Below are 72,042 nucleotides of genomic sequence, written 5' to 3'. Positions count from 1 at the left end.
ATGTTGAATATCGAATAGAATATAAAGAATTAAAGAGTAATATGAGTCTTTTTTGTTTCCTTTTTATTTTTAGTTTGATGTTTTTTTTATTCTACGTTAAAAATACATTTATGTGGATAAATAGAGCATAAATTATTCATTCCATGAGGTTAGTGGTTCAAACCTTTTTTTTAATGTGTTTGAATGACTCTATGATATTTTTTTTTTCTTTTTTTTTTTTTTGAGGGAAGAATGACTTCTTGATTAGCTAGCCAAATTAAATTATAGTAACTTCTAATAATTAATAAAATTAGTCAAGTGACAATTATATAATGAAATTTGTTTTATAAGGTCGGCATCCATTTAAGATTATTTAAATCACCTAATAATAATAAACATGTCGGTTAATAATTGTAATACCCCGGAAATTCCCTTATTTTAAAATACTCTTTTTACTCTAAATAAAACTCTTTTAAGAAAATATCCAAAATATTACCGCCACTGTGATAACGGCTAAAGCTATTTTTCGAAATCACACAGCGGAAGTCTAAAATAAAAACCAACTTTCAAAATAAAATTAAACTTGAGTTCACAACCTCAAAACAAAATAGAAATAATTAAATCACAAGTTGGAACAAATCCAATCATAACCCTTTTAAAAATCCAACTTAAAATAAACACATCAAGGTCAGTCCATAATTAATAACTTAAATCATAAAACTAGGAAAGCATAACAAATAACTCTCGATACTCATTCCCATCATGCTCTTCATGCTTCAAGTACCTGTCACTTCCCCTTTATTTCAACCCTCTACTCACCATATAAATGGATCATAGGGCCAACCAAAGGAAAGCTAAACACAAACACAAAAGTACAAATCAGCAAAAGCTGAGTACATACGCACCACACTAACATGAAATAAAACATGTTTGCCATTCAATCACAAGTCAACTTACCTTTGACTCATAACTAGCAATATTAATTATTAAATAATAGCTTTGGATTACTCATCGAACAGGTTCCTTCCTTAAAAATAGCCCATTAAAAATGGAGCTTCCAATCAGGGAGCTACCCCAATTGGCACCTAATATGTCACACCTTGGTGACGGAATTCCAGCGCATAAAAAATAATAAAAGAAAGTACAACGTCCTGTACCCCTGTAGAAGCTATGGTTAAATATAAAACCCCATGACTTCCCCCATATGTTCATACTCAAGGTATATACGTTTCTAGAGTTTTGGTGCGTATCCTCTTACACTTTACGTGATTTTTCAATTTAACATGTGAAGACTCCGACCAATCAATCAAGAATAAACATAACAACATTCAATATATACTTCCACTTCATTCTTGAATTAATTAGTGAGCACATACTATTTATTTTTATTAAGGTTCCTTGCCTAGTTTTGTGCACAAAATTGCACGATTACTACCTTGGTGCATAGAATGCACTAACAAACTTCTTTAACTCGATCTCAAACTTACTTGAGTGAGTAAATAAATAAACTAACTTCCTTGACTCAACACCAATAATAGATGGGTGAGAATATAATTCATGAATCATTTTCAGTAATTCTTATCATGGTTCTTTTAAACATACATTAGCCTTGCTTATTAATTGCACGCTTCCTTGATACTCAAAAATAAAAACTTACTTCCATGATTCACATATATTCAACTTGTATCAAGCTTTAAATATCATATTCACATGCTTGCATAATAATTCATGTTCAACCAACATCAATTCCAAGCATATAGTCAATTAAACATGCTACTAATTCATCACTTCAATCATAATGCACAATCCTATCATGATACTATGCATACACAACTATTTTTGTGCACATACGTACCTTGAATAACGCCTTAACTCGGCCACACTCACTAGAAATCACTTAGCTCGAAACTTCCTACAATTAAAAATACATAACTATAATTAATTCACTATTCTCACAAATTTCCAGCAACTATAATACTATTTAAACCATACTAATCAACCCCTTTTAATGACAATAAAGCCATAAAACCTTTGCTTTAAGTGGGTACTTTAAATCCTTTCAAAAAGACTTAGCTTTCATGACTTAAATAAAATTCCAGCATACTTATTTAGCATAAAACATCACTTTATTTTAGACTAGGAAATCATATATATATATATATATCATTAAAACCTTTTTCCTTATTATAGGTAATCAAACCCTAACTCAATAACTAAAAAAAGTAGTCTGTGTAATTAAATTCCAGCATTAAATTGAAGGAGTTAAACTCATCAAAAACATGATTAGACCATGAATTAACCAATAACAACAACCTAGCCTCAATCCCTAACCAATTATACAAAATCTCCAATTTCTAGGGTTTATAATTTGGGGTTTTTAATTAAATAAAAATCTGAAATTTATATTAATAGATTAGCAACATCAAAATCCTAAAATTAATACCAAAACATAATAAAAATCATGTCTTTAAAACAATAAATCAATAGAATTAATTTTAGGAATAAAAAGAAGTTTTTTTTTTTAATACACAAACCGCAAAAGAGGATAGAGAAGGAGAAGAGAGGGACGGCGCTGGCCGGCTAGGCTGCCGACGCTGCTGTTGCTGCCGGTGGTGGTGGCCGCGCGTGACGAGGAAGAAGGAGGGAGAAAGTGCGTGGGAAAATAGGGGAAAAGAAGAAGAAAAAGAAAAGAAAAATAAAGAGAAAAAGGAGAGAGAAAATAAAGAGAAAACCTTTGAACTTTTTATGAAATATGACAATATGAAACTTGTGTGGAAAAATCTTGAGGTTTTAAGGTATTTATACTCCCTTTTTAAAAATAAAACTCATATTTACAACTTTCCACTTGGGCCATTACTAATTCCTACTCACCCCTCAAATTTTCACTTGGGCCAACTTATTGGGCCCCTAAATTCCCAATAAGTTGGTCCACTCATTTAAATAGGATTGACCCAATTAAAAATATTTTTGTTGCCTCAATTCATGATCCATTTAATTTATGCACACTTATAATTTATTTAAATAATTAATTTTTTTTAAAATGAAATAAATCATTTTAATATATAAAATAATTAATTTATATATATAAAAATATAATAAAAATACGGAGTATTACACAAATTGGGTTCGGGTAAATTTTTCGGGTTGGGTCAGCTTTTGACAGCTCTAGTTATATTGTACTCCATCTGTCTCTTATTTTTTGCCCATTTGACTTTTCACGGTCACCAAGACGCATGTTTAAATATATATATCTCAATTTCTACACGCATAAAAATTATAAAAATTTGATATTAATTAAATATACAATGAGACGATTCCAACAAGATCCCACATGAATATGTTATTACTAATAGATTAAGGAGAATTCATGGTCAAAGTTTTATAAGTATGACTCATATATTTGCAATGGGGCAAAAAATAAGAAACAGAGATTGTACTTAATAACATCTCATTACAGTTTAGTCAATTCTAGAAATTTTATCACATTCAACAAGAGTAAAGTATAATAGTGGTGTCCAAACTTTGCCTAAAGTAAAAAGTAGGGGACTGTAGTTACACAAGTTTGATTTAAGGGCCCGAAACCGGTTGGGCAAGTTATCACCAGTGTACTTACCTGTAGTTACCCGTTGCCAACCTTTAATCCCAAAAAAAAAAAAATAATTAAAAGCTATCTGAATTTGCAGCAGACTTCGTATGACATGAAGCTTCTAGTCCTAACTTCTCTTGCACGCTTTGCTCTAATTTCTATAAAAGAGTTGTACCTTCCTCTCCTTTATTACACTCAACACCATTTTTAGAAAGCTCTAAAAAATAATAAAAATTTACTTTCGTTCTCCTCTTTTACTCATGTACTGCAGTACTGGGCTACTGGTCCCAGATTCGAGGAACAAATAGGGAACAAAGTCACACAACTCGGAAGCATTGAAGGTATATTCCCTTCACCTGTTTTGTTTGTGGTCCTTTAACAATGTTGTTTTTTGTTCATAAAGAATGTTTGGAAAAGTTCGTTTTTGTCTAATTTGCTGTTGTTATTAAACAAGTAATTCTTTTCCTGTTTTGTTTAAAAAATACTGCTTTCTATGGTAAAAATGTTGTGTGTATGTGTGAAATTTGTTTATTATTATTGTTGTTGATGTTGAAAATGGTGTTTTATATGATTAATTAGTTGACTTTGTTCAATGAAATGTTTTTTTTTAATAGTGTCTTACAGTCCCTGTACTCGTGGCCTAGGTATGAATGCGCTAGAAGATGCTAACCCACTCTTTAGCCAGCAAGACTTGCTAGTGACCAATGTGTTCCCAAAGGTGGACTGGGAAGTGGGAAGAGAGGGATGCCATTGAAAAGACATACAAAAAATGGAGGATTTGGTTGAGGCTTAGCACCCGGTGTTCACCTACCCCTTCAATGGCCCCAGGGATGTCATCCAAGAGTGGGTGCTGAGGGATGTCCTGTACAATGATGGGAGGGACCTACGTGCATGGCTGGAGAAGGACATGACCGTGTACTTTGACGGCTTCCCATTGATGTTCAAGGAGGAGGAAGCCTAGGGGCCATGGGTGTTTTCAGTGCAGCTGTTGGTTCTTGGGTTGGGTAGCTGCTAGGTTTAAGCTCTTTTTTTTTAAGCTTATTATGTAAAAATTTAGGTATATCTTATTCTATCTTTGTCATGGCATGAAGTAGGGTGGAGTGACAAGCATTGGTATTTCTTTTTGTGCTTGTCACTGCCATGACAAAGTTGAAGTAGTTTAAGTTGATTTCTATGAATCTTTTGGACATATTCTAATGATGATGGATGTAATTATTAAGTATTTTAATGATGATGAATGGATTAATGGACTGAGTTCCATTTTGGTATGCACTGATGTTGGTTTACATTGTTTATAAATGAATCCTTGCAAGTTGCAACCTTGTTTATAAATGAATCCTTGCAACCTTGTTTGAACTTCTAATACAAATGATGATTGAATGCTTACATAACTTCATGATTGAATGTCAATGCTAATGACATTTGAAATTAAATTATTAGTTTAATTTGGATTTGCATATGGAATGAACAAATACTTTGTTTTTGAACTAGATAACCTAAACAAATGAATCTTAAACCATGCATGATTATTCATCATGGAGGGAAATGGGTACAAGCAATTGGACACCTAATTTACAGTGGAAGTAGAGTTGGATTGTTTGAGGACATACCTGAGAATGTTGATGCTACATACCTACAAGAAGCAATTGATTCTTTAATTTAGGGCACACTGACATTATCAAATTGCACTTCTTGGACCTTAGGAAAGACTTACAAAGTGGTATAAGGTATTTGGGTTTTGATAGCAGCAGTAGTTTTCTTTCTAGGGTTTATGGGGATCCATAAATAATATGAAGGGGTAAATTATTATTGTTGGTTATCAATGCTTGATTAATTTCCTATTGATTGATTTAATGCTATGCAATTAGATTAGGCCTGGTTTAATTGTATGAGTTTAGCAATATTGATTCGAGATTCGAGAGATGAGAATTGATGTTTAGGCTTAGTTTCAATAGACGGACTAATTTATAAATGGTTAAGTCGGGATTCGAGAGATGAGATTTAATACCGGTAAATTAACTCTGTGATTGTAATACGTAGCGAAAGCCCTTTATGATCTGATGAATTGATGCATTGATGATTGATTGTTATGTTTCACCCTTGAATATTGTTTATTGGTGAACCTATGCCCTAGGCTTTTATTTCATTGATTTTCCTCTTACTTTTATTCCTTCCCACTTATACTCTTAGTAGTTTAGTTCCCTTTTATAATAACAAATTGGTTACTTGATAGTTTAGATTATATTGATTAATTAGGAATAAATTAACTCATTTCCCTGAGGTTCGACCCTTCTTCCCTATCTGCATAGTTAGTGGATTTAGGTATTATTTTTGATTGGGTGACTACGACTTTAGCCTGTCAAAATTTGGCGCCATTGCCGGGGAGACAGTTTTAATTTTTATTTTTGATTGTTCTTTGTAGTCTAGATTATTTTCTCTTGTCTCGGAGAACGTTAGTTCTTTGAGGCAATTCTCACATTTGTCTTTTTAGTTCTTTGTTTATGCCCAGGGGTTCCAGATCAGGTTATATTCCATTCGATCTTGAGATCGAGCGCTCTTTCCATAGACAAAAGAATCTTTATAGACAAATCCTGGCAGGTTCTGGGATTAACGATATTCCTAACGATCTGCCAACTGATTCTAGTGATTCAGAAGTTCCTTCAGATTCAGAATCAGAGATGACAGCACCTAAGAAGCTCAGCGATTATTCACAACCGTCCCTGACGGATTTTCCACACCTTTCGCCTACTCCAAATCTCGAGGGAGTCTAGTTCGAGATCAAGCCCCAATTCATAACTATGATAGAAAGGAAGCAGTTCAGTGGAGCCAAGGGTGAAGACCCAAATCTTCACATTGCAGATTTCTGTCAGTACTGCAATACTATTAGGCAGAATGGGGTTACGCAGGACCAGATCAGGGAGATTCTTTTTCCCTTTTAATTATGTGGAAAAGCTAAACTGTGGTTTAATGGTTTGAATAGAACTGCACTAGGTATTACTAACTGGGAAACTCTTGCTTTGAATTTTTATAACAAATATTACCCTACAGAGAAAACAGCTCTATTGAGAAGTGCAATTCAGAATTTTGCCCAAGAGCCAGATGAAGCGCTATATGAAGCTTGGGAGAAATTCAAAGATCTGCAGAGGGAGTATCCCCATCATAATCTGGCACAGTGGCAGTTGATCCAAGCTTTTTACAACGGATTAGGAAATACATCCAGGACGATTCTAGACTTCGCGGCTAATGGTAGATTTATGAATCTTAATGTTGATGATGCAGACCAAGTTATTGAAGATATGGAAATACATAATTCCCAATATGGGAATTCTGGAGGCTTTGCAAACAAAGGCAAACACCATGTTGATTCAGTATCCTTTTTGCAAGCCCAACTTACATCTATTTTCCAGAAACTAGATAGTCTTAGTACTGCTATTCCTACTTCTGTTGCTAATGTTTCTGCTGTTTCTAATAATTCTAATGAAGCTTTTTGTGAAAATTGTGGTATTGTAGGACATTGGGAGCAAGATTGCAGGAGTTCTATAGAGCAGGTTAATGCCTTCCAAACCTATAGGCAAAGTAACCCATACTCCAACACCTATAATCCTGGCCTCCGAAACCATCCATACCTATCCTATCGGAGTACCAATGTTCAAAATCCTTCACCTCCACAACAACCACAAAAAGCACACCCTTCACAGAAGAAATATTACCATCCCCACTCTAATCAAAAAGCCCCAACACAAATCCCTACTCCATCTTCTGACCCTGCATTGTCAGAAATTAGAGCGATATTAACTAATATGCAAAAGCATATGGAGAGTAGAGATACACAGATTGACTCAATTATAGCCCATAATAAAGTCATGGATACCCAAATTGCCCTTCTACTCTACAAACTCGCCAGCAAGGAGTTCTACCATTGCAAGGAATACCACCTACGGATCATGCAAATGCAATTACCCTGAGAAGCGGTTCACACTACGACGGGCCCCCAATGCCCAAAGAGGATGAATCTGATTTAATTAAAATTGCTAATCCTGATTCCGTTATACCTGATGTTCCTGCATGACTCCAGGGTAAAACTAATATTTCTGATACTACATTGCAGGGTACAACTTCAGGGAAGGATATTACTCAGGAGAAGAGTAGAGAAGCACAACAACCAGTTATCAAATTACCATTCCCAAATCGTCAATTGAAAACTAAATTGGATAAGCAGTTTGGTAAGTTTTTGGAGGTTGTGAAAAATTTGCATGTAACAGTTCCCTTTACAGAGCTTATTACACAGGTTCCCGCATATGCTAAATTTATGAAAGATATTCTGACTAGGAAAAGGGCCTTTAATGACGTAGAAACTGTAGCTTTTACAGAGCAATGTAGTGCTTTATTGCAAAATAAATCCCCTCCTAAGTTAAAGGATCCTGGTAGTTTTTCTATCCCTTGTCATATTGGTAATGTCTTCATTCATAAAGCATTGTGTGATTTGGGTGCTTCTGTTAGTGTTATGCCATCGTCTATATGTTCTAAACTTATATGGGTGATTTAAAAGTTACTAATATTACTCTGCAAATGGTAGATTGTTCTGTTAAATACCCCTTAGGTATTTTAGAGGATGTCCGTGTTAGAGTTGGTAAATTTTTTATCCCTGTTGATTTTGTTGTTTTAGACATGGCTGAGGATACACAAATTCCCATTATATTAGGTAGGCCTTTCCTCCATACTACAGGAGCCATAATTGATGTTAAAAATGGTAAACTAACCCTTTCTGTTGGAGATGATAATATCACTTTTAATTTAGGGAAGGTTTTGAAAGGACCTATGCTAGAGGAAAATTGTTGTTTAATTGATGTGATTGATATAATGGATGATATCTGTGAAGAAAGCTTACCACAAGTTCTTGCAAGGGATCCCTTGGAAGAAATACTTTGTGGAGATTCGTCTGCAGGTGATGCGAGTATTTGGAGCAAAAAGGTGGATGCCATTGAGAAAGCTCTTGCCATAGATGAACTCGGTCCTAAAGAGAGTAAGAAGGTAGTAAAATTGGTTCAGGAATCAAAACCCGTAGAGGTGAAGAAACCTGAACTAAAACCTCTTACTTCTCATTTAAAATATGTTTTTCTTGATGAGCAGGAATTGTACCCTGTGATCATTAGTACTGCACTTGATGACCCTCAAATTTCCCAACTTCTAGAGGTTCTTAGAACCTACAAAAGGGCAATAGGGTACAGTATTGATGATCTCAAGGGTATTAGCACTGATTTTTGTATGCACAGGATACATCTAGAGGACAACTATAAGCCCTGTATTCAACCCAAGAGAAGGTTGAATCCTAATATGCAGGAAGTAGTCAAGAAAGAGGTTATGAAATTACTTGATGCAGGTATTATCTATCCTATTTCTGACTCAAAGTGGGTAAGTCCTGTTCAGGTAGTTCCTAAGAAGTGTGGGATGACTGTAATTAAAAATGAGTTGATTCCCACTAGAACTGTTACAGGGTGGCGTATGTGCATTGACTATCGTAGATTAAATATCGCCACTAAAAAGGACCACTTCCCTCTCCCCTTTATTGATCAAATTCTTGAAAGGTTAGCTAATCATAAATTCTTTTGCTATTTGGATGGGTATTTGGGATTTTTCCAAATTCCGATTCACCCTGAACATCAAGAAAAGACCACATTTACATGCCCTTATGGTACTTTTGCATATCGTAGGACGCCCTTTGGTTTATGTAATGCCCCCGCTACCTTTCAACGTTGCATGATGAGCATTTTTTCTGATTTCATAGAGTCTATTATGGAAGTCTTTATGGATGATTTTAGTGTGTATGGTTCTTCATTTGATGCATGCTTAGCAAATCTCGCTAAAATTTTGAAAAGATGTGAAGAATGCAATTTGGCATTAAATTGGGAGAAATGTCACTTTATGGTGACAGAGGGAGTAGTTCTTGGTCATATTGTATCTGATAAGGGTATACAGGTAGATAAAGCTAAGGTTTCTGTGATTGAGCAATTACCTCCTCCAGTTAATGTTAAGGAAGTTAGAAGTTTCTTAGGTCATGCGGGGTTTTATCGTCGCTTTATCAAAGATTTTTCTAAAATTGCTATGTGATCCCTAGAGGCGAGAAATTGAACATCCCGCATAGGATAGCCCAACACTTCCAACGGCGGCCAATGCGGCCGAGGGCGGTAGGTCTAGGGCATCTATTTATTTTGGTAGGTTGGTTACCCACATTGCGGTCAAACACCTAGGTTTCACCCCTACCGACCATAGGAAAGTAGAAGGCTTTACCCTTATGGACCTTGCTTACCTAGGAGGCCTTAATTGGATCCAACCCATGGGTGGCGAGATGTGGTGGATAATCCATCGAGAGTCGGGTAGGAGGGACCAAGCCTTTAAGCTACCTAACCCCACCTTGACTAAGTTTGAGAAGGTAAGCCTTCCTATACATTCGAGTTAGATGGTCAAGGGAGGCTCAAGCGGCTCACCATACACCACCCCACTCACAACCTCAATTCCAACCACCACCCAAACCCTACACACATGACATCCCTAACTCTTCCTTTGACTATAACATTGATCCTAATGCCCCATATGACTTCTCAGCTTTTAGAAGCCAACTTGATAGGATTGAGAGGGGACAAGGAAGAGTAGAGGGTTTAGTGCAAAACCTTGACACTAGAGTAGGTTCTCTAGATAGACGGGTTGGGTATGTGGAGAGAAACCTAGGGAGGGGTTTATACCCCATGTATGATGACTATGCCCGTCGATGGGCTATTCCCCCCGAGTCTCTTGTTCCCAATTAGTTTCAATACCCCCAAGGAGGGTATTCGACCCTCGGTGCTTATGGTAGTTATGTGGAATATTCTTCGATCCATGGTTATGGGGCAAATGCTCCTTTTGGTGGGTTTGGGGAGAATGTGGACCCTAACTATTTTGCAGGTGGTTCGAGTTATGGTGGCATTGGTTGGAGCCATGGGGGTGTCGGCTCTAGCCATGGAGGTGGCTATTCTAGGATGGATGGGGATGATGATGAGGAGTAGCTACTCCTAGCTACGCTCCCAAGTCAATGAGGGCATTGCTTGATTTGGCTTGGGGGAGATGATCTTATACATATGGTAATTCTCTCTCTCCTTTCTCTATTTATTGCTTTCTAGTATAGCTGTATTTGCTTTCTAGTGTAGTTTTTATTGCTTTCCTATATGAAAAATACAAAAAAAAAATTAAAAAATTAAAAAAAATACAAAAATACGTTCCAATGAATTATGAATCATGCTTCCCTGTGCCCCATACTTGAAAAAATATTGTTTTGATTCTTGGTATATGATGATGAGCATTGTGGATTTGTTGATCATGATTTGAAGTTTGATTGCTCGGATGCCTAAACATGCGTCAATTTTGCCCAACTACTTGTGAATATAGTGCTTGACTAGTCGATTTGGTTAGGAATTGTGTGATAGTTCCTGGTATGTCAATGAATTTGAGTATTGGTTTGCAACTATGAGTAATGTTTGTATAACTCATTATTATGCACATTGAGGAGGACGAAGGCGTTCATTCTTTTAGGTAGCCTTCAGATGGTTTAGATACATTTGTTCCCTTCTTGCTACCCATGTTGTTGCCTTGACCTTTTTGTTGTTTATTAGCCACATTACAAGCCATATTTGCCCCATTGGTTACTAGTCCCAAGCTTGGCTTGGGGGAGCTATTAGTGAGTGAGGTGAGGGAGTTTGTAGTGTGCTTATTCTTTGCACAAATTGGGTGGGTTTTGAGAAGTTATTTGTTCTTGATCGTATTTTATTTTTGATGAGTTTGGAAGTTGAATTGTCTTGAAAAAAAAAGTACGATGATATGAAAGGAAAAAGAAAAAAGAAGTTCGAAAAAAGAAAAAAAATGTTTAATGTTCAAGTGTTCTAAGTGAAGGTTGATCAAAAGAAAAGAAAGAAAAAAATTGAGTTTCAATGAAAAATTCATGTTTGATAGTTTAGAGTTTGTGATTCACTCGAGTTCTACATTATTATATTTTCATGAGTGAAATTGTAAGAGTTGGGATTGTTTGATATTTTTGGAGTTGTATTTGGTGGATTTTTGTTGCAGTTGGTTATGTTGGAGATGTTGATCATTATTTATTTTGATCATGGGTTTTATTAGGATTTGGCTCCCTTTAAGTATAGCTTTTCTTTCACATATTCCCAAATATATCCTACCCTTTTTCTCTAGCCTTACATTATAAGCTTTAAAGACCTTCCGACCTTGTGCATAGAGTTGTGTGAATGTGAAAGTGTTGCTTATCAATGCAAGTTATGATTTGACATATTTCGAGTCGACTAGTAGGTTGAGTGTATGTCTTTTTAAACACACGAGAGTGTGAGTTGGGAGGGCATTGTTCACATTTAAGGGGTTGGGATGGAGAGCGATCGAGTACATCTTTTACTCGCCACATAAATGAGAGTTGAGTGTGTGAGCACTAGTCTTGAATTCTATATGCTCATGTGGTTTGCTATACTTGACAATTGTTGGGGAGGATGAGTGATTAGATGAATGAGATTGATTGACGTTGAAGCATGTTTATTGGATTTGCCTTGAATGGTTGGTTCTTGATTTTGATTATTTGGGGTGAGGCATGTTTTATGTATTCATTGATGAGCTCTTTGCTTAGGGACAAGCAAAGGTTCGGCTTGGGGGAGTTTGATATGTCTACTTTATATGGTGTTTTACCCCCGTCCCTTGGTCGTAATTAGTAGTGTTTTTGGCTCGTTAGAGCCACTTTTATTACTAATTGGTGTTTTCTAGTGTTTTCATAGTTTCGGTTGAGTTTTGTAGGGAATTGCATCTTTGGAGCTTTTTCCCGGAATTATTGCGGTACAACTACGAGCATTTGAAGGCATGACCAATTGCTTTTGGACACCGAGTATTCAAGACACGAAGTGGAGATTCGAATTGGGCCAAGAATGGAGCCCAATCCAAGTCCAGCATATAGCCGGGCCCGATCGGGCAAGCTTTAGCCCGATCGGGCGGATGCCCAGAACAAGAGGGCGAAGAGAAAAGGCGGGCCCGATCGGGCGCGTATTTCTGGGGAGGCTTCTTCGACGATTACTTAGTTTCTAATTAGGAATAATTAGAGATTTTTGGTATAAGTACGATTGAGTAGTTTTAATTTGTTTGACCTCTTCTCTTAGATTTTCTCTCTCTACTTAGCTTTAGATTAGTTTTTCTCTCTACAGCATTGTTCTCCATTTTTGTTCTTAATTCAACTCCTTAATTTCGATTACTTTGGTAACGATTTCTTCTACTTTAATCTCATTTATTTTACTTTATTTCTTTCATCATGCTTCCTTTAATTTCTTTGTTTAGTTTATGTTCGATTATGTCTGAGTAGTTTTCTTTCTAGGGTTTATGGGGATCCATAAATAATATGAAGGGTGTAGGGAATATTTCAAGCATTACCCCAAACTTGAACCCCATTGTGATCATACACTTAAGCATGATGGCGTCCAAAGGGAAGGAAGCTAAAGCAAAAGAGTCGCCAACAAGTTTGAGGAACTTGTAAACCGTTCACAAGGTGAAGATTACACCCCTTAACGATCCAGGAGATCGTTAACTCCAAAAGGTCTTGAACCAAATAGGGTTCGGGGATGAAGGTACAAATCCCACCTAAAAGAGATTAAATCTGCCCTAAATAAACCTCTACTTCATTCTTCTCGTATTCATGTGCGCTTTCTGACTAACATACAATCAACAGATTAACCCTAAACCTGTTTATCTATGTTGGTTGAATATTAATGCACGAATAAAACTATTATTGGCGATCACTTGAATTATAATCATATTAGCCCTAAACAAGATTATTAATTATCTTATTAAGCGTGATTACAAGTACAAATTCCCTTTAAACATGCATAAAAAGCGTGATCAAGCAATAACAATAATAAAATATATTAAGCAACATAATAACAATAATCATAATTATAAAAACAATAATAATCATAATAATAATCATATTAACGCTAAAGCATAATAATAGCAAGATCTTAGGCATGATACTAACAAGATTAATAACAAACCCTAGCATGTCACTAAACAATAAAAATCAAAGCTTTAGCCCTAGCATGATACTAACTGAAGGAGTTATGTCTTCGTCGTGTGCAATTACTAGATATATAATTGGATCAAATTATGGAGATAATTAAGTCCGGACATTTGGGTCGTCGTTTTGCCATAGCTAGAGGTACTTACGATCTTTGGACTAGTAAAATAGGCCAAAGCCCGATTGGACGGATCCTATAAGGTCACACAAAGGGGCTAGATCGAGCATTAGAGGACGAGGCCCATCATGGGCCTCATCACTCTAGGTGGCCGACCATATGGGGCTTTAAGAGGCTATTGGGCTTCGTGCCCTAGTCTAATTATAATGAGATTATAAATAGACTAGGTGCCTAGGTTTGCAAGTAAGGAATTTACTGATCATTTAGATCAAACCCTAATTAGCAAACACGAAACCAACCCCCTCTCATACTCCCTCTCTCACGGCTCTCTCCTCCTCCTAGGCGCGGTGGTGTCTCGTGGTGGTGGTGGTTCGTGCGGTGGTCGGTTGTCCGAAAAGGTGGTGATCGCGGTTTTCCTCAATCACTCGACCAATCTAGTATTGGTGGACGGCTCGTTCGAATCTCGTGGACTAAGTAGAGGAGCAACACTTGGGGCTCTATTCTCTCCCTGATTTGCCTGTCGAATAGCTTCGTGGAATTCACGCTTCAAAGGTATGATTATGTGTCTTGTGTGTTATGCATGCGATCCTTGGATTAGGTACTTTATTGAATATGATTCATATATGTTATTTCCGCTGCGTAGTACCTATAAACTCCTACACTAACATGATATCAGAAAAGAGTAAAAGGCACCCTAAACATGATACTAGAAAGCAATAATAACATCCTAACATGATGCTAGGAATTAATAAATAATAAACATGCTTTCTAAAAAAATAGAGCAATAAGATTACATACTTTGATGCCTCGTACCTCTTTCTAATAACAAAATGCACATGTTAGTAACTTCAAGGAAAAGTATAAAATCAAATAATTAAATTAAATAATTGAAATAGAGATTAGGGACCAAACCCTCAGAAATTATAACCTTTCATGTCTAGGGCGAAGGTAACTTCGAACTTGGCTAGGTGTGTTTCTAGATCTCGTGTATGCGGAATTGTGTTTGTGAAAAGCTAGAGAGATGAGAGCTTAGAGAGAATTGAGAATTAATTGTGGATTGTAGATGAGAATTCCTGATCGTTGATTGTAGATCCATAAAAACGGAGGTCCAAGACCCTATTTATAAGAAAACATTCCGGAAATAGGTAGAATTTGATAAGGAATAAAACTCCACGCTATCGCCGCAAAACCAAACTTGTCGCTTGGCGACAAGGTCTGTCGCGTGGCGACAGGGCTTGTCGCGTAGCGACAGGCCTATCGTTTGGCGACAGCCTGGTTTCCTACGCGCTTTCAAACACGGAGTCCACTAATCAATCAAAATTGACTCGTAAAGTCCGTATGAAAACTGAAATCGTATTTTTCATAAAATAATATTTTATTCCAAGTAAAACTTATCAAAATATAGTTATTAATTCTAATTTTATTAGGACTTAAGAGAACCTTCTAGAGAATTCTAGAAGACTATAATTAATTCTAATAACTTTAGGAATAATAATTAACATTGGGCCCTCCCCTAGATCATCGGACCGCATGTAAAGATCAAACCGGGCCCAGTTTAGTATTTTGGCCATAACTTCCTCATTATTCATCGAAATTAGACTTATAATATATCGTTGGAAAGCTCCTTGCAAGCCCCATCAAACTACACTATTATTGGACCCTTGTCGTGGACCAAAATAAACTGGATTGGCTGTTTTCATAAAATAGAGTTATTTTTCGAAAACAGAAAGAAAGAATTTTTAATAAAAACTAATCGCAACACCTGACCTTTCACACTTTCACTTTATTCGATTATCATTCGACGCAAAAGGTATTCATCACTGGGTTTGGTTTTGGGGAGACACATTTGGGTATCTACAGAAGCCCCCACTTTGACTGAGTTTGGAGAAACGCATGTATGAAAACAAAAGTCAAAGTATCGATAGGGACGGAGAATGATTCAGAACGTTCTGCGATCCTAAATCATTCTTGTAATGCCAATACCTGCAAACTAACGTTAGTTAAACAGATAAAAGAGTTAAGAAATGTGTATCTTGCACCGTCGAGCACACATCTCTGGAGTAACCGATTTGTGTTGTTGCATTGCTGTTGTGACAACTTTCCACAAACTAGGGAACCTCATCTTGTCGTTTTGATGTTGTGGTCGTGCTTCGTCGCCGTTGATGTTCACTCGTCTCTGAACGAAGGAGCTTCTTTTTTAGGAATGTTCACTCGTCTTTGAACAATGGAGCTTTTAGAGGGATGTTCACTCGTCTCTGAACAATGGAGCTTTTAGAGGGATGTTCACTCGTCTCTGAACAATGGAGCTTTGATAGGATTCCCACGCATCTTTGAGCAAAAGAGCTTGAATAGGATGCCCACGCGTCTCTGAGCAAAAGAGCTTGAAATGATATGCCCACGCGTCTCTGAATAAAGAGCTTTGAATGATATGCCCACGCGTCTCTGAGCAAAGAGCTTTGAATGATATGCCCACGCGTCTCTGAGCAAAAGAGCTTTGAATGATATGCCCACGCGTCTCTGAGAAAAAGAGCTTTGAATGATATGCCCACGCGTCTCTGAGCAAAAGAGCTTTGAATGATATGCCCACGCGTCTCTGAGCAAAAGAGCTTTGAATGATATGCCCACGCGTCTCTGAGCAAAAGAGCTTTGAATGATATGCCCACGCGTCTCTGAGCAAAAGAGCTTTGAATGATATGCCCACGCGTCTCTGAGCAAAAGAGCTTTGATGATACTTGAATGTTTGTTGCGATAATATTCCGAAGAAAACTCCCGAAGACCAACGCTTGTCGATCTTTAAAGCTCGCTTGAACTTTGCTTCCGCTATGCCTACGTCGGCGCTTTTGCTGCTTGTGAACGATTATGTCGGTGTCTCTGTTGTTTATGAACCAATATGTCGGTGTCTTGCGATGAACCAATGTTTAGGCGCTTTAAGCTAAGTGATACGATCTTTCGTCAGGTCGATCACTTATTGCGATTGTAATCAAGCCGACTACTTAATCATGTCAAATTGCTTATAGGGGCTAACTGGCGTACCAAGGAACCCGAAATTGCTGAAAGAGGTTGAAATAATTGCTCTGAGTGGTTAAGCGTTCTATCGCCGCTGCAATGCCTCTGGCGCGGCGATTTGGCTCTGTCGCCAGACGCTGGGATCTAGCGCCAGGCGCTAAAATCTGTTGCCTGACACTAGATGTTGTCGTCTGGCGCTGGAGTAGGGTCTTCCCTATTCTGCTCTTGCTGCCGCTGGGATGCACCTGTATTTATCTTTGACTATAGGACTTTGCTAATTTCTTTAATTATTTTAGGGTTGACCTAAGGTTTGATGTCGCTTGACTCATTGACTTGACACGACTCGAGGTATAAACTTGACTCGCTGTGATTGACTCGAGGTTGACTCGACTCGAAGTGAAATGACACGTGTGACTCATGACCCGTGTGTGCATTGTATTGTGATTGTGTGACTCAAAAAATGCAAAAAAAGCAAAAAATTTCCGTCATTTTTTGTGAAGGGTACCGACTTTCTCCCGAAAAAGAAAGACACAAAAAAGAAAGAAGTTTTTGATGGTGCATGTTGAATGAGCTTAGTCAAATGTATGTGCCCACGTTGTATCTCATAGTACAAGGATTGTAACATCTTAGACTATCCTACTTGACTTGATAATGAAAGAGGTAACTTAGGCGCGGAGGCTAAGTGATTCATACTTTGTGATGAAATGATGATTATGATTGATGAGTGATGTTGATATGAAAAGGCATGCTTCAGCGTTGTGTTAAGATTTCATGACAAAGGGTTCCTAAAGGTAGGATTATTTGGTCATGTATCTGTGATGTGTGTGATGGTGACACTAAAGTTAGGCCGCAAGGGCTAAGTGTGTGGAAAAATATATTGAAAAGAGTCAAATGGTGGTGACTCTTAGGCTAGGTAGGCTAATAATGTAAGGATCAAGCCCCCAAGTCTAGCTCTAAATGGAAAAAAATGAGCATTGGAAATTCCTTGATATGATCAATTATGAATGTAAATATGAATGCATTTTTATTACGGCTGCACCCCAATGTGAGGTTGCCTACGTATCCGTTAGGAATCAGGCCAAACGTAGCTCTAGCCGAACCTCGCACAAGTATGTGTATACCTCAAAGAGTTCTTTTAAGTGTTGTAACGTGGTTAGGCTAAAGGTTGAAGAAGAAAGGGATAAAGGCTCAAGACCCTACATAAGCCCCCAAGGTGTGCAACCTTGCTTTTGAATCTTTGTATTATTATGCTTGAGGTTTCTCACTTTTGAGCTCTTTTTTTTTTTTTTTTTTGCTCTCTTTTTTTTGCTTTTGCATTTTTTTTTTAATTGGAACCCTTTTTAATAAGTGTGGGCAATCCCGATCATGCGGTCTATCACTCACTTGGCATTCATGTTTCTCAGACACGGTACCTAGCACTTGATAAGAGACGCAATCTGAGACGTGTTCATATCAAAGACGTGTTCATATCAAAGACATTGGAACACTTGCCCTTTCGCCACTTGTATTGTTTTTGCTATTTTAATTTTTTGATTCACTCAAGCTTTTGAATTTGCATAAGTTACACACCATCCCATCCCAAGGTTAGGTAGATGTGGGTTGAAGAAAGAAAGGTCAATCATTAGATGAGGCTCAAAGTGGTTTATCAAGAAAGGATTTCATATTTGAAGGGTAAAAGATTATATGATATGGCTACAAGAGGTGCCTCAAATCATTGATATACCTCGTGCTCAGTTTGACATGGATTTTTTTTTTTTAAATGCAATGCAATGCGATGATCATATGTAAGGAAATAAATGCTCATTTTATTAAAAAGGGAAGAAATAATGATCCTACAAAATAAATCTAAGGAGAATAAAACGGTGCCTATGCTAGACTTATTGGGGAAAGGAATTAAAAAAATAGAAAAAGAGGTCACGAAATCTTGTCGTTGAAGCTCGCCTCTTGTCTTGTGCCTTATCATCACTCGGTCTTCTTGCCGACTGGAGGTATAGGAAGCTTGTTATTATCAATCAAATATTGGATTGCTTCCTTTAGCTTCCAACAGCTCTCGGTAGTATGACCCCTACCTTGATGGTACTTGCAGCGTACATTTGGGTTCCAACTAGGCAATCTCTTCTCAAGTGGGGGATCTTGAATGGGTCCAATAGGAGTAATGAGTTTCTTTGCATGGAGTCGATTGAAAGCATCATCGTAGCTAATTCCAATAGGGGTGAAATCCTTTCTTAGTTGCTTTCTAAATCCTCGATTATCCATGGCTAAGATTTCATTAAGGTCGAAAGTACCAACACTGTTGCTAGAGTAGGTGTTTTCGGAAGAAGAAGGATAATCGTTCTTCTTTCCTTTACAGCCACTGTTGTTATCATTACTAATCCGGGCCTTCTTGTCGCGCGGAGGAACATGAAGGAGACTTGAATCAATGAGGTCTTGAACACGATCTTTGAGACCGAGACATACTTCGGTGGTGTGACCACGACCTCTATGGTATCGGCAATAAGATTTTGAGTCCCAATTGGGATACCGTTTTTTAGGCGGAGGGTCTTGACTGGGACCAATGGGGCGAATGAGACCTTGATCGTGGAGACAGTAAAAAGCTTCATTGTAAGTTATTCCTATTGGTGTGTATTCTTCAATGGTCCGTTTTGCTCGTGGCTTAGGAGCATTGAGTTCTTCATTAGATCCTTGGTGAGAATTTTGTTCAACAACCATCATCCGATTTGCTAATCCTTCTACCACATTCAAGAGCATGGCAATGACATCTTGTAGTTTTCGAACGTCTTCTTTTAGACTTGACGAGTCTTCCCTGATATTATCTAAGAAAATACTTTCATCCTCCTCAATCACGACCACTTCATCAAGAGAGGTTATATAAGCTGTCTCGATCATGGGCTTACCTACAAGTGTGATAAGGAGTGAAGGATCGAAGGATGTTTGATCTTCTGCGATGGCTAGAATCTCGGAAGTTTTATTGTCATCGATCAGATCTTGAATAGCTTCTTTGAGTTTCCAACACTCCTCAGTGTCGTGACCCTTTCCTTGGTGATATTTACAGTGCTTATTAGGATCCCACTTGGGTGGCCTGGCCTCTGGAACTGGATCTTTGATAGGCCCTATGGGCATGACTAGTCCTTTGTGGTGTAATTTTTCGAAAGTTGTTTCATAACTCATACCAAGTGGAGTGAACACTCTTTTCGACCTTTGGATTCGTGGTTGGGAGGTGATCGTAGCATGTACTTCATTAATGGGAGAGGAAGAAGAAGGATGGTGCTTAGCGACAAGGTCTGTCGCTTGGCAACAAGGCTTGTCTCGTAGCGACAGGCCTGTCGTTTGGCGACAGCCTGGTTTCCTACGCGCTTTCAAACACGGAGTCCACTTATCAATCAAAATTGACTCGTAAAGTCCGTATGAAAACTGAAATCGTATTTTTCATAAAGTAATATTTTATTCCAAGTAAAACTTATCAAAATATAATTATTAATTCTAATTTTATTAGGATTAAGAGAACCTTCTAGAGAATTCTAGAAGACTATAATTAATTCTAATAACTTTAGGAATAATAATTAACATTGGGCCCTCCCCTAGATCATCGGGCCGCATGTAAAGATCAAACCGGGCCCAGTTTAGTATTTTGGCCATAACTTCCTCATATTCATCGGAATTAGGCTTATAATATATCGTTGGAAAGCTCCTTGCAAGCCCCATCCAACTACACTATTATTGGACCCTTGTCGTGGACCAAACTAAACTGAATTGGCTGTTTTCATAAAATAGAGTTGTTTTTCGAAAACAGAAAGAAAGAATTTTTAATAAAAACTAACCGCAACACCTGACCTTTCACACTTTCACTTTATTCGATTATCATTCAACGCAAAAGGTATTCATCACTGGGTTTGGTTTTGGGGAGACACATTTGGGTGTCTACAAGGGGTAAATTATTATTGTTGGTTATCAATGCTTGATTAATTTCCTATTGATTGATTTAATGCTATGCAATTAGATTAGGCCTGGTTTAATTGTATGAGTTTAGCAATATTGATTCGAGATTCGAGAGATGAGAATTGATGTTTAGGCTTAGTTTCAATAGGCGGACTAATTTATAAATGGTTAAGTCGAGATTCGAGAGATGAGATTTAATACCGGTAAATTAACTCTGTGATTGTAATACGTAGCGAAAGGCCTTTATGATCTGATGAATTGATGCATTGATGATTGATTGTTATGTTTCACCCTTGAATATTGTTTATTGGTGAACCTATGCCTTAGGCTTTTATTTCATTGATTTTCCTCTTACTTTTATTCCTTCCTACTTATACTCTTAGTAGTTTAGTTCCCTTTTATAACAACAAATTGGTTACTTGATAATTTAGATTATATTGATTAATTAGGAATAAATTAACTCGTTTCCCTGAGGTTCGACCCTTCTTCCCTATCTGCATAGTTAGTGGATTTAGGTATTATTTTTGATTGGGTGACTACGATTTTAGCCTGTCATAACACTAACTTAGGGAATGGTTCATTTGTTGACCTGTTGAGTATTGTTGGAGGACTAGGCAGTTTCCCATCCATTCCTAGAGTTAGTGATCCTGACATTGATTATGACACTGAAGGATAAGATGAGGATGATGTTGAGTTTGTTATGCAAGGAATATGTTGCATGAAGAAGAAATGGAGATTCTTAAGAGATTAGATCAGTCAAAAGACAACAATAACAACATTTACATCACTGATTCAGAAGAGGGTAATGACAAGGAGTTCCAGTTAGAGTCTTTAGAAGATGAAGATGAAGATGAAGAAGATGATATTGGCTATCTTGTAGCACCTGATCCAGGTATTAGGGGCAGGTATAGAGAGCTTGATTTAGAGAGGAGCTGAGTTCTTTTTTCTTTTTTTTTTATTTTTTATTTTTTTTATTTTTTATTTTTTATTTTTTTTATTTTTTTATTTTTTTTTATTTTTTTGTGGGGAAAATATTTGCAAATGCTGCTGCATTTAGAGAAGTTATAATAGGTCACTCAATTAAGTTTGGCAGAGAGCTTAAGTATTCAAAGAATGCAACAGATAGGATTGGTTGTCACTGTACCAACAAAGACAAATGCCCCTGGAAGATATGGGGGTCATGGGATAAGAGGGGCAGATCATTCATGGTTAAAACTCGTACCAATGAGCACACGTGTGGGAGAACTTCAAAAAATAAAAAAAGTTAGTACATTATGGATTGCTAAAACCTTCCCAAGTAAGTTTAAGGTGAATCCTTACATGAAAGTACATGACATTATTGAGACTATCTGGTTAGAGAAAGGCCTGAAAGTTAGTAGGTATAAGGCTTTCAAGGCTAGGAAGATAGGTCAAAGCTTAACTATTGGAGAGTATGAAGAGCATTATGCCTTACTACCAAGGTATTGTTGGAAATGGTAATGCAATCGGAAAATTGCAAAGCCTGACGATCCACACTCGTGGGGGATTAAACATTCCAAGGAATATTCGTGGCCGGTCGGGTGGGTCTGGGCCCACCTAATTTGTAACACCCCCAAATCTCCCTCTACAGAAATACTAGTATAATACATATAATTATACCGTAGAGATAGACTTAGGCGTATTACCGCCGCGTGATTACTCAAGGCTACTCAAACTTACTAAACAAAACCAATACTTTGTAGCAGAAAACTTCAATACTCTTCTCTTATTAATAATAGACTATAAATAGTAACCATTGTCATGAGTACTCAAAAATAAACATAAAAACCAACATTTCCTAATCTAGGTGAAACCATTCCCGGGACTCCATATGCTCAATCATTGACTCCACCTGAAATTAGTTAACACTGCTTACCATTAAGGTAAACAGGGCGAACCAAAACAAAATAAGAAATACGGAGTAGCAAAATATGCTAAGTACAATAAGTGCAAGATAATTAAACTCAATTTATTAGCAAACATGCTTTTGAAATCAATTTCATCATTTCCAATAATTTAACCAATAATTCCAACTCAAAATTCCAAAACCAATTTCAATAATCAATATCAATAGTCAATTCAATAAACCAATTCCTCTTTAAAATCCAATTCCTTTAAAACCAATTCCTCACCCAAGTGTGCACACCCCCCAAGCTAGTCTCCTTATGTTACAAGGCTATTTTTGAGGAAAAACCCGGTCATACAAAGTCCAAAGCCTTATCAATAAACCAAATCCGCATAGTGGGATTACCAACATGCTTGTAAAGCATTAATAATAATAATTCAATAAATCCTCTTTAAATCCAATAATTCCAACTTTTAATAATAATAATTCAAACTCCTTTTTATTTAATTCCACATGCTTTTAAAATCAAACCTTTTAAACATGAATAATAATTTTAATTATTTAAAACATGATATAAAATCAATACTCCAATTTATTTATCAAAAACATGCTTTTATTTCATAAATCATAATTCAATTCAATTTAATTTAATTTAATTCAATCATCATAAAATCATTCAAACATGCTTATTCAAACCAATCAATTTCAAGGTATCTAGCCACCTAACGTACCTTGATCCTTGCTTAGCAAAAACACACAAAAGGAACCTCAAGAATCTTGATCGAACACACCCTACAAATAAATACAACCTTAATCAATACAAGGTTAACAAATAATCACAATAATTAAATTAAAAACCCCCCAACTATATGTACATGAACCTTTTAAATTAATTTTCATAAACAACATTAAAAATCTGATTTTATATATTTAAAACTACTCATAATAATTTTTATAAATCCCCCATAATAATAATTGAATAAGAGAAGAGAAGAAGAAAAGATAAGAAACAGAGGAAAAGAGAAGAATAGGATTTGCGTTGGAAAGAATAGGCAGAACTTGTAGAGGCTGTAACTCCTTTGATATAACTTCGAATTGGGTGATTCTTGAGCCTAACCTCAAGGATGTTTTAAGAGGAACAATCTTCTGTGAAACGTCAATACCCCAAAAACTGACCAGAAGTGTCCGAAAATTGATTTCAAAGATAAACGAGTGATTTGTGTAAAAAGAGGAGAAGAAAAGAAGAGAATTGGTATGAAGAATGTGAAAGGTATGGAGGGGTATTTATAGGCTAGCTCATGCAAGAATTATGGAAAGAGAATGTGGGAAGAATTATGGCAAGTAGGGTTTATGGAATTACTTGGAGAAGTGAATGAAAGAAATATGGAAAGTTTTGATATTAAGGTGATTGTGTATAATTAAATATGGAAGGTATGTTTGTCATGAAAAATAATATGGCAAGGAAGATTACTTGGGGAATAATCAAGAGGAATAAAGGTAAGAAAATATGATGATTAAATATTAAGAAAATGGAAAAACATATTAAGGAAAATAATAGATTTTTGGGAGATAATTAAAAAACAATTTACCAAAATAATTTCCCCCAAAATAATACAAGAGGGTCGAAAATCTTGAGCTTTTCATAGCTCAGATTTTCGCTTCCCTTAGTAGTATTTAGGAAGATTTTTGCTCGGTTTAAGAAATAAAAATAATTGTATAAATAATATAATTAATTAATTAAATACCAATTATTCACCAATAAATAACCAAGAAAAATCAGATTTTCTATACATAGAAAATCCGAATTTCCTAGCTAAATAATTGGGATTTTTGGACTGATTAATTAATTAATAAAATATACCTTTTGCTTTAATTAAAATATCCGAAATATATAAATAATTCGGTTTTTAAAATAAGATAAATGGATAATAAATCTTATCCAAAATAATAATTAGATTTCAAAATACTTTTGGCACCAAAATTCAAATATCATTTTGGCTCCAAATAATAAATTTACTAAAATACCCTTTTTATAAAATAATTCCTAATTAATTATTAGAAAATACGTATGAAAATATGGGGTATTACATAATTTGCCTGAGTGGGTTTGTTTATTTGTCTCCTATTCTTAGGATACATATAAATACGAGCATTGTCTTCTTCTTTCTGATATTTTTTAATACAGCATTATTGAACCCTAAACACATAAATACAAGCCTACCCATTTGAGATGAACAGTTCTTAAGGCAATTCCAACCTTTGAATTCGGGTACACGAATTGCTGTACCGGTGGTGGCGTATTTCGCTTCTAAGTCACTGAGTTCTAAACCACGGCACAACAGAATGAGGACAGGTTTTTGATTCGAGTATGGTGATCGAATTTGTTCCAGGGAAGTTCTTGATTTGTCTATTATTATTATTCATGGAATCAATAAGTATTTTTCGAACAATTTAGAAGCAAAATAGTATTAATTTATATACTGTTGATTTTGAATTTATGGAGTTCGTTCTGTTCTAGGTTGAGAATTTCATACGTAATATATTGTGGGCGAACTATTATTTTGGACGGTGAAGAACTTATTCATTCAGTCGAATTATCGGTGTCAAGGAATTAGATGTTACTCCATGATAGTTGCGAATCTCGATAATTAACCTAGCACCTCTAATTTGTTCGGTTGTTTACTAAACAATTTAAGAGTACGGAAATCTATGCAATTGCTAATCATTAACCTTTGGCAATTGGCATTGTTATCTTGATTTGATTTATGTTGCTGGAAGCACGAGTACATAAGGCCATAGTAGGGGAATTTTACTTTATTCTCTTATTGAAAGTTGCGGCCTTGATGATGGAGTTGGGCTTCAAGATTTTATGCCATGGTTATACAATCAAGATTTAATGTAATCTAATAATCTCACCTTTAGTCGGTCTTTCATAAACAATCTCACCTTTTGAAATTCCAGAAACAATCCCACCATTGATCGGATCTTCCACTAACAATCCCTTTGACCTACAACTTGTTAAACAGGTTAAAAAAAATTTCCCTGTTTTTCTTAAACTTAATCTCTTCTACGACCACCAGTCACCACCATGGCCACCCCAACCCTCACCCTTTACCACCACCTCCACCCATTAGGCCACTACGAAACTCCAACCACGCCGGAAAACCATCACAACCCCTAAAACCCAAACCCCTCCCCAAAAACTCCACCACAGCCCCAAAAATCCCCACCAACCTTGAAAACTCAACCACCTCAGCCCGAAAAACACCACCCACAACCTCGAAAATACTACAACACCACTGACAGCCCCGAAAACACCACCCACAGCCCCAAAAAACTCCTCCCAACCCTAAAAACTCAACCCTTAGCATGAAAAACTCCACAAAACCCACCTATACAAAACCCACCACCCCCATGAAACCCACGCCTACAGCCCCGCAAAACCCAAGCACCACCACGATAAAATCCCACCCCTTCGAAAATCTCAAAACTCAAGCCCCAGCCCGAAAAACCCACCTAGCTTAGCCCTCAAAACTCAACTGCCAGCCCCAACGGAATCCCACACCCCTCTCTCCACAGCTCCCCTCTCTCTGCCGCTCCCACTCCCCAGTTGCCGATTTCTGGTTGCGAGGATGCCTAGTTGGGTGTTCGAATTACATCATCGTTGAACTCCGAGATTGTGCGAAATTGATGGTCGTGGAAGGGGTGTGCAACTGGTGGTGTTTTCGGGCTTGAGGGTGGTGGTTGTAGGGGGTTGCCGGGGAATGCAAGGGCGGGGATGGGGAGAGGAGTGCAGTGGCAGGGCTGGGCTAGTGGCTGGGCTGTTTTTTTTTTTTTTTAATTAGATTTGTTTTTTTTAATTATTAAAATTAGAATAAACCTATTAAAATCTGACACATGTCTTTTAACCTAAGAAAATTGGTTACCAAAACAATCCAACCGGTCAGGGATTGTTAATGGAAGATAGGGGCAAAAGGTGGCATTGTTTCTGAAATTTTAAAAGGTGGGATTGTTTGTGGAAGATCGACTAAAGGTGGGATTATTAGATTACAATTTTCCTATTATTAATACTATTATTAATGTTATAATCTAATATCATATCACTAATATATAAAGTCGATCTCGTAACCAGGCCACGAGACAATAACACGACAACAACACTTGACATTCCAGTTTTTTGTCAAGTGTCGCGCCAAGTAGGAGATAAATATGTATTATTGTGACACATGACGCTAAGTAAACGATTTTTGGATAGTTTTTTTAAGATAAACTTGTTGTATAGAGTTTTATTATCGATAAAATTTTAATATTTCATATATACAAAATTAATCATAACTTTTAATAAATATCCTATAACTCAATTCTATTTCCATCATTAAATTCATTTTAAAAAGTTCTTTAAAGATTCATTTATAATATATTTAATTACAAACTTTTATACGTAGCTGGTCAAACCGTATCACTAACTATTACAAGAGTTACTTCGTTAATGCGATAAGAGTTACTTAGTATTTATAGGGTTACTTGATCAGTGTTATAAATAAGGGTTACTTGGTCAGTGTTAGAAATTACTCAATTAATATTACAGGGGTTCCTCGGTCAATTTTATAAGGGTTACTTTGACCGGCTAGACGGTGTGGTTAAAAATAAAAATTTTAATTTGGTAAAAAACTTTTGGTTCAGTATAAATAATTTAAGTTCATTAAAAATAATTTCAAGTTGATAATAACGTAGATATTTATGTACAAAAAAAACTACAAAAAAATGTTATTATATAAATATAAGCCATACGATATCATATGTCTAAATATCCTACATTATCAGAACGAATTATTTGACCGTATTTAACATTAAAGTAAAAAATGTTATTTTAAAATTTTATCAACGTTCTGGGCATCGTCCGGGCACAAAACTAGTATATAAATAAAGTAGGCATTTTTGGAGAGCATTCAAAGCGCCACATAAGAAATATAATTATTTTGACCAATAAAAAAATTTGTATTTTATTTTTGAATTAAAAAATTATATCGCCACCTAGATAAATGTAACGAATTAGATTTGATAAATCTAAAATTTTAATACCACGTAGATTAAAAACCACGATAGAATTATTTTATAAATTAATGGTTAAAAAAATTAAAAATATATAGAAAAATAGAAATTTATTAAATCATTACTACGAATATGACAAATCCAAACAAAATATATGAAAAGATAAATCTCAAAAAAATTATTTATTAATTAATTAATGAAAATCGTATCTGAAATAATATTATATTTAAATGATAAACGACTACAATAAAATTTGATACCTACAATTATAAGATAAATTTTGATAGTAATTATAATAAGAAATAATTTTTTTTTTAATATTAGAATTAAATTAAAATTTATGATGCTTATGAACTGACCATTATAAAACCAACAAAATTTTGTATCGATACAAAACCAACTAAAGCGAAATTTGTGTTAGTAATTTTGTGTCAATGGTTGGGTATTTTAAAAATTATGCTAAAATCTTAGCTTAATTTTTAAAATTCGTGTTTTAAAATATATTTGTAATTATTGCTAACATTGTGTTTAATTGGGATATATATTTATATTTTGTTTACTAAATTTTGTTTTGTTTTTACATGCAGATCTAATTTAATTAGAGTTAAATTTGAACATAATGATTAGATAATCAAAGTACGAGTTATACTCTATGAATTGAAATAACAGATTGATGAAACGATTATATATAATCTCAATTTCCCTTAAAAATAATGTGTACGTTGTCTTTATTTTTCCAAAATTTTTAGCCTTTGACAATAATTATTTTAAAATATTAACATGACTAAAATTAATCATATAAAATTCATATTTTAAAAACTCTATCAATCCTAGAAAAATCTTATATTATAAGATAATAACATATGAAAAGGGCTATAATGAAATATATATATATTAAAAATAAAATAAATATTAAAGTTAAAAAATAAATATTACGTTCAATTAAACCATGTTTTCAAAAAAAATGTTCAAGATTAAAAAAATAATAATAATGAAATATGAAAATTACAAACCTGATAAAAAAACAACGTACAATAATTAAAAATAAAAAATAATTCAATTTAGGATTAGATAAAAATATAATATAAAAATCTATAAAATATAAGAAACATCCTTTCTTATTATCTCGCACAAAAAATATCTGCTCATTTATTATTTATTCTACTAAAATATTAATTATTATATTACAAAGTTTATCATATTCATTGATAAAAATTCATCACCACTCTAATTTCATAATTTTTATTAAAATTAAATGTATAAGAAAAGTCTTATTATATTTTATTTTAAAATTTTAATGCCACGTATATTAAACACCACAACTAAAATTATTTTATAAATTAATGGTAAAAAAATAAAGAAAGAAATATAGGAAAAGATAAATATATTAAATCATTATTATCAGTGTAACAAATAAAAAAAAAATTGAAAAAGATAAATCTCAAAAAAAGTATTTATTAATTATTTAATTTGTAATGGGATATTAAATATTTTTATTTATAGTCTAATTAAGAATATACATGATATTTTTTCATTTATGTATTGAAAATTCGTGCATCGCACGGGCTTTCATCTAGTCATTATTATTATTATTATTATTATTATTATTATTATTAAGTGCATATCATTTTAGGTGAGTGAAAACATAAATAAAAGAAAACATCCTCAAGTGCCAAGAACGTATTGGCAACCCCCTCAATATGCCCTATAACAAAAACAAGTCAAATCTCTTTTTTCTATATAGAAAAAAACTATGATAAAATCTGTATTTTAGATTTTTAAGAATCCCCATTTTAATACTTTCTTATAAAAAAAGTTCATTTATAAAGTGGGATATTGTAAATATTAAAATTATCAAATATTCCAAGTCTATTACCTTGTACTATTTGATAATTTTAATACTTATAGGTTTCTTTAAAAAATTTGTAGGTATAATAATAATAATAATAATAATAATAATAATAATAATAATAATAATAATAATACTAAAAAATAATAAATTATAATAATACAAAAAATATTTATAAAAAAAATAAGAAATAATAATAATAATAATAATTTTAAACACATCAATTATTTTCATCAATATAATATTAATTATTATCATTACAAAATATTAAATATTATTATTGTTATTATTAATTATTATTTAAAAGCAGAGCAGAGCATATTTTTTTTAGCAAAGCAGAGCAGATTTGATCTGAGCATAGCTGGTCTAAAGAACGGGGCCTAAGTTGATTTTTCTCAGTTAGTGAGTGGTTTTGAGGAGGAAGATTTCCATGAGTGATTCTTCTATCTGTGGCTATTTGTTAGATTTATGTATTGCAAGTACCTTGTTTTTGCTACTTGTGTGCTTTGTTTAATCATGTATGATTATGAACTTTGCTTATTTTCCTTGGTTGTGTAGGGATGTTAATTATTTATTCTATCTTTTGATAGTATCATGTTGAATTGTTTCCCTACCCTTGGAAAAATATTTATTGAGCATGGAATATGTGATAAGCTTGCTAGGTTCTCTTTTAGGTTTGAAAAAGGGATTTAGAATTATTGTTATTAATTCTTGTGGTCAGTTTAGCTTATCGTTTAAACTTGAAATGTGTATAACTGCTAGAGGACTAGCATTGACTTTTCTTGTTGAAGGTCTAGAAGTGACCGGGTTTTCTCCATGCTTGGGAGCAAAAGTGAAAGGTATGGTTTGACAAAGACTAATAAGGTTGTAGTAGTCTAAATGTTATGGACTCCACATCCGGTAAGAATGGAAATTAAGTTTTTATGTCTTGAATGATGATTTTATATCATGTGGTTTTTTTTAAACGGGGATAGCTTTATAATTAAGGTTGTCATGCTAGTAAAGTGTTATCCACCAAGTTGTTAGTGTCTTTCCCCGAAACTTTGACAAGAGTCAGGTTTCATTATCACAAGGTGCGTGATGAGTGGATGATGCATATGTTGAACTATGAGCTATGTGTGTAAGTCTATGTGACTTTGATATGACGAACCATGTATGTGAAGTTTCTCAAGTACATATCATGTATTAACCTATTAACCTTGGTTGATCATGTGGTTACTTTTGTCTCTTAAGCTTTGGTCTAGCCAGGTAGTTGAAGAGTGGATCAACTAATGAAAGCATAATGATTAAAGCTTGAACTAGTCGAGTTTCGTCTTGTGTTTACTTTCTTATTTGAAAGGTTTAAATGGATTGATTTCTTGGTATTCGAGTAATGGTGGATAGGATTACCGAACCATCTGAATAGACCACGATAAATGTTACTCGAACTAGTTTTGAAAAATTCATATCAAAAGAAAAAAAAAAAAAAAAAAAAAAAGAACATTATTCTCTCTCTACCGAAAGTTAAAAAAAAAAATCAGCCGACTTTCTCCTGTGGGCAACTGGGCGGGTGTTTTCTCTGGTTCGAGTGCTACTTCCTGCCGCCATTGCAATTCAACTTATTTTCTCTCTCTTCCGTTTTTCTCTTCTCCATCTATGGCGGTCAACAACGCTGACGAGGAGCTCCGCCTGCTCGACGACGTCTTGCGCTCGCTACCTCCGCCGGCAGTGAATTATCTCCTAACCCTCCGAGTACGAATTTTTCTTCTCTTTAATATGAATTCCTTGAATTGATTTAGCTGTATTATTTTAACTGTTAACTTTCACTAATCATTAATTAATTATGTCAATTTTTTGATGTGAAAAACTTAATTTTTGAGGAGAATATAGAAAACAGTGATTGTAGAGAATACTTCATTGTGCAATTGATTTTAAAATTTTAAGTTCTGACGTTGTTTCATTTTGAAATTAATCTATTTAATTTCAATTTGATGAAATTTGTTTGGACATTAGTTTATATTATACATGTTGTATTGCATTAATGAAGTGATTGGTGTACTGCAATTGATTTATGTTCTCACATTATTTCATTTTAGAAATATTCTATTTAATTATAATTTGATGAAATTTGTTTGGGCATTAGTTTACATTATACAAGAGTATTGCACTATTGAAGTGACTGGTGTAGTGTTAGGCTAAATATGTGTCAGCAAATTGAGTTCCCGTGTACATTATTAACTAAACGCGAACTAGGTGATTCTGGGTTAGTGATAGATTGGCATCTTTTTTGTTGTCACATTGGTATTTAGGGGGAGAAGATTTTATTTAAGCGCGCTTTTTCTTCCAATTTTAATGATTTTTGGACCTTCAAATTTCTATGTCCTATTTATCTGAATATGTCATGTATTTGCCTATAATAAATTAGTGATATATGGCGGTATTTGCAGGTCTGTCCGCAGTGTATCCTTCGATTATTTGGTAAATATGGACCAATTTACACCCACTATTCCCGAATCTCTACTATATTGTCGGAAGTTGTTGCACATCAACCTAGCTCCGATGACCCTGTGTTGAAAGAGTCTGCCAATGAGGATGGTATTTGCAGTGTTTGTTTTGGGATTCTGCAGTACATTTGTGTGGATGAGAAACAAGCATTGGTGAACAGGGGTTGTGCCAATGACTTTGCTGCATTAATCTATGAACTGGTGAAAAAGGAAGATCATCAAGCAGATAGCTTTTCTCTTGAAGTCTCTATACCACCAATAATTGTGGAGAACGAAAATGCTGTCAGGTTATCGGTCTAACTGGCTCTAGTTGACATTTCATCATTATATGGTTTTTAAATGAAACTGGCTCTTCACTTTCATTTATGATCTTATGCATAAACCTTTCAGATTTTATGTGATTTAATTGTTTTTATTGATGTGTAGGCTATCTATGAAACAGAAGTACAGTTCTGAGGAATGGTTTCAAGAAACACTCCAGTCTGAAGCCATTTCAGTCAAGGATTCCCTGAAGCTACCTATAATAGAGCCTCTTGAAACGTTGTTGGTAAGTAGGACTGCTCTGTTTGGTGAACTTGTATAATTTGAAGCACTGTATATTTCTCTACCAAGGTTGCTATGTTTAAGCTGTGAGGTTGCACAGGGTGTCAAATCTGGTTCAAGCTCTTTCCGTGTTCGGTTGACTTATACATCTTCAGAAATGCCAATAAAGACTTATAATGGAAAAGTAAATAACCAAGGCAGCAAGAAGCGGAAAACAGGCAAGTTCCTTTTCCACTCATTTCATCTGTACATCTGTTTGCATTTTGTTGTTGTCTCTAAAAGTGGTTACCTTTTGAGCTTTCAAGGTGAGAATGAAGCTTGGAGAGTTTTTTTTTTTTTTTTTTTTTTTTTTTTTTTTTTTTTTTTGTGTGTGTGTGTGTGTGTGTGTGTGTGTGTGTGTGTGTGTGTGTGTGTGCGCGCGCGTGTGTTGTTGTTGTTGTTGTTATTTGCCTAGGCCTTTGAAGATCGAACACTGAAGATCACATTAAAATTTGCTGAATGGCATAATTTGCTGCATATAACTTAAATGTTTATTATCATTGCTATTGTTTTCATGGAATACTCGGTGATCATTTGTGCCTTCACTATTGAAATAGTCTATTTGTTGGAACAGGAAGGTCTGAAACTACTGAGAATGATTTCGATTTGAAGCAATCTTTAAAAAATTTGCTAGAAGCAAAACCCTTCAGACCATCAGAGAAGGTGAGTTTTTTTCTTTCGTATTCACACTTGATGATATATGTGTATGTTGCTTGGTATTCAATAAAAAAGATGTTAGAGTTCTTGTATCCAGTCTCTTCCAGAATGGACTTGTTTTATGTTACTTTCCTACTTGTTGTAGCATATGTCTCACTTAAGGCATAACACATTGAATTACTTTGTTGTCTCTAAAAGATGTTAGAGTTCTTGTATCCAGTCTCCAATCAATGTAGCAGATTCAGAAGGAAAAGCATTATTACAAAATTGCTGCCAGCTTTTATTGGACTTACAACTGAAAACTATGCTTTTCTAAAATCTGAAGTTGACATCATGCATTACCTTTAAGTTTAACATTGTCTTACTGTCTGAGCTGTTATGCTTACAATTTCTTTTGTATACCTGGGTTTCCAGTCTGTGGTTGTTCCTAGAGATAGGTAAACTCATACCCAATTTTTTATAGAAGGAGAAATTATGACTGTTTTAGAAGGTGCATGAGACTTTGAAAACTTGTGCGTGGGTGTACCTGTCTCTTGTTAGATCTGGTGTATGTGTATCATAGACAATTATTTCAATGGCCTAGTTTATGTTCAGAATTTAGGAAAATAACTTGTTTTTTTAAACCTTAGATATCAGCTTGCAGCTTGGAGGTTCTTTGTTCCAGTTCACCTATCTATATTGGAGGTAGATACTTAAAGGTATAATATACTAATTTGCATGTTCTCAATATGTTTACTTTGGTATCATTAAAAATTTAGCATCTGATATCTTTTTATTTTGGTTTCTTTGGTTTTATTTCTTCATATACATAATGCCTTGCTTAAGTTGGCTTCAAAAATACAGCCTAAACCAAAACAAATGAAAACAACATTTATTGGATTCTTCACCGGCTAGATAATCTGTGTAATCATTTAGATATTTTGAGATTAGTCGGTCTTATTACCATATGTCTCTACAATTAATATTAAGGCTACAAGATTACCCAATTAGGCATAGCAGATGACACTCATTAGCCTAATTTTGGTGTGAGTATGATAATTTCAATGCTATTGTCTTGACGAATTACTTTTTATGCAATCCACCAAGGCTGTTTTTCTTGCTTAGGGTTTTAGGTGCGTTTAATGGAATTTCTAAAATCATATTCTTAACACCTAAACGGATCACATGCATAAATTATATGAAACATGGAATGAATTAGAAATACAATCGTTGATGCATGATTCCAATGCTACCTTCAATCTCTTGCTTGGAGATTAGAGCCTCAAACGTTGCTCCTCTATTGTTGATCCACTAAGCCCATGGTGTGTTTGCTTTGGTAGGTCACTTATTGTGTGACCTCATAGGATGTCCTCAATGCAATTACTAAATATAACAAGGTTCATTGAGGAGATAATTAATACTGTATTTTAGGTGGTCAATGTCTTACTAGAGACCAGAACAATTATGATTTGTGAACTAAAAAGACTACTAATTTTTGAATCCTATGAGGTCACACAATAAGTGATGGATTGAAGCAAACACACCAAGCCCTAGATAAATAATAAGATAATATATCTAGGGATAAGTGTGAGAGGTGCAGTAAAATTATTCCACAACAAATTGAACGTAATATTTCTGTCCTACTCCTACCCCTCCCCCCCACCCAAAGCAAGGTAAATATGTATATCCTTGTTATTTGCGAACTAGCATTCATGGAGATTCAATCTGCGTTTGTGGACTAACAATAGAGTAGCAATATTTGAGTCTCTAATTTCCAAGCAAGAGGTTGAAGGTAGCACTGAAAGCACACATCAAATATTTATAATCGAATTTATAATTCGCATTACTTTTATGCATGCGATCTTTAGGTGTTAAGAATATGATTTGAGAAAGAGCGAGCGAGCGAGAGAGAGATATTATATTTATGTGCAACGATTTTAATTCGATGTGTATATCAGTATATGTTTCAAATGTTACCTGTACATCAGTTGAAAATATATGTATAGTGAGTGATTTTTTTGCACATTTATCCTTCTTCTCATTGGATCCTAACCTTATATATATGCCTTAGATCTTACTGTCAAGATTTAAAGCATCTCCATATTTTTTTTCCTCATTTACTCCTTTGGCCATCCTCTTAACCTCCTCTGGTGTTTTTTTTCTCCTGTTTTTTCTTCCCTACATCAACTTAAAGTTCTCATGACCACCATCAGCTCGACAGCAGTGATGAACTTGATGATAACACTTCCACTGCTGATAAATTGGTTGTGGATCCCTTAGCTCCTTTCCCTCCGACATCAATGAATCTCATTTCTCTTGGCATTAATTATAATTGTCACGACAAATCTCTAGCTTTGATATTTTCCGATAAGCTCTTTAATTATTTTTGTTAAATGGTCTTTCACACATTAAATTAAACTAGTCATTTATTCATTGAGTCTAGGTATTGGATTACATACAGTGCAGCAAGCTTTATATGACATCTCTTTTCTATTATTTATTGTTCAGTTTGGTTGAAATATCTTTTCACAATCTTGATGTACCTAAGTTGTGTATTTGATGTATTTTTAATGGTTATTTGATGTAGTCTCAATAATGCCTCAATGTATTTGCAGTAATTACTTTATAATACTTATATGATGAATCTGTCATGTTTATGTGATTTATCCATAATATGTGATGTAATTTTTTTTTTTTTGGTTAAAATACTTGATGTATCTAATTGCTTCTCACCTTTCTCACTGGATCCTATCTTAAGCAGAATATGTCATGCCTACTTTTTGCTTCAGCCCTCATGTGCACATAAAATTATGGTGTCCAATATATAATCGTGAAAGCTATGGCATCCAATCATTGGTTATAATATTATCATGTAATATTGGTTTTAAAGTCTATCTGTGAGCTCATAGTTATGTAGAAGAAGCAGCTTAGATACCTGGACTTCCTTAGATTGGTGTGGGATTCATGCTTTATACATTGTATTGCAGTACTCTAGACATGTGAGTCAGTCACGATGGATTATTGATGATGAAAGAATGGGAGAAGCATCCGTTGAGGTACTACCTGGATGGCTATTTTGCTATACGAAATGTTTACTTTTTTTTTTTTTCCCTGTGAAGAGTTGACAGCTGATCTATGAAAGCCTTTCTGTAATTTCTAGGAGATTGTGGGAAATAGCATTCTTCCGTTGTGTAGGGGCGATAATTACAAGTTTCATGCTGCTGGCAGAGAAGACATAGATGTACTGAGCATGTGAGTTCTTGTGTTTGATGTAACTTTATGAATTATTATTTTTATTTACTCTTGCAAATTTCAGGTTCGAATGTTGGGCTCTGGACGTCCTTTCTTACTTGAAATTCAAAATCCCCGAATTTTGCCATCAGAATTGTCACTGAAAGAGATGGAAATGAAAATTAATAGTTTGGAAGGAAAATTGGTAAGAGAGGACCAAGCTTCTTGTAATGCTTTCATTTCCTCTATATCATTTTGGGGTATAGACTTCTTTCGGTTCTGTTTGAGACCTTTGAGTATATCTCATTTGTTACTTAGGTGAAGGTAAAAAACCTTAAAGTTGTTGATGAACAAGTTTGGACCCTAATGCGTGAAGGTGAAGCAGAGAAGCAGGTTATCCTCAGTTAAACCAATTATATATATTTAAATATAAGTTTTTTGTTACTCCTTCCGTCCCTTATACTCCCTCCATCTCTTTTTGTTTTTCCCATTTTGATGGATAATATCTTACAAAAAAGGTCAAAGTAGGAACATGTAGAGATGTAGGGAGTAAATTGCAATCTATTCCTCTTTGGGATGTCCCTATTTATTGCAACATATTAAGTACATCTTTGGCAAGTTTTGTCTCTATTTTTTCCCTAAAGTTGGGACTCCCACCCACGTACCCGAGTTTTCTGTGCTTTATTTCTCACTTTCTATAATCTTTTTCATTTCCCTATTTTACTTTGACTCCTTAAAAATGTTTCGATACTATTTCTTTTATGCAGAAGCAATATACAGCCCTAGTGTGGATTTCTCGTCAACTTGAGGATAAAGACTTGGTGACTTTATCTTTACTTAAAGATTTGGTGAGTTTCTGTTGAATATTATATCACCTCACTTTTCTTAGTTTAATTTTTTTTTTTTTTTGACATAGTTGGTTGTTATACAGCATGTTACATCATTTACAGTTGTTTCACAATTATGTATAAGTGAGCTACTAATTCATTGGAAAATCAATTACAATGTCTTTGGTTCGCAATAATGGAGGTGAGGGGAAGGAATGAGTGGGCTTGCATTATCCTTCCCATCCAATAGTATAAGGATTTTGGTTTATTAAAAGGCTATGGAAAATGAATCTTTCAAATTCAATTCCTCTCACTTCCTCACCCCATATTCATACACTGGAAAATAGATCAACTATCCCTCATTTCCTCCACTTCCTTCTAAATCCATCATCCACACTATTATCCAGGAAAATTGTTTTGGAAAAGTAGCTGCCTGAAAAGTACGCTTTTGGATAATGATTGGAGGTTTACCTGTCATAGTTTTCTTCCACTTAGATAGAATGCTATGTATATGTTTCCACACATTTGAATGGCCATAACTCATCTATTATAAACTTTATGAGCAAGCGCCTTGTCACGAGACAAATGCAAATACCCCCATTTCCGTTGCTAGATCCTAGACTTCCCCATATGCACAACAAGCTAATAAATAAAGGAAACAACATGCAATGGCACTAACCTGTACCAAAAACACATGCATCAGTTAGGTATGAGATTGCCTCATATGGGACTTGCTGTGACGCCAGTGACGGGCATCGGGGAAACTATCAGCACGTGACAAGCTCCCCCACCTAAGCCACAAACGCCCTCGTTGTGGCGCTTTGAGGTTAGCTCCACGTTGCTTTCCAACGTACAACACGTCACTTGGCCGCTCTCGTAAACACAAGTGACATGTATCCAACACGCTTGCCCAATGATTTAGCCAAATGCTAGCACATTTGGGTCCCCTTAGCACCACAACGTGACTCCTCTTCAAAACCCTACTTGTTGCCGCTTGTTCGTGTTTCTACACATCGTCCTTTCCCTGATCGCTCAACATGTCCCCCTTGAATTGGTTCTGTCCATGTATTATTTATGAACATAACCCTCCCTATTAAGCTCGCTCACCTACCCCTATGGCTGACGCACCATCCACGCCGCCAAGCACTCCCAACTCTGACAGCCTTTTATACCCATGCCAGGTCGTGGCGAATCCCTTGCACCACAGTTGAGAATGGTGGACCTCCTTGATGGTCTCCTTGATGGTGAATGGAACCTCCCTATTTGAACGATGTTGAGAAGGCTCTGAAACCCCACATATCACAGGACGCCCACTGATTGCCCATGCAGCGCTTAAATCCCTGCCTTCCCCATGTGCGCAACAAGCTAATAAATAGAGGAAACAACACGCAATGACGCTAACCTGCACCACAAACACAATCATTAGTAAGGCATAGGCACGCAAGCATAGGAGGTTGCCTCATATGGGACTTGTTGCGTATGCATATAACTGATCTATGATACAGAGAGTGTATTTTCATCCTGCTTTTTGTACTGAAATATATATAAGTGGCTTACTTTTTTATGGGTATCATGGATGAAAATGCCTATTATATGTTGGTCATTATTTTGGGAGTTAGTTATTGCTATATTCATTCTTAATTTGCCTGAACATTGTCACTGGTCTTTGGTGGTAACTGTGCAACTAATTATAATTTCTCCGTTTTCTTATTGAGTAGAAATTATCACAGAGAACCCCAGTGAGGGTACTCCATCGTCGAAGTCCTCTAGAACGTGAAAAGATAATTCATTCGTAAAACTCCTGACTCAACTTGGTTTCGTGGTGTTTTTTCTCATCCTGAATATCTTCTCCTCTTTTCATATTAATCTTTTTTAATAACAGGATAAATATTGAGAAGATGTCCGGAAGTACCCAGTATTTCCTCCTCCATCTCTGCACACAGGTACTTCCCATGGCTATTCATTGACCTATTTGAACTATCAATTTTTTGATTCTTTGATCTGGGAGTCATAAAGGGTAAATCCTTTACTTTTAATTTTTTATTTTATTTTATTTTTTTATTATTTTTTAAGAATGGTGGATCACTTTTGCACACTTCAACTAGGGTATGGTGCAAGTGTAAACAAATATGTCTGAAAATTGCTGTCCAAGTAAAAGGTTATCAGCCTTCTGAACTATTATTTGGAAAACAGTAATACAAAGTCTTAATTGCAGGCTGGAACATACATCAAGGAATTTGTCCATGGAGATCTTGGGCGCACTTATCCAAGGTATGCTGATAATTGTCTTCCCATTTTTTTAACTTATTTATTCTATGTATAGTTTTCTTGTCTTTGTTTGGATGAATATGTGAACTGTCGGATTCCTTTTCAGTCCTGTTTAAAAATAATTTTTTGCTTGGTAGAGCCGAGATAAGGGGAAATCCTAATACCATGCTAGATACTCTCTCCATATTTTTGTTCGTCCTCTTCTCATTTTTTGTAACCCACTTATGCCAATTTTGGTTTCTTTACTTTTTAATCTGCTTCATCCACCTTTCTCCTCTCTATAACTTTATTCACCTTTCTCTTACACCTTCAATCATTTTAGTTCTCCTCTTACTTTATCCACCTTTTTTCCTGCACCCAAATTTACTAACTTGGTCTAGGAATCTACAACACACACACACACTAGATGAGGACAGAGAGAGAGAGAGAGAGGGGGGGGGGGGGATGGGGTGGTCAGTAATTGGGAAAAAAGGTGATGGAAGATATGAACTGGGGGAGAGACACAGAAATGATCCTGGATTTAGACTAAAGTGGCATGTTGGCATTGGGCCAGTAAAGAAGAGAAGACGTATAATAACAACCTTGTCGGAGAAACAAGTTTCTATGTGTGTGTTATTATTAAGTTATTATCAATTGGGAAAAAAGAAAACTGTGATCTTGGGCCATCATATAATTTCTTGAAGGCTGATCAAAGCCATCTAAGAATAGGATCGATTATACACAATGAAGCAAATTGTTCTTTACTTTCTTTTATATTGTGATACAATGGAGTATTATTTACTCCCAAACTGGATAACCTGACAGACCGACAGTCATTTTCTTTCACTTGAGTTAGACCTTTGTTTCAATGCCTCAGATTTGTGTTACAATGTGTTTTACTCTTCTGCTGTAGCCTTGGTTCGATTCTGGGTTGTAGAGCAGAGATTCTCCAGCTTGATGTAACAGATGTGAAGATGGACTGTTTCCTGACTAAATGAAGATATGGTTTTCAATATTTGGAACAAACTCATCATCTTAAGTACTTCCACAACCAATGGTGACCAGTCAGGCAGTCAGACCGATTAATAATTTTTAGTTGGCAGAGAAATTTTGGGGTTTAGGGTGACTCAGGGTGCAGTGGCTCTATTCTTTTTTTTTTATTTTTTTTTTTATTTTTTTTTTTTGTAAAAAAACTTTTTTTGTTAATCAGTTATGGACGATATGGAGTAGAGAATAGATTCTGCAATTACAGTATCTGATTCAAAGGGTCTCTGTTCGTATGAAATGTATCGATTCAAGATAGCCCTTCTTGATCACATATGCATAATTGATAATATTGTATCAGAATCATATGCGTAATTGCATATTATATTATCAATCAATTTTGCGTCTTATTCTTTTCCTTTAAATTTATTGGTGGTGCAATCTTGGAAGCAAAAGAGGTATAGCACACTACTTTGAATTAATTGCACTTCCTCACTCCCTCTCTTTCTCTATTAGAAAAAAGAAAGGAAAAAAAAAAGGTAAAAAGTCAAAATTTTTATTTACCACAAGCTTTTGATTTACCTTGCTCCGTTCTAAATCTAGTTTCTTCAGTAAATATCAATAAGTTAAATTTATTAAGTTAAATTTAACAGATCTTTAATCTTGCAATATAACAAGAAAGTCTTAGTCTCAAATTGATTTGGGGTTAGCTAACATAAATCGTAATAAGGAATCACACAATATAAATAAACGGACATAACAAAACCATCATTTAAAAGAGTGAAAAAAGGCGAGTAAAGTAAATAAACAAAAGAGTATTTAAGAAAAATTAGAGAATTTTAAAAGAAAATCAAGAATAAAATTCAAGAAAGTTTTAAAAGAGTGGTTAAAATGTTTAAGTGAAAATTTAAGGTTTGACAAAGATTTAACAAAGGAAAACAATACAAATCATAAAACATTGATGGGCTAAAAATTGTAAGTTGAAAGAGCATTTAAGAAAAATTAGAGAGTTTTAAAAGAAAATCAAGAATAAAATTCAAGAAAGTTTTAAAAGAGCGGTTAAAACATTTAAGTTGAAAACATAAGGTTTGCGAAAGATTTAACGAAGGAAAATAATGCAAATCATAAAACATTGGTGGGCTAAAAATTGTGTGTCGCATTGTGGCATTCACTGCCGGTCTCAAGCTCGAATAAAGGAGGAGTTGTAGTAGGTCTGTGGCGGCTAGCATATAACATAGTCACATCTTATGGACATGAATCTTTAGTTTTGCAATATTTTTTTTTTTTTTTTTAAAAAAAGATTTCTTTTACGACTTCCGAGATGAAGTGTTTATTAATCAAAACTATTCAACTTCAATCACTACCTTACATAGCAACTACATTCCAACTCAAGTCAAAACAACGCTAATCATTGAATAAAATGATCTACCCAAGACCCCAAGAACGACTATAGAAAGTGAGATAAATGCTTCATTACAAAAGAATAGAGGTCTTCCTCCTATCCATTATAAACGAATCAAAAAGTAAAAGATTCAACCCGGAATTACTCCATTTTCATGTAGCAATTCTTTAATCAATCCACGATGCATTTACCATCTTAGCCATAAAGCCATAACGATCTGCTGCCTCATCAATCTACAAAAGGTAACAAATCATAGGTTAGCCAATAAAGTCATACCCAATATATTTGACATGAAAACATACTATATGATACCAACCATTTTTTGCGTTGGGCGTCCTGCTCCATGACCAGCCTTGCACTCAATTCTACCAATAATTGGGTTCTTTTGAGGGCTATCTTCCAAGCTTGTGCAAAGAACATGCTGCATTGTCTGCAAGTACATACAATAAAATCTTTCAAGGAAAGGCATTGAGCATTTACTTGGCCATAAGAAAAAGAATGCAGACATTGCAGAGTGTTAATGTGAACAAGTTAATGCACTAATGTTCACTTTCATGTAATAGTAGTTGCAAGTAATAGTTCATGAGAACTTACAGCCAGTAACTTCAGCGAGTGCAAAGGCACCACACGATCATCATGGTCAGCTGTCAATAACATGGTAGAGGGGTACTGTGCAGTTTTATCAGATGATTGCTCCCATGGTCTCCTAACATTGTGTAGAGGAGAGTACCTGTAAGCAAGAATGTGCTCTGCTCAGTGTAGGAAACTAAAAATAGATGAATGGGATCTGAGTTGTAATATGACATGTATGGGCTGAACCCCCAAAAGTTCAAATGTTATCTCACTCATCTGCTTCTATTATCAATCATTATCTCCTTCTGGTAATTAACAGACTGCATGGACTAAAAAACGGCAGATCTATCAAAATGAAATCAAAGTACTATGCCAAAAAAGACGTTGAGTCTCACCTAAAGAATTAATATAATTCAAATTAAGTACTCTGCCAATAAAAATGCCTGATACAGTATTACACTATTACACTCAGAATCACCTTGCATGCTTGCCATGTCAGACAGACCTTCCCACACATTTTTCAGTGAATAAATCACATGAAAAGCCTAAAATTTCATGTAAAATTTTATTCAAATAATAATTTTGTATTGTGTATATTTGAAAAGTTTCAAAACCAGAGCACTATATCTATACGCTTGATAGTTGACACTCACTCTTGAAGACATGATACTACTTACTTTATAAGCCAGTGGAATTCCTCTTCTTTATCAGAGCAACCATAATCTGATGTCCAAGCATGACCTGAAAATAGCTCAAGTATCAGCAAAGTGTATCAATTGTAACAAAGAACCACTTTTATTACGGAGTACAAAAATATTCACTCACCAATGGTAAATTTGTGAAATCGGAGCATGTCCATGACACCAACATGAGCCAGAGCACAGCCAAAGATGTCAGGTCTCTACATTCACAATTATTACAGTGGGTAATCAACATGGGAGAAGTTGAAAAAGTATTATCAATAAGATACCAAAAAAAAAAAAAAAAAAAGAAAGAAAAAAAGGGGTCAGAGTGTGTGTGTTTTTGTTTGGGGGGGGGGGGGGGGGGGTGGGGGGGTGCTAGCAGATACCTGATTAATACAAGCACCGACGAGAAGCCCACCATTACTTCCACCTTCTATACACAACTTTTTTGGCTGGGTATAACCATTAGAAACAAGAAACTCAGCAGCAGAAATGAAATCATCAAAGCAGTTCTGCTTCTTTGCAAGGGATCCTGCCTTGTGCCATTCTTCTCCATATTCACCACCACCCCGGATATTAGCAATGCAAAAAATAGCACCAAGATTTTTTAAGAGAACAATGCGACTGACACCAAAGGATGGTGTGATGCTTATGTTAAATCCACCATAACCATATAATAAGCATGGGTGTGAACCATCCAAAACAATTCCCTTTCTTGAAACTATGAACATTGGTATCTTAGTGCCATCTTTACTGGTAACAAAAACCTGAAAGCAGATGAGAAAGAAGCTGATAAGAGTAAAATAGAAACATGTGAGTCTAGACAAATGACTCACGCCCAAAAGGAGGGAGGGTGGAAGACTCGCAGGAACAAGAAGCTTGCGTTGAAAGAGGATATAAGTTGACAGAAAACAAGATAAACCATTAAACAGACAGAAACAATGAATTCTGAAAAGTCATTTGCTTTTCATGTATTTGAACATGTAAGATTTGAAGTATACTTCAAAAATATGAAACAAACTATGTACACAGATTAGACAATCTGTATATCTAATAAAATTGAAGTTCAATTTGAAAAAAATCTGTTAACAGAAGGACAAATTGGTACAAAAGATCAATAATACTTTGTGATTTACACATAGTTGACACCTTTTGAATTTAGCACTATTCACCTACTCCCTTTTGATTGTATCTTGTCATTTATACATAATGGAAAATATAGTCATGTGAAGTCTTGTAAGATTCGTCTCAATATGTAGTTTCAAAATATCAACCTTTGATAAATTTTGCTCATCAATCTTTATAGATTCATGATTTAATTTGTGCATTGGCAAACGTGACTAAAGAATTGTGTCAACTAAAAAGATAAGGAGGAAGTTTTACAAAGTAAACAAACAGCACTAGATTTAGCAATTGCATTACACATATTAGAGACCTAATGACAAGAGTCATTTCGAAAGTGTTAAGATATAATATATTTCGAGCTATGATTCCAGGAACTCTTCGATCATATATTTCAATGGATTTAGACAGATATATAAATCGAGAATTTAGCATCAAGGTTACATACTCTATTGTCATTAAAACATACAAAGCATGTACATAAACACCAATATTAAAAGGTTCACATCAAAACTAAGTCTAAATGTCAAAGTCATGACTCATGAGCCAAAGAAGCACAGCAAAAGAAGATACAGATAATAGCAAACATTACTTCACATCACATGATTTGAAAATAATAATGCAAAGACAATAGGAGTAAAAGCATATACCTGATCAACCTGAAACTCATCACGATCAAATTTAGGGACAACAATTTCTTTAAAGATCTTCAATTCTGGTACATCGGATTTTAAGTCACACTGGTAAATTATGCCTGGAGACAAGAAGCTTGTAAACCTAAAAAACACCACACTGTCTTTTCTCCTTGCAGAGATATCATCAACTGACCCAATATCAAGGGGTAAGTGATGCAACAGAGAGCCAGTTTCAAGGTCTCTAACCTCAAGAACATGTTTCACGTCATTCAAGTAACAGACAAGAAGATGACTTCCATTGACAGCATAGGCTGATTCAAGCACATCCTTCTCAGACTGAGGAATAACATCAGTCCATATTCCTGGGGCTTTCAAATCAACACGAACTAACTTATATCTTGGAGCATCCTTATTAGTTCGAAAAATAAATGCAGTATCATCATTAGCAACAGCGTCATAAGCTGCATCGAATGTATCAATGAGCTTTGTGAAAGGAAGCAACTCTTTTCCCCCACGAAAACCTTCAATCCCATTAGGGAGTGTTGTCAAATCTAAGTAGTACACTTTATTCACCACTTCACAGCTCTCTGAAGTATATAAAAGAAGATACTGAAATATACAGACAAAAAAGGATCATGGTCAAAAGCAGGAGATTTCCAAAAAAAAAAAATGCAATAATGGTATACAAATGAGAAAATACCTATCGTTTCAAGTTTTTAGCAAACTGCAGCGCTAAAAATAATTATAAAGATAGTGATAAGTTGGCACAGAACAGCAATTACCTTTCCATCATCTGTTACCTCGGCCCCAAATGAGTGTTTTGGGTTTTCAGGGTCTCTCCAACACAAAACATCCTCAGACTGATCAGTGCCAAGAACATGATAATACAGCTCTTGGTTAAGGTTAGAATTTGTTTCAGTTCCAGCATCTGAAGTTTTTCCTTCACTGCACCAGAAATCCAAGTTTCAGATATTTCCTAGGCTCCTAGCTACATGAGCATAAAAGGAACAAACTAATTATAATATACAGCTTCAAACTTTGGAAATACAACAGTAGCATAGTCCAACCTCTCCAAATGAAGAGCATGCCAAAATACTACTAGAAGATCCTCTGTAATAATTGGATCATTCCCACATAACCTATGTTAGCTATGTTACAAGAATATTTTAGATGGGAAATTTTCTAGGGACCAAATGCTAATCCATGAGTGTAGTAAAATGTTAAATTTGACCTTGTATTTTTTGCGACTGCCTAGGCTATCCTTAAGGTCACAAATTTTTGCTACAATGATCTGAATGATTACGCCGTTAAATAGTGTGTTTCATATATAAGAAACTTTAGTCAATCTTATCTAACACACTACCCACGAATTGGAATAGGACCATAGACAGGGATTCCCTTAGGAGAAGGTTGTTCTTACTCCCTTGACTTCATATCCTGTTTTGATTTTCTCTCGTTCCAACTAGGAAAGCAGCCAGACTCCACTCGCTTAGTCTTGCAATGTCGCCTTTCACTCTTCTATTTTTTAAACCCTCGTAACACCATCACCATCCTAGCAACTAGCAATAACCAATCCCTCCCACCTAAGGCAAACCCTTTGCCCTCTTTTTTAAGTCTCGAACTCCAAATACCCAGAAATTAGCATTTATCATTTCTCCTTTACCCTATCTCAATCTCATCATCTTTTCTGAATAATAATAGTATTACTTTCCCTTTAATTTCCAATTTCTCTTTTTCTTTTTTAAGTTCTTTTAGTATGATTTTCAAATTCTCATAAGAAAAAAAAGTATTATTTTTAAATTTTAATGTAGAATAGAATTCCAATATATAACCTAACCAAACAAAGGAATGTGAACTACATTAACATAAAGTTTTTATCGTTATGCTGTGTGGCTAAGCCTATGATAGCGTGACAGTCATTATTTTGAAGTTATGCAAAAATATTTACCAAAGTGGGCATTGAGCTGAATGGAGAGGTGTGAAGGGGTTAGGTTGAGGAGAGAGGAAATGGTGGTTTTAGGGGGTTACAAGCTAGGAGAAGGGGCACAAAAGGTTTCAAAGGAAAGTGAAATATAGATATGCACCCTTGGGCAGAAGCCAATTGTGACAGGGTTAACAATGACAATTGCAGGTGGTAAGGAAGCAGGATGTTACGGGTAGTCTCCCATAATACATGGGGCGTCAAATGGGTCATTGGTCATGAGGGCAGTATCATGATCTACGGGAGGCCCATGAGCTGCTAGGATCAGCACTCCCCCTTAAAAGCTTTATTTTGGTTTATCTTTCTATTTCCAATGAACCCCCATTTGACGATAACATAATAATGGGACATTTAGTGGGCCAAAAGAGCTCCAATGGGACTCGAAATTGGAGGTCCACCGTACATTAGTTTGTTGACCACATGAAAGTTATTGTTTGGAAGCCCTAAGGTGTTCTAGTGTATGTCTAGAACAATCTTGTACATGCTAGGATGGAAGTATGTACTATGTTACATTTACGAGTATAGGTATCCGATATTGGTACGAATCCGAGTGTCCGATACGTCATTTTAAAAAATTTAGGACACGAGGACACCGTTTTAACTTTGGACTTGGGTACAGATACGGCAATAATAAAAAAATAAAAAATAAAAAAGCGGATAACCATGGCAAGTTCCCATAAAAATGTTAACAAGTTTTATTTTAGAATAGACTCACACTGTATGATGTAGTACTACTTCTACCTAATCTAAAGATGTACGACCAAATTTAATGAAAAAAAAAATAATAAAGTACTCTTATCTACTATACGAACTTTAAAAAGCATAAATTAAAATCTTTTTAAAAAGAGAAAATGGAGTATGGGTCCAAAATAATTCTCCAGCCATTCATTACTGTATTTATAGGATTATATCTGTGTACTCTATATTGCTGAATAGTTGAAGTACGGGTCCAAAATAAGACTCCAGCCATTCATTTTTTATTTCTCTCTCATCTCTCCTCTTTATTGTTGAATATGTTTGAGTGTTTGACCCGTGACTTTTCAACCTCTTCTCCGCCATTTTTAAAGCTCCAAGAGCTTGAAGCCATGAAATTGCAAAAGTATGGTCTGAATTTCTGAAATTTAACGGCTGTACCCTAGAGCCAAGTGGCGTGTCCGGAATGGATTTCATACTACCAACCCGGCTATGACGGTAAAATTGCCATGTCCGAGTAACATAGAGTATGTAAAGACGTCCTTGTATAGATGGTTCCTTAAGAGGTGGGAACAATCTCGAAATCTTGGGGTGACAACAATAGCATAGTCCAACCTATCCTAATGAAGAACATGCCAAAATACTACTAGAAGATCCTCTGAATGATTGGATCATTCCCACATAACCTATGTTACCAAGGTAGTTTTGTCAAACACAGGTAGTGTCCAACTGTTACGCACATATATAGATGGGAGACCTAATCCTTAATTCCTTATTCATGAGTGTAGCAAAATGTTCAAATTGACCTTGTGTTTTGCAACTACCAGGGCTATCCCAAAGGTTACAAAATTTGACTAAAATGACCTGAATGCTTACACAGTTAGATAGGGTGTGCTTCTTATAAAAGAAACTTTAGTCAATCTTATCTAACATACTGCCCACGAATTGGAATAGGACCAGAGACAGGAATTCCCTTAGAAGAAGGTCGTTTGAACTCTCTTGACTCCATATCCTGTTTTGATTCTCTCGTTCCCACTAGGAGAGCAACCACGCTCAACTCTCTTACTCTCACAATGTAGCCTTTCAATATCTTATTACCTAGACCCTTGTACCACCATCAGTCCATCACCATCCTTTTGCAACTAGCAATCACCAATCCCTCCCACCTAATAAAACAAACCCTTTCCCCTCATTTTTCAGTCTCTAACTCCAAATACCCAGAACTTAGCATTCATCATTTCTCCTTTACCCTATCTCAATTACATCATCTCCTCTGAATTATACTAGTATTATTTTTCCCTTTAATTTCCAAAATCTCCTTTCCTTTTTCTCTTTCTAGTTCTTTTAGTGTTGTTTCTAAATTTTACGGTAGAATAGAATTCCAATATATCCTAACCAAACAAAGGAATTTTAACTACATTAGCGTAATGCTTTTACTGTTATGCTGCGTGGCTGTGTCGCACGCATGACAGTCAATTTGAAGTTCTTACGCAAAAAAATTTACCAAAGTGGGCAGTGAGCTGAATGGAGAGGCGTGAAGAGGTTACATTGAAGAGAGAGGAAGTGGTGGTTCAAGGGGGTTACAAGCTAGGAGAAGGGGTGCAAAGAAAGGGTTCAAAGGAAAGTGAGATAGAGATATGCACGCTTAGGCGGCAGCCAATTGTGACAGGGTTTATAATGATAATCGCAGGTGGAAGGGAAGCAAGATGTCACGCGACATCTCCCAATGCATGGGGCATCAAATAAGTAGTTGGTCATTAGGGCAGTATCATGGTGTTAGAATCCGCCTCTTCCTCTATGTATCCCCTTCCCTTTTCCTTGTATTTTCCTTATGTTCTACCTTCCAAGTCTTTTCTTTTTACTTTCTAGACTCTAGGGAGAATTATTGTGTTACTGTAGTTTCAGTGTTCACAAGTATTTCTCTAGGTAATCAATATAAAGCTCTTTAAGGAGTGAATGGTTGAATCAATCACAGCTCCTTACCCAGTTGCAATTTGCTTTAAGACTTGTGTGTTGTTTTAAGCCTTTATAATATTATGCTTACCTTGTTTTAAAGCATCCCCTCTAAACCAAGAACCTCAAAAGACACCCCGCCTTGTCGGTTCCGCTTGTGCCCGCTTCGAAATATCGGCTGTCACAAGCCCCGACCTCGCACCCGTTGTAGACGCGTGCCTTATTGAGATACCCTTGGTTCATGTTGCTGTGTGCCCACGTACCCCTTTCCGCTCTAGGCTTGCGATCTTGTCACTATCCGACTCGAGCGCGCCGCACGATTCAGTGTCAAAACACCCGGACCGTGACAATTGGTATGAGACACCAAGCATGGTGATGCGATGCCTGAACATGCTGATACGTGGGAACAAAGAATTGCCTGGCTCGAAGGCAATAAGAATTTTGGGCTATACTCGAAGAAAGAGTACCTAAGCTCAAAGATATAGTGATAAAGCAAGCTGAGCAAATGGAGAGGATTGCGTCAACGGAGGATGGGTTGATAGAGCAGCTCAATTTCGTTCGAGGAGCAGCGGACGAAGCTCAAGACAAATGTGCTACCTTGATGCGTGCCCAAAGAAGGCTCGGAGGAAGTGGAAGCAAGATAAAACCTCCTTAACCTCGAACCTTTAATGGCACGAGAGACTCAAAAGGAAGTCGATAACTTTATCTTCGATATGGAACAATACTTCCGCATATGCCAATTAGAATATGATCTTAAGGTCAACACGGCCACTATGTACTTGGTGGACGATGCGAAACTTTGGTGGCGAATCAAGTATGCCGACATCCAAGCAAAGAGGATGTCGGTAGATACTTGGAAAGATCTAAAGAAGGAACTCATAGCCTAATTTTACCCAGAGAACATCGAATTCGTGGCCCGTACAAAGTTGGCAACCTTACAACACAAGAACTCTATTCGGGATTACGTGAAGGAATATTCGGCATGCATGTTGGAGATCCACGACATGTCCGAGAAGGACCATTTGTTTAATTTTGTTCGGGGTTTGAAGGATTGGGCTCAAAGAGAGATTTGGCGCCAGAAGATAGACACCTTGTCGGGGGCCATAGCCGCAGCTGAAAGGTTGATGGACTACTCGTCAGATAAGGGATTAAACCAAAAAAAGGAACTAGCGGGTCAACATCAAGTACCCTAAAGAGCAGCACCGGGAACTCTCAAGTAAGTTCAAGCAGTGTGAGGAGTAGATACAAAAGTGGGGGAGACGACTCTCGAAGAAATGGAGTGTTCGCGTCGGCCAACAAAGGTGCGGCCTCCAACTCCACCTTGTGGAATAAACCCCTCACTTGTATACTTTGTCGCGGACCTCACAAATGGTTTGAGTACCGCCACAAAGGAGAAATTGACAACCTACAAAAGAAATTCTCCTCGATGTCATCCGAACATGAAAAAGTAGAAAATAAGGAAGAAGAGGAGAATGACGAAGAGAAACCCTCAAAGCTGAGTTTTGTACATTTCATGGATGCCATGGGAGCAGACACGTCAGAAGTTAAACAACCACCGAATTAATTGATGTACATTGAAGTGTTGATTAATGGGAAAAGAGTTCACACTGGAGCCACCCACAATTTTGTCACCAAAGATATTGCTAGCCCTGGGGTTCAAAGTGGTGTGCGGCGGGGCCGCATGAACACTGTCAACGCGGAATCTCGCCCGATCCACGGTACCTTAACGAACGTGAAAGCCAAAATTGGAGACTGGAGTGGTACACTCGACTTCACCGTGGTAGCAATGGATGATTTCGAGATGGTATTAGGAATGGATTTCCTCCATGCTAGCAAAGTTGTTTCGATGCCCCACCTGGGCTCCTTGTTGCCGGCACCCATCCTTGTCTCTTACGAATATGCTCGCAAGTTAAAGTGAGGAAAGATCAGAAAGGACCCCTCTTGTCAGCAATGCAACTCAAAAAGGGAATGAAGAGGAATGAGCCAGCTATTTCGATGAAGGAAGATGAGACGGCGACGGACCTTCCTCATACCATGGAAGGGTTACTCGAAGAGTTTGCTGACCACCTTCCTAAAGAGCTCCCGAAAACACTCCCTCCTCGGAAAGCCATCGATCATACCATAGAATTGGTGCCCGGAGCTAGACCTCCCGCGCGGAGCTCCTACCGAATAACATCTCCCGAGTTAGCGGAACTACGCAGAGAGCTTGATGAGTTATTCGAATCCGGGTTCATCCAACCCTCTAGAGCCTCCTTTGGTGCACCAGTTCTAGTTCTTTTTCAGAAGAAACAAGATGGGAGCTTGAGATTATGCATCCGTTACTGGGCTTTAAACAAGCTGACGGTGAGGAATCATTACCCCATACCTTTGGTGGCCGATTTACTCGACCAACTGGGTGATGCTATTTACTTCACCAAACTAGATCTTCAGTCAGGTTATCATCAAGTTCGAATTACCCGATGAGACGAGCAGAAGACGACCTGCGTCACCAGATATGGAGCTTTTGAATGGTTGGTTATGCCATTTGGGTTGACAAACGCTCTAACAACATTCTGCACGTTGATGAACCAAGTCTTCCATGAGTACCTCGACAAATTTGTAGTGGTATACTTGGATGACATTGTGATCTTTACCACCTGGATCACTTGAAGAAAATATTTTTGAAATTAAGTGAACATAATTTGTTCGTGAAGCGGGAGAAATGCGCTTTTACGCAGAAAGAAGTGAGCTTCCTCGGACCGACGAAGGGCGCATCAGAATGGATCCGAAGAAAATCAAAGCTATCACCAATTGGCAAGCACCACAGAATGTTTCAAAGTTAAGATCATTCTTGGGGCTAGCTAATTACTATCGTCGTTTCATGCAGTGATATTCGACAATCGCAAGTTCCCTCACATATTTGTTGAAGAAGGATAGAAAATGGAGTTGGCAGATGAGCAGAGCTTTTCTCAAGCTTAAGGAAGCAGTGACGAAAGAGTCTATCCTAGCTCTTCCGAACAATAACAAACCATTTGAAGTTGAGACTGATGCATCAGATTTTGCGCTAGGTGGGGTCCTTGTGCAAGAAGGCCACCCGGTCGCTTATAAGAGCCGGAAGCTAAGCGGAGTTGAGAAAAGATATGCTTCTCAAGAAAAGGAACTTTTTGCTGTCGTCCACTACTCAAGAGGGTTTCATACAGACAATACTACAGCAAGCCACTTCCTCACCCAACCGAAGCTAACAGGGAAGCAAGCACGATGGCAAGAAGTGCTCGCTGATTTTGATGTGGAGTTCACATATAGAGCAGGAGCCAGTAATCGAGTAGCGGATGCATTGAGTAGGCGGGTTGACTTGGCTTCAGTGCAGAAGTTGTCCCCTCTAGCCGCTAGCAATGTTTTGACTTCAGTAAAGGAACAGGTTAAACATCACCTCCCCGAAGACCCCATGACGAGCACCATCAAGGGGTTGATCGAAGAAGAGAAGACAAGACGCTTCAGGATGGATGATGGTCTCATCTGCACCAAAGGCAACAAACTATTCATATTAAAGGCAAGGAGGCCTGCAAAGATGCTTTTGAAAGAATGTCACGATACCCTATGGGCCGGACACCCCGGTTGGCAGAGGACATTGAGCTTGCTGTGGCCAGCAATGAAGGAAGACGTCATCAACTACACCCGAACTTGATTGGTTTGTCATTAGAAGCCCGAAGGTCTTTTAGACCCTCTTCCCGTTCCAGCGCGTCCGTGGGAGAGCGTATATATGGATTTTATTAGTGGCCTACCTAAGGTGGATCAATATTCGGTCGTAATGGTGGTGATCGATAGGTTTTCAAAGTATGCTACCTTCGTCCCCATGCAAAAGGCTTGCGGTGCTGAGGAGACCGCGGCGCTGTTTTTCAAACACATTGTGAAGTATTGGGGGTTGCCTCAAAGCATCGTCAAAGATAGAGATACAAGATTCACGAGCATATTTTGGACGGAGTTGTTCAAGCTAATGGGGTTGGACTTAAACATATGTTCACGTCACCACCCCCAATCCGATGGGCAAACAGAGATTTCATCGGCGCCAATCAGAAGGACTGGGTAAAACTTCTTAACGTTGCCCAACTCTGTTTCAACGCCCAAAAGAGCTCCGCATCCAACAAAAGTCCATTTGAGTTGGTAATGGGCCAACAACCTCTCCTGCCTCACACCATAACAACTTCAGAAGAAGGGAGAAGTCGCGAAGCCCGAGAGTTTAAAAAAGAGTGGCAATAAAACACGGAAGTTGCTCGCACTTACCTGGAGCAGCAAGGAGAATGAAGAAGTGGGCCGATCAAAACAGTAGGCCACAAGAGTTTGATGTAGGGGACATGGTAATGGTGAAAGTTCTACCGCAGCAGCTGAAGTTCCTCAGAGGGAGAGATCGCAGACTAATCAGGAAATACGAAGGCCCCACCTGCATTACTAGATGGATTGGGAAGAATGCATATAAGGTTAAACCCCCGACGTGGATTTGAAGATATACCCTATCTTCCACGTTAGTTATCTCAAGCCCTATCATCAAGATCAAGAGAACCAGCAATCGCGCCAACATCAGAACCAGGACAAGAACCACACCAGCAACAAAGATTGATCTTGTATTTTTTACTTTGTAAGTCGACGAGATCGTCGACAGCTTATGTGGGGGAGGATGTTAGAATCCGCCTCTTTCTCTATGTATCCCCTTCCCTTTTCCTTGTATTCTCCTTATATTCTACCTTCTAAGTCTTTTCTTTTTACTTTCTAAACTCTAGGGAGAATTATTGTGTTACTGTAGTTTCAGTGTTCACTAGTATTTCTCTATGCAATCAATATAAAGCTCTTTATGAGTGAATGGTTGAATCAATCAAAGCTCCTTACCCAGTTGCAATTTGCTTTAAGAATTGCGTGTTGTTTTAAGCCTTTATAGATATTGTGCTTACCTTGTTTTAAAGCATCCCCTCAAAACTAAGAACCTCAAAAGACGCCTCACTTTGTCGGTTCCGCTTGTGCCCGCTTCGAAATATCGGCCGTCACAAGCCCCGACCTTGCACCCGCTGTTATTGAGATACCCTAGGTCCGTGTTGCTGTGTGCCCACGTACCCCTTTCCGCTCTAGGCTTGCGTTCTTGTTGCTATCCGACTCGAGCACGCCGCACGATTCGGTGTCAAAACACCCGGACCATGACACATGGCCTAGGGAGGTCCCATGAACTGCTAGGCTGGAGCAGCACTACCCCTATAAAGCTTTATTTTGGTTTAGCTTTCTATTCCCTATTAACCTCAATTTGATGGTAACATAATAATAAGCCATTAAGTGAGCCAAACGAGCTCTAAATGGACTCAAAATTGAAGTTTCACCGCATTTTCGTAAACAAATACAAAAGTGATGCTGAATTTCCAAGACAAGGTCCCGAAATTCAAGTTTGTGGATAACATGGCAGTTAGTGCTTTTGAATCCCTAAAGTGTTCATGTGTATGTCTAAAACAATCGTGTACATGCTAGAATGGAAGTATGTAAAATCCTCCTTGTATAGATGGTTCTATTAGAGGTGGGAACAATCTCAAAAGCTAGTGTGTAGAACCCTCTATTAGAAGAGGTTAGGAATATTCTAGAAACAGGATGTTTCTCTTTGGGTTATTCACAATGTAGGATTTTGAAACTCTTTATGAACTTAGGATTTAAGAAAATATAGTTATTGCAAATTGCAATTATGTAAGGTCGCTAGGTGAATATAAAAAAAAATAAAAAAAAACATATTCTACAACAAAACAAGAGGTTAATTTCAGTGTTTTGCAAAACCATTGGGCTACCTTAAGAAATTTCCCAGCAAGGAAATTCCCATATATTTAGGTCCAAAATGAAGTGCCAAATGTTCAAACAAGCTTACCAATGCTGAAGTTTATGAGGACATATGGGTACTTGAGATGAAATAAAGCATTACTGTAACATAGCCCATCGCTTAAACTAGGTAGGGGCATTTTGAGAAATTAAATTGCAAAGGAAATTCAACAACTTTTGAACGTCCCAAATTACTGAAATTAGTGTAGTAAAATTTACATGTAAGTGTGGAAAACTAGGCCCCTTAAAATTCTATTACAATAGGATCAACAAAATTTTTTGAATTTCACGATTAAATTAGTTTTTGATGACTGCGACTTTATCTCATCCACGATTAACATGATTTAACACACACACACACACCAAAAAAAAAAAAAAAAAAAAAAAAAAAAAAAAACAAACTAGTTTCAAATTGATAATTATCAGACACAAAAACAGGAATTTTGTATGGGTCAGATGTAAACTTTCAAAAGAAATGACAACTTACTTTGGCGGTGGGTAGCGACTATAGAAGAATCCTTTATTGTCATGTGTCCAAGTAATACCACTAAACTTAACCTGTGGTACATAAAAAACAAGTTAAGTAAGCATAACAATTGCTTGTAAAGAAAGACATTCTTATCAACAAATCAGAAAATTATGATATATACTGACCCAGGATAGAGTGTCAGGTTCAACCCTTTTATCTTCAATTCTCATTACTTTGATTGTTACCCAATCACTTCCACTTGCGCTCAAACCATATGCAAAATATTTGGCATCCTCACTCACAGAATAAGTGTTCAAAGCCACTGTTCCATCATCACTAAGCTGATTAGGATCAAGCAGCACCTCTGGCTTTCCATCTAGACTATCCTGGTAGAAACGATAAAACAATTATGTAACATCAGCTAGCTAGATAGAAGAGAGACTCACTTCAGAACCACTGCACTAACGAGCAAGTAACAATTCAATCTAAACTATCAATTACATCTATGTTAAAATCATTTCCAAAATGCAGAGACCAAATCAGCTTAGGGCAGAATAAAAATCAACAGCTTGTGTTATGTTGCTACCTAAAGTAGCTTAAATAAGTACATTGTTGTAAGGTTCATTGTACACAACATGTACTTTACAAGCAATAAGTTCTAGTACTAGTCAACTATGCAAGGAATTGGTCAACCGACTAGAACAGCATATCATAGCATACTTTCCTTAATTAACAATGCACGATATTGGTCAACCGACTAGAATAGCATATTTCACAAAACTTGGTACAAATTCAGCAAACATTATTCTATTTACACCAAACTGACGAGCTGAAAAATCATAACAAATATGTCCTCGTGTCCCTATCAAAAGACCTTGGCTCTCAGAAATTTTATTTAAGCAATAAAAACACAGGTTTCTCCTTCTCTTCTCCCCGTATATATAGCACGTTTAAGTTCTTACCAATAATATTCTAGAATCACTCCAACTTTTCCTTAGACTGAATTCATCCCTAACTATGAAATCTTTCCTGATTTCATCTTTATACTATGCCATACACTCACCCCATCATTTGAATGTAACTATTTCAAGCTATCTATAAGAATTCTTACCCACATTGTCCACCATCATCTTAGCAATAGTAATCTCACTAATATGCCTGTTGTTCCAAATCCTTCCGTTATAAAATCGAAACAGAAATCGTTCCCCTAAAATCTCAAGAGAATAGCCAAATTTACTAATCCGATTTTGATAAAAAGCAACACAACTGAAGTAGCAACTGCAACACTCGATCATCAATTCGGTAAAGATAAACACCACAACTTACACTCTATAACAGAATTATATATCATCATTCATCACATGGAAACCTCGAGGAAAAAGATTTTGAACTCTAACAGTCTAACACTACAAACCTGAACATAAAGCACACTTTGCGGTTGAAGGCCAGAGTTATGGAAGTAGAAAAACTTATCACAACGCTTAAATGGCGGATAAAACCGCGGATAATCGAAAAGCTCGGTCATCTTCTCCTTAAGCTTATCTCTGGTCTCACATTCTCCAAGCACAGAATCAGTTAGCTTCACTTGATTCTCAACAAACTCCTTCGTCTCTTCAGAATCCGGATCTTCAAGCCTAAATCATCCAAAACAAAACAAAATTCAAACAATAAATCATCGAAATTTTACTTAAATTAAAAATGTCATCAACAATAATCATCCGATACAAAAACCTAAATTCACTGAAAACTCAACCAAATTCAAACAGAAATCAAGAAAAAAATAGAATTGCAGAAGAAAATCGAAATGCTAACCATCGATAAGGATCGGCGATTTTGACGCCGAAATAATCGTCGACGACGGAATCATCACGGCGAGAGAGTGGATAATGCAAGGGTTTCTGGAAAGCAGACGCCATTGAAGAGAAGGTTGAGGAGGATGAAGGGGTAAGAGGAGAGAGAAAAAGAGTAGGATGGAGTTTTCGAGGTTGAGTAGTGAAATGGTTAGAGTTGAATTTGTGATTGGGTACTGAAACTGAAGAAGAAGAAGAAGATGGATGAAGTGGAAAGGTGAACGAGGAGGAGGAGCGAGGGAAGAGGAGGAATTTTCCGCACAATTGAAAATTGGAATATCCGATTATGGGCTTCTTAGCCAACATTTTTACGTTGGAAAGGAAAATAGTACTACGGATACCAATTTAACGACCCATTTTTGTGGCTGTGTTTGTGTCATCTTTGTTGATGGATTAGAGGAAACAGCACGTCTTATGTGCAGCTAACCATATTATGTTGTCGCTTGTAAAATTACACAAGAACCCCTAAATTATTGACCGAGTAGTCTCTAATTCTCTATAACACTGATGAAGTAACTCCTATAATTTTAACAAAATAACCTCCATGATGACTGGTTACACTGTGTAGAGCTAGCTATATATAAGAATTTGTGTTAGAGGAATTTCTAATGCATACGCAGTAACGTAGACACGAAATATATCATCGATTTAATTCAGTTGTAACGGTTTGATTTTTGAACGTACTATTGAGATTTGATACATTCTACTTTGACTGCAGATCATGTCAAGTCAAGTTATATTCGTCTCAAATTATATTTTTACATATTGATAATTTGATATATAAGTAATTGAAACTACGCACGAAAGTACGTAGAATGAAAAGTATACCATAAATTGAAATAGCTAAGTTAACAACTTTTCATGGGGGTTGTTAAACGTCGCTCCCCTTTTACTAGGCATCGCTCGCGTTTTTTTTAGGAGTTTCCATTTTTACCCCTATCAAATAAATACCCACGACTCACTCCACGGCACTCGCAACTTTCATACTCTCATTCACTCTCATTTTATCTCTCTAAAAATAAAAAAAATAAAAAAAAAATTAAGTAAAATCAGAGGGAAAAAAAAAGCCACAACATTGATCACAACAACAATAAAAGTACTAATACTAATTACTCAATTAATCACAAAATTAATAATAATCATAATAAGTATTATAATAATAATACAAAGATTACAATAATAAATTTGATTAATTAATCAATTAAAAAAAATAATAATAATAAAAAAAAATACATACATTTGCCCAAAAATTTTGGATCCACATATGTGGATCCACATTTTTTAGGCGGATGTTTTATTTCAAAAATTTTTTTAAAAAGTACGACGACTTAGAATCCTCCGACGAAGCTTCCGATGTCCGAACGTTGTCGTCATCATTCGTCCTAAACCCGTCGCTAATGCTTGATAATTATTTTTTTTTTTGAAAAAAAAACTCGGATTTTTGGTGGTAGATCGAATGTGGTGGGGTCGGATGTGGTAGTGTCGGGATTTTTTTTTACCACGTGGTAGTAAGTGGAGGGGTCGGGAATGATATTATACCATTATACACTACAACTTACACAAAGGGCAATATCGTCCTTACATATCAAAAGGGAGCAATGCCTTGTAAAATGGGAGCGTTGTTTAGCAGTTCACCTTTTCATTCATATTCTTTCGCAATGAGGTACTGTACATGTTAACTATTACTGATGTACAAAATTCTGAGATTTGTGTTTAAATTTGCTCCATGTATATGCTATGTTACTTGGACTCGAGTACCCATGTCAGACACGAGTACGTGTCCAAGCGTCTGATTCAGCAATTTTGTGAAAAAATTTTATGATTTTGAACTAAAAGTGAAGTGTCTTGTGTCATACCGATGTTTCAGTGTCGAAGGTATGACATGGGTACGTGAGGTGTAATAAAGAGTCCGAGTAACATAGCGTATATGAGATCTCAAGTAGCTTAGGACAATATGTCTATTGGAGGATATATTTTGGGAAATTATTAGGATATATTTAGTTTCCATATTTTACGCTTAGTATATATTTTATGCCTAGCATAATATCTTTTTGATATCTTTGATTAGTTCCTAATTCTATCGGGTTAGGGAAATGATGTATTATTTATTGGCCATAGCTATCTTCATGGTAATTCAAGCAATTGAGATTGTTCAATTTAACATATTCTCTCTAATTTAGCATGGTATCAAGAGCAGGTTGAAATTTTTTTTTTCCAACAATGGTTGGAGACACGTCTCCATTATTGTCACTTCATTCTCTCGAAATTACAACCAATAAACCGTTTTCCCTTGGGTTTCAAGGTCAACCTAGAAATTTTTTAACTTCTACCTAACTCAAAGCTACCAATTTCAATGATAAATCTAATAAAATTTGCAACAAAAGCTGCCATGTGGTGGCCAATTGTGATTTTCATGCAATCCCTCCACTACAAACACATTACAATACCATATACATGGCTGAGCACCATTCAGACCCACAAAATTTGGTTCGTGCTAATGCCGTTTCAAGTACTACAGTTGAGACAATAACAGGATTGTTCGGCAATGTTCATGTGCCCGAAAATTGTTTGAAAGGAAAATTTGATGTTACCTCTTGGATAATTGACACAGGGGCAACTCATCATGTAACTGGAGACAAATCTTGGTTGTTCGATACGCAGGGTTTTGAGTGTCCTGTTGGTCTTCCTAATGGTGACACCGTATTGGCTTCTTTAATTGGTTATGTTCGTTTGTCAGACAAGCTCACTCTAACCGGGGTTCTTTATGTTCCTACTTTGAGTTGTAATTTGCTTTCTGTGTCCCAAATTACAGATGAGCTTAATTGTACTGTCCAATTTAACTCTTATATGTGTGTTGTACAGGATCAAACGAAGGAGTTGATTGGAACGGGAGCTAGGAGAGACGGACTATATTATTTTAGCAATTCAGATTCGGTGAATCATGTTGATGTGGGTGAAGCAAGGTCGACCTTGGAGTTGTGGCATCGTCGAATGGGTCATCCCTCTGAAAAAGTGGTTAAGTTACTTCCTCATGTCAATGGAAATAAACATAATCTTGCTAAAGGGTGTGAGGTATGTATGCGTGTTAAACATCCTAGAGATAAATTTCCTTTAAGTGATGGTAGAGCTTCTAGGATTTTTGAGAAAATACATTGTGATTTGTGGGGTCCGTATCGACATGTCTCATCGTGCGAAGCTTGTTATTTTTTTACTATCGTTGATGATTATTATCGAGCTGTTTGGATTTACTTGTTGGTTGATAAAACTGAGGTGTTTCGAATGTTTTTAGCATTTGTTGCAATGGTTGATAGGCAATTTTCTCAAAATATTAAATTTGTGCAGAGTGATAATGGTACGGAATTTAATTGCTTGTATGATTATTTTAGTGCTACCGGTATTATTTTCCAAACCTCTTGTGTGGGGACTCCACATCAAAATGGGAGGGTTGAGAGAAAACACAAACACATTCTTGAAGTTGGGAGAGCTTTGAGGTTTCAAGCCAATTTGCCTATTTATTTTTAGGGGGAGTGTGTCCTTGCCGCTGCTCATCTAATTAATCGTACACCCACTCCCTTGTTACAAAATAAAACTCCATTTGAAATTTTGTTCAACAAACCACCTTTGTTTCATGCTCTCCATACTTTTGGATGTCTTTGTTTTGCTCATAATCAGAAAACAAATGGGGACAAGTTTGCCAGTCGGAGTAGGAAATGTATTTTTGTGGGATATCCCTTTGGGAAGAAAGGATGGAGATTGTATGATCTTGAGTCAAAAGTTTTTTTTTGTGTCACGAGACGTAAAGTTTGTTGAGGGGGTGTTTCCGTTTAGTTCCCCGGAAGATTTAAATATAACTTCTCCAATTTCTGATAATAATGATGACATACATGAGGATTTTTTGGGATATGACATTGAGTTTGAATTGGGTATTAATGGAGGTGTGTATGCCGAGCAACAGGCAGCTCAAACCTTCGAATAGTCTGCCCCCAACACAGTGCCCACTGCCACACCGCCGCCTTCACACGCGGGTGCACCTGCGGCTGAGCAGACTGCTCCAGCTTCCCCCGCAGCAATTCCTACGGGCGCAGGGTATACTTCACAGCCATCGAACCCAGCTGCTGCCTCAAGCGCTGGAATTCCAGCGGCAGCTGGGTCTCGTGTTCAGCCCGACAGCAGCAACACAGAGGCCGAGCAGCAACTTGATACCTCCGAGCAGCCTCAACCGGAGGTGTTAGGTAAAGGTCATAGTGTGAAAATTCCATCAGTCAAGTTGCGTGATTATGTGACACATTCTGTTTTTGCTAATAGTCCGTCTTCGTCCTCTCCGACATCCAATACTCCTTCAGGTACGCCTTATCCTTTGGCACACTATATAAATTGTGACATGTTTTTTGTAAATTATCGCAAATTTCTTGCAGCTGTTGTTTTGGGAAAGGATCCAAAATCTTTTAGAGAAACCATGAAATCTGAAGGTTGGCGACGTTCTATGAAAGAAGAAATAAGGGCTTTGGAGGATAATGGGACTTGGACATTGGAGCATCTTCCTCCCGGTAAGAAAGCTCTAGGTTATCAATGGGTGTACAAGACGAAATTTTTGTCTAATGGTGATGTTGAGCGTCTAAAGTCTCGATTGGTTGTTTTTGGTAATCATCAACGAGAAGGCATTGATTATGGTGAGACCTTTGCCCCGGTTCCAAAAATGACTACTGTCCGTGCTTTTCTTGTTATAGCAGTTTCAAAAATTTGGGAGATTCAGCAGATGGATGTTCATAATGTTTTCCTACATGGTGATCTAGAAGAGGGGGTGTACATGAAATTACCTCCAGGTTTTGAGAGCTCGAATTCGAGTTTGGTGTGTCGTTTGAGAAAGTCTTTGTATGGGTTGAAACAAGTTCCGAGATGTTGGTTTGCAAAACTCACTACGGCTCTAAAAGGGTACGGTTTTATTCAATCTTACTCTGATTATTCTCTTTTCACATACACTAAAGGCAATGTTCAGATTAATGTCTTAGTTTATGTTGATGATCTTATTATTTCTGGAAATGATTCCGCTGCATTAATTGTGTTCAAAGCTTATCTTGGTGATTGTTTCAAGATGAAGGACCTCGGTCCTTTGAAATATTTTTTGGGCATTGAAGTTGCTCGTAGTAAATAAGGTTTGTTTTTGTGTCAACAAAAATACACCTTGGATATTGTTTCTGAAGCAGGACTATTGGGTGCGAAACCAAGTGGTTTTCCGATTGAGCAGAACCACAAGCTTAGTCTTGCTAGTGGTGAGTTACTTGAGGATCCTGAGTCTTATCGTAGACTAGTAGGGCGGTTGATTTATCTCTCGGTGACTAGACCAGATTTGGCATATTCGGTTCACAGTTTATGCACGAACCTCGGATTGAGCATTGGGAAGCAGCTCTCAGGGTGGTTCGTTATTTAAAGGGTACTCCGGGACAGGGTATTTTGTTGAGTGCGGATAGTGACCTGACTTTGCAGGGTTGGTGTGATTCAGATTGGGCGGCGTGTCCTCTTACTCGTCGTTCGTTGACTGGTTGGCTAGTTTTTCTTGGTAAATCTCCTATTTCTTGGAAAACCAAGAAGCAACCCACGGTATCTTTCTCTTCTTCTGAGGCTGAGTATCGGTGCATGGCTTCAACCACACATGAGTTGAAATGGTTGAAGGCCTTGCTTTTGAGTTTGGGTGTCCAACACCCTAAGGTGATCAAGTTGTTTTGTGATAATCAATCTGCTTTACATATAGCTCGAAATCCAGTTTTTCATGAACGTACAAAACACATTGAGATTGATTGTCACATTGTTCGTGATGCTATTACAGAAGGCTTAATTGCTCCTTCCTATGTTTCCACTAAGGAGCAACTTGCAGATATTTTCACTAAGGCGCTTGGGAAGTCTCAATTTGATCATCTTCTTTCCAAGTTGGGCATTTACAATCCCCATGCTCCAACTTGAGGAGGGGTATTGGAGGATATATTTTGGGAAATTATTAGGATATATTTAGTTTCCATATTTTACGCTTAGTATATATTTTATACCTAGCATAATATCTTTTTGATATCTTTGATTATTTCCTAATTCTATCGGGTTAGGGAAACGATGTATTATTTATTGGCCATGGCCGTCTTCATGGTAATTCAAGCAATTGAGATTGTTCAATTTAACATATTCTCTCTAATTTAGCAATGTCCTTAACATAAAGATAGCATATATTACTCTCATTATAATACATCATAAGGTAAGAAAACTCGATACAACAATTGATGATGATGATGATGTTGAGGACCATATTACTAGTCATTCCATGAAGCATCCACCATCTTAGCCATAAAACTATACCTATCAGCAGCCTCATCAATCTGCAATAGACATGAATCAGTCGTCGTTTGTGTATCATGATCATGATGTTTATCATGGATTTAAAGAGGAATTTTTATACAATTTGGTGCGCATACCTCTTTATGTATTGGACGTCCACATCCATGACCAGCCTTGCATTCGATCCGCCCTACTATTGGATTAATCTGCGGACTCCTTGTCAAGCTTGTACAAAGTGTATATTGCATAGTCTGCATTATCAACAAGAGAACGGAATAAGAACATATAGTTCAAACCAATAACAAACCACAGTTTAGAAAAAAGCTCAAATTTCTATAATTTTGATCTAGGTATGTGAAATAATTGCATGCTAGCAAGAAAATCACTCGGCACAAACAAGAAGAAAATGGCTAGTATTGAGAAACTCTTTAAAGCAGAGGTATTAATTGATTTAAAAGGTATACTAGTATACTACGGAGTACAAGTTAATATAAGCAAGAATACTTACTGCTAACAACTTAAGTGAGTGCAACGGGACAACACGGTCATCATGATCAGCAGTCAGTAGCATTGTTGCTGGATACTGTATGTACCGGCCTGAAGAGTTTTCCCATGGCCTTCTAACATTATGAAGTGGTGAATATCTGTGGCATATTCAATTCATTTCAACCAGAAATGTCAAAAACTTAACTTCGTATTTAATATAAACTAAGTTATTACAGTACTATTATCAAGATGGTTAATCAATCCAATTCTAGTTAGTTATTACATTGCTAAAATTGAGATGGTTGATAACTCACTTAATTAGCGAATTAAACTCTTCCTCTTTATCTGAACATCCAAAATCTGCAGTCCATGCATGACCTATAAACATGGACCATTGATCAGCATTAACATATTTAAGGAATTCAAGTGTATTGACTTCCTAATTAACAATGGTGGATTAAAACCTAACCAATAGTAAATTTGTGAAATCGAAGCATGTCCATGACACCAACATGAGCCAAAGCACAACCAAAAAGATCTGGCCTCTGCCACATTCATAAGAAAAAAAAAATTGGTAATTAGTCTTATTACTCCTAATTTCACATATCACATCATAGGAAATAAGACAGACTTTTAGGAAAGAATGGAGTACCTGATTTATGCAAGCACCAATTAAGAGACCGCCATTGCTTCTACCTTCGATGCCCAACTTGGAAGGTTGTGTATAACCATTCGAGACAAGAAACTCTGCAGCAGAGATGAAGTCATCGAAGCAGTTCTGTTTTCTTTCTAAGGTGCCTTCCCTATGCCACTCTTCACCATACTCCCCACCACCACGAATATTTGCAATACAGAAGATGGCACCTAAGTGTTTCAGAAGAATGGTACGGATGACACTAAAACCCGGTGTTACACTAACATTAAATCCACCATAGGCATATAGTAAACATGGATTCGATTTATCTAAAACTACATCCTTTCTAGCCACTATGAACATTGGTATCTTTGTGCCATCCTTGCTGGGTGCAAATACCTGGAGAATGATTGCAGACAGATAATTCAGTGACAGATAGATAACAATATCATCAAGACATATAACTCAAATAAAAACAGACAAATTTTACAATAGTGTAATGTAATTAAGTTGGTGTCACTTCTACTTACCTGATCAATCTTATAGTCAGCGCGATCAAAATTGGGAACAGAAATTTCTCGAAATATCTTCATTTCTGGAACTTCTGTTGCTAAGTCACAATGGTATGTTATGTTGAAGGTAAGGAAGCTAGTAAATGATACAAACACGGTACTATCATTCCGCCTAGCACTAATTCTAACAGTGCCAATGTCTATAGGTAAATGATGCAAGAAGGCCCCTGTCTGAAGGTCCCTGATCTCGAGTACATGCTTCACATCTCTCAGATAACACACAATAAGTTGGTTTTTATTGGCAACCTCAGTTGATACAAGTACATGCTTTTCAGATTCTGGAAGGACATCAATCCAAACATCCGGTTCATTGAGATCAACACGTACTAGCTTGCATCTCGGAGCATTCTTGTTTGTTTTGAAAGTAAACTTGGTATCATCATTAGCAACATAGTGATAAAGTGCATCTAAGTCATCAACGAGTCTTGTAAAAGGAAGCAAGCCATTAGTGTCTTGGGCACTTCTTAGGCCATCATGTAGTAGGGAAGAGAGATTTAGATAGTAGAGTTTGTTCACTTCTTCACAATTTTCCTCAATTTGCAGAAGAAGATACTGCAAAACCCATTAGATTATTAGCTTACAAACCAATTAAGGTCGTCGTAAGGGAATAAACTCAGAGCAAAGATCCCAAAACATATGTAATAGTTACATACAGAACAATTCTAGGAGGTAGACATGTCTATATTACAGACATTCTACTAATATTTTGACAAGCACACAAAGTTTAATTACAGTCCCAATTATAAGTAGTAATTTGTTGTTACCTTTCCATCATCAGTTACGCGAGGGTAAAATCTGTATCTAGGATGCTCAAGGTCCTTCCAGCATAGAATATCTTCGGACTGGTCCGTACCAAGAACATGATAATATAGTTCGTGATTCAGATTTATATTCGTTTCAGTGCCACAACCTGTGCACTCTCTGCATAATAAGTACATAATAATGACTATTGGAGAAAATTATTGATAATTCAATTTTAACATCGTCACAATTTGATGCTTGTTCATGATGAACTAAATGGCTTACTTAGGGGCAGGATATCGACTGTAGAAAAATCCTTTATTATCATGAGTCCAAGCAAGACCACTGAACTTGACCTGCCAAAAATAACATTAAGAAAAACAAAGTAATAAGATTTTTTACAAGAAAATTCAGTGATTCAGTAATGTAACTTGAATTTTTTGTCTGAAATTTAATAATTCACGAACATGTTACGTGTAGATAGATAAATACTAACCCATCTTATAGTATCAGGTAGAGTAGCTTGATCCGCGACACTCATAACCTTTATGGTAATCCAATCACTCCCACTAGTGCTTAGGCCATATGCCAAGTACTGAGCATTCTCGCTTACTGCACAAATGTGGAGAGACACGGTTCCATCCTTACTAAGCTCATTTGGATCAAGCAACACTCTTGGCTCACCGTCCAAACTATCCTGTCAATCAGTTAAGAATTAGTACACATGAAAAGACGAAAGCTTATCATTAGTAATAGTGTACGTGACTATTAATTTTGGACGGGATTAAAAAATATGATTCCTAAAACCTGAACATAGAGCACATCTTGGGGCTGAAGACCTTTGTTGTGGAAGTAGAAGTACTTTTCACCGCGTTTGAAAGGCACTTGAAACCTCTCAAACTCGAAAACCTCCTTTAATCTTTCCTTAATCTTCTCCGTTGTTTCACATGTTTTAAGCAGAGATTCTGTGAGTTCCACTTGACTCTTCACAAATTCTTTAGTTTCTTCTGAATCCGGATCTTCCAACCTTGATTATAGTTGTTAAACCAAGCACATTAGTCATACTAAACGTATAAAAGCTAGATTATATGTTTGCAAAACACTACTCTTTGCTTTATTCACTTAATTTTGTACTTCTGGTCTTGTCACCACATACTCAAAATAAATCACTGTGTAAGTGTAACGATGTGAAAAACTAAGTTGTCAAAGACATACAACAAGTCAACAATAAAACAAATAAGTATGCACATTAAGTTATTTTCCCACTATTTTAAAGGTATCACAACTTTGTATACGATTTTTTTTTTTTTTCGCGGGAACTTTGTATATGATTATTGATTAGTCAATTATTCTCCTAAATTTTATCCGCTTGTACTATGTAGAGATAAGTCAACCAAAATCCTAAGTCGATAATTGGACCTTCAAAATTGTTTTATTTATACCTACCCGGTTACACCATGTATCCATACCATCCATCTTATACATTAAGGGTCCTACCATATCTCATACGAAATTAAGAAGTACATAATAATAATATACGAAGTATAGACTAGTTGAATATGACCCTAAGATTGAGTCTTGATTGAGTTTGCTAAAGTATTCTCACCTTAATGATAACTTATTTTTCCAACTACGGAACCACAAGTCCACACCCTAGTTGGTTGACCACGACATCATCTTTTACAACTTCATAATCTAACGAACAATTTATTAAACAAACGTATATCATTCAACCAAAACATAAAATAAACCAACAAATGAATATTTAAGAAATATAAACACGGAAATATTGAATTTTTTAAACATAAATAAACATTGAAAATTAAGAATTAATATATTAATATCCAATTTTTTTTCATATCATATACTATAAAAAAAATTATAAAAAAAAAAAAAATCCGATTGATGTGGTGTATTATCTAGTAGGGCTAGTACAACTACTTATAATATGTCACGTGACAAAATAAAAAGCTAGTCTTTCTTGTAAGGGCTACATATACATATTGAATAAAGTATTACGTACCATCTATAGGGATCGGAAATAGGAGTACCATGGTAGTAATCTATAACAGACTCATCGCGCTGTGCTTTGGGATACTTCAATGGTGCATCTACGGTAGATAAAGATCCCATTTCTTGTTGCAATGTTATAACCCAGAAATTATACTGTCTTAGAAGAAATGAAATTTTAGTGCAATTTTGCAGCCCTTAAAAATAGATTAAAAGGAGGAAATAGAATATAGGATGTCGCCAGAATGACTTGAAAGAAATAAAAGGTGGAACAGTTGGAAACTTGGAGTATTAGTTAGGCAACTTTATTTAAATAAATAAACTTTAGAATATGATGTTGTAACAATGTTATGAAAATGTTTGATTTTATTCTAGGTATCTTCTCAGGATTCCTAGTTCCTGGCATTTTAAAGAGGCAAAATTAGAAGTTTTAGTGGTTTAAGTCATTGGGAGCATTAAATAATGGTGTAAGGATGTTGTCATTTTATTGGTAAACAAATTAACTACTTTGTTTTCCATTTATGAATTATGGAGTATGTATTACTCAATAGTCAATACTCAACTTGTTAATTCTCTTTAAACGAAATTGAAGAAAATCGAATAATTTGATTTATCAAATATGAATTATTTTTCTTCCCCTTTGATTCTTAAAGGGAACTTTTTGGACATTAATTTATCATTTATTATGTTTTTGGTGGTAAAATCATGTGAAAGTAGATTAGTGACAGATTAGCATTGAAGGGAATATGTCAGTTTTAAGGTATTTTTTGGTTGACAACATAAAATAGGTGAATTGGTATTTCATGAGAATTGATAAGATGGATATTTGTTTGGAGGAGGAAAAAAAATATGGAGGAAGTGAGACTTCAAATGAACTTTAACTTCTAGATTCTCACGTCCAACAAAACATCGGAGGTAAATTACCGAGTCTCCCACTAGAAAACCAAAATTCATATCTAGCTACATTCAATGAATTTGGACAAGTTGGAGAAGTCATGATTAGAACTTGTATCCAAAAGTAAGAACACCTTCGCATGATTAGAACTTCTACCCAAAAGTAAGAACACCTTCGCACAAAAAAAAAAGTTTCAATCCAAAATGGTACTTAAATTCTACTCTGTGTGATTTTTCTTTTTATGTACATGATCTAAACATAGCTAGCCTTAGTACATCATACATTCATACTCTGTATGATTTTTCTTTTTATGTGGAGAACAGAATTAAGTTTCTTATTACTATGTATTAGTGGAAAAGAGTATTCAAAGACACATCAATCATGATTGCTTGATTAACGTTTTTTTTTTTTTTTGATTGTTGTTTATTTGTTTGAGTAACGGAATATTAATGTCATCCCTTTAACTACTGCTTGGGTTGTCCCCATTTCTACAACCCCACAACCTTAAATCCTTAATTGTTTGAATTTTCATTGGTGTATACTACATTTGATTCGCTAGTCATAGAATTTGTTCTAGCTTCTACACCATAATGAGTATTTATGAGAGTATGAGACTAATAGGAAATCGACTAAATCTTTCTAAAAATAAGCAACTACTCCGTACTAATAACATGAGATAGGTTCTTTAAAAAAAAAAAAAAAATGAAATAAGCAATGGCATCATCATTCTCCAATTACTTCATTACCACACTTAATAAATGCAAAACTAGTACCTAAAAATAAGGAAGTACGGAATACTATCTTTCATCAACAATCATAATTTGAAGCACTAGAGAGTGAGGGATAGCTCAAGTGGTTAGAGCTTTCTTCCCAATTCCAGGAAATCTTGGAATCGATTTTCACTTCCGGACTTGTGGCTCTCTAAACACCAAAAAAAATTGAAGCACTAATCCAACACTAATGACATGTACCCCACCACCAGCTATCACACGTGAAGCCGCGGCAGCACGGGAAGTACCCGGTGAAAAATCCACAACTCTTTCCGGCTCCAGGGCACCACGAACAAGTGCTATAGAGCAAACTCCAAACACATTCAGAATTTGGGCAACAATCTTCATCCTTGTTGCAAAACTCGTTGACAACTTTGCACCCGTCGTCGAGTGCCTCTCCTACTAGGGTTGTGTCTGACTCAAGCATGATATTCGAAATTGGAAAATCAGTAGCATTTTCACCGGTTGTTGATGGGGAAATTCCCTGTTTCTCATGGTGAGAAACAAAATTTGTTTCTCATGATGGCATTTTCGTGAATAAATCAACAACTTTTTCAATATTGTGGGCTCTACAGTTGAATAAAGTTGAAAAAATTGTTGATTTATTCACAAAAATGCCCCCATGAGAAACGAATTCGTTTCTCACGGTGAGAAACTGGGGCTTCCTCTTGTTGATGCAGTGAAAACTATCACAAGGATACCAATTGTAAGCAAGAGAACCTCTACATAATTTTTAGACTTCATTTTTGTTACTATCTATTCTATTACTCCGTATTCTATAGTGTAGTACTACTTAACCGTATTATTTTCGATTTGTTGCTCCTATCAACCTTTTTATAACGTTCAAAGTCAATATCCAACGTAATTTAATAATTATAAGTTGATAACCCTTGCTAATTAAATCAATAATAGATCCAAAAATTAAAGATTGGATCCAACAGTTGACATTAGTAGATGCTTCAGTCATTGACCCGATCATTGCAAAGTCTTTTATACGTAGTAATAGTTGAGCATGTGACACGTATTGGGATATTCATTGACTGTATATTAGTATATAGGGCCTTGGTAATACGGAGTATTAGCTTTTGGGCTTTGTTTAGGCATGTAATTTATTTAGTGTGTTACTAATCCAGCTTGTTTGGTGGAGAACTCATCTTGTAAATATAAATCCTATCAACTACATTTGCTTGGGATTAGAGTGCCTCCTTCACCTCCTCTCTAATCTCAGACGTTGATCAGCAAAGTTGGACAGGCTTAATCTCTGTGAAGTATTGGTTTGATAGGGTCATTTTTTGAGGGTAAATTTACCACAAGTCCACAACTATATTACAATAATGTTTGTAGTAGTAACATTTGTTGGAGTTATTCATTAATCAATCCCCATAATACTACTCCAAGTCTAGGTTTTTTGTTGTTGCTTCAAAAGATAAAAAAATCATCTTTTTCCTTATTGCATAAATTGATATTACATATCAATTAGTTGACTTTATCATCTCAATTTCCTCCTAGCCGTTACACAAATTGATACTATACTTGGAAGGCTCATTCTTTGGCATGGAAATTAAAGGGAAAATATTGATTCTCATTAACTTAGGAGGAGCATGCATGTTGCCGTGAGAATGGGTGGGTTCATGATATTGATTAATCAATTAATATGCATGGGAGGTAATTAGTGGACTTTCAATTTCCTCCACCTAATCGTAATATAAGCTAAATGCATGCATAGATATCACTTGATTAGTGGAGCAAGATGATCCTTTATAGTTGATTTCCGTGAGTTTGTAATACCTTCCATAATTTCATGATTTTGGAGTTGTATATAATTGAGGCCTTTGTACTTCATTCGGACACACAAAAAATTACATACTACATACTATTCTTTACTCTAAAAATGATACACAATACTATAGTCTCTAATTGTTGGGCAATGTTCAAAGTGTTCTCAATCTAGCTCTTCGTGGTACACCG

General features: G+C 36.2%; 3 protein-coding genes and 1 non-coding gene across 5 annotated transcripts; 1 reads left to right on the top strand and 3 right to left on the bottom strand.

Moving 5' to 3' along the window:
- Positions 1-6,624: 6,624 nt before the first annotated feature.
- LOC145593324 (small nucleolar RNA R71) lies at positions 6,625-6,731 on the bottom strand. Its single transcript, XR_014102670.1, has one exon. It is a non-coding gene; the product is annotated as a small nucleolar RNA R71 (small nucleolar RNA).
- Positions 6,732-30,940: 24,209 nt separating this feature from the next.
- On the top strand, positions 30,941-40,868 carry LOC145590981 (uncharacterized). 2 transcript variants are annotated; one of them, XM_081647367.1, is made up of 15 exons: positions 30,941-31,205; positions 31,901-32,244; positions 32,384-32,504; positions 32,601-32,718; positions 33,114-33,202; positions 33,826-33,894; positions 36,163-36,231; positions 36,336-36,416; positions 36,492-36,611; positions 36,725-36,799; positions 37,174-37,254; positions 38,952-39,025; positions 39,116-39,176; positions 39,449-39,504; positions 40,394-40,868. In XM_081647367.1, exons 1-15 carry the CDS (start codon positions 31,110-31,112, stop codon positions 40,476-40,478), a joined length of 1,539 nt encoding a protein of 512 aa, XP_081503493.1. In that variant the 5' UTR covers positions 30,941-31,109; the 3' UTR covers positions 40,479-40,868. The 2 variants fall into 2 exon arrangements, 1 of the variants encoding a protein (XP_081503493.1); XR_014102221.1 differs by lacking the exon at positions 38,952-39,025 and having other exon boundaries at positions 40,394-40,471.
- Positions 40,869-41,765: 897 nt separating this feature from the next.
- LOC145590980 (uncharacterized) lies at positions 41,766-57,966 on the bottom strand. Its single transcript, XM_081647366.1, has 12 exons — positions 57,608-57,966; positions 57,210-57,429; positions 55,981-56,181; positions 55,814-55,884; positions 45,662-45,824; positions 44,895-45,488; positions 43,509-43,889; positions 43,265-43,340; positions 43,117-43,180; positions 42,461-42,596; positions 42,183-42,296; positions 41,766-42,099 (listed from the first exon to the last, which is right to left on the bottom strand). The coding sequence occupies exons 1-12, from the start codon at positions 57,949-57,951 to the stop codon at positions 42,034-42,036; spliced, it is 2,430 nt and encodes an 809-aa protein (XP_081503492.1). The 5' UTR covers positions 57,952-57,966; the 3' UTR covers positions 41,766-42,033.
- A 5,920-nt stretch (positions 57,967-63,886) lies between these two features.
- On the bottom strand, positions 63,887-68,692 carry LOC145590979 (uncharacterized). Its single transcript, XM_081647364.1, has 12 exons — positions 68,423-68,692; positions 67,207-67,426; positions 66,896-67,096; positions 66,685-66,755; positions 66,423-66,579; positions 65,617-66,210; positions 65,105-65,485; positions 64,922-64,997; positions 64,767-64,830; positions 64,475-64,610; positions 64,104-64,217; positions 63,887-64,007 (listed from the first exon to the last, which is right to left on the bottom strand). The coding sequence occupies exons 1-12, from the start codon at positions 68,530-68,532 to the stop codon at positions 63,942-63,944; spliced, it is 2,190 nt and encodes a 729-aa protein (XP_081503490.1). The 5' UTR covers positions 68,533-68,692; the 3' UTR covers positions 63,887-63,941.
- Between the last annotated feature and the right edge of the window lie 3,350 nt (positions 68,693-72,042).

Source organism: Chenopodium album, chromosome 18 (assembly GCF_948465745.1).
Source record: "Chenopodium album chromosome 18, dcCheAlbu1.1, whole genome shotgun sequence".
Lineage (NCBI taxonomy): Eukaryota > Viridiplantae > Streptophyta > Magnoliopsida > Caryophyllales > Amaranthaceae > Chenopodium > Chenopodium album.
This window is presented reverse-complemented; position numbering and strand designations above follow the sequence as displayed.

Bases quoted from the DNA above. Each gene is read 5' to 3' on its own strand.
- LOC145590981 (XM_081647367.1), top strand. From the start codon at position 31,110: ATGGCGGTCAACAACGCTGACGAGGAGCTCCGCCTGCTCGACGACGTC. The intron at 32,719-33,113 runs GCAAGTTCCTTT...TTGTTGGAACAG, and splicing joins CAGCAAGAAGCGGAAAACAG to GAAGGTCTGAAACTACTGAG. The intron at 36,232-36,335 runs GTACTACCTGGA...TGTAATTTCTAG, and splicing joins TGGGAGAAGCATCCGTTGAG to GAGATTGTGGGAAATAGCAT.
- LOC145590980 (XM_081647366.1), bottom strand. From the start codon at position 57,951: ATGTTGGCTAAGAAGCCCATAATCGGATATTCCAATTTTCAATTGTGC. The intron at 45,825-55,813 runs GTAAGTTGTCAT...TTTCTGGTGCAG, and splicing joins AGTCGCTACCCACCGCCAAA to TGAAGGAAAAACTTCAGATG. The intron at 42,297-42,460 runs GTAAGTTCTCAT...ATGTACTTGCAG, and splicing joins ACTCGCTGAAGTTACTGGCT to ACAATGCAGCATGTTCTTTG.
- LOC145590979 (XM_081647364.1), bottom strand. From the start codon at position 68,532: ATGGGATCTTTATCTACCGTAGATGCACCATTGAAGTATCCCAAAGCA. The intron at 67,097-67,206 runs GTTTTAGGAATC...ACTGATTGACAG, and splicing joins AAGATGTGCTCTATGTTCAG to GATAGTTTGGACGGTGAGCC. The intron at 64,218-64,474 runs GTAAGTATTCTT...TTGATAATGCAG, and splicing joins ACTCACTTAAGTTGTTAGCA to ACTATGCAATATACACTTTG.